The 72089-nt window shown below is 42.5% G+C and overlaps 2 protein-coding genes and 1 long non-coding RNA gene across 3 annotated transcripts; all 3 read left to right on the plus strand.

The window, feature by feature from the left end:
- The first annotated feature begins 21758 nt into the window (after nt 1-21758).
- LOC147342103 (pregnancy-associated glycoprotein 1-like) lies at nt 21759-30791 on the plus strand. Its single transcript, XM_086384743.1, has 9 exons — nt 21759-21859; nt 23035-23182; nt 24156-24273; nt 24372-24490; nt 25671-25864; nt 26790-26906; nt 28576-28717; nt 28805-28903; nt 30591-30791. Exons 1-9 carry the CDS (start codon nt 21759-21761, stop codon nt 30738-30740), a joined length of 1188 nt encoding a protein of 395 aa, XP_086240869.1. The 3' UTR covers nt 30741-30791.
- Nucleotides 30792-43782: 12991 nt separating this feature from the next.
- Nucleotides 43783-50946, plus strand: LOC147342104 (uncharacterized). The gene is made up of 2 exons (XR_015157710.1): nt 43783-44353; nt 45370-50946. It is a non-coding gene; the product is annotated as an uncharacterized LOC147342104 (long non-coding RNA).
- Nucleotides 50947-58461: 7515 nt separating this feature from the next.
- Nucleotides 58462-63110, plus strand: LOC147342105 (pregnancy-associated glycoprotein 1-like). Its single transcript, XM_086384107.1, has 4 exons — nt 58462-58494; nt 59988-60181; nt 62765-62906; nt 62994-63110. Exons 1-4 carry the CDS (start codon nt 58462-58464, stop codon nt 63108-63110), a joined length of 486 nt encoding a protein of 161 aa, XP_086240233.1.
- The last annotated feature ends 8979 nt before the right edge of the window (nt 63111-72089 follow it).

Genomic DNA, 72089 nt, shown 5'->3' on the forward strand with positions numbered 1-72089 from the left:
ATTATATGACAGAGAATTGAAATTGTATTGTATTTAAAATAATGTTATTTAGGATTTGATTACAGTCGTTGAACTTGTAACCTAACACCCATAATAGAATAATTGATCTTTGTGTTAGCCTTGTCTTGACATTCGGGTCTGGATGAGACAATATCTAGTGACGTATACTTAGAAGTGGGTCAAGTGACAGCCCCGCCCTCTGGAAGGTGTGGTCTTGTGTGGGATTCAGAATCTGAAGCAAGAACAAAGCCATATGGCAGGACAGCTTCAAGATCCTGTAGAAACACTTGGGAGGGGGACCTCAATCAGTCCTGATCTCAGGAATTTGCTTGAAGCAGGGACAATCCTCTCTCAGTCTCCTCATAAATAGGCCATGGTGCCAAGTTTCATGTAAAAGTTATGGATTTCAAATTTCTTCCAGAGTGTTTTCCCTTTTGATCCAGTGCTTAAGATATGCGTTTGGACCTGGTTTGGGAAGATTGCAAATGCCCCAGGGCAACTAAGCCAGTGGGCCAAAACTACTGAGCCTGAGTGCCCTAGAGTCTGTGATCAACATTAAGAGAAGCACAGGATTGAAAAGGTAGTGCACTGCCATTACAGAGTAATCCCTGCTCCCTGAAAATAGAGAAGTCCTGAACAGCAATGAAGACCTGCTGCTGCTGCTAAGTCACTTCAGTCGTGTCTGACTTTTTGTGTTTCCATAGATGTCAGCCCGCCAGTCTCTGGGATCCCTGGGATTTTCCAGGCAAGAACAGTGGAGTGGGTTGCCATTTCTTTCTCAATGCATGAAAGTGAAAAGTGAAATTGAAGTCGCTCAGTCATGTCTGACCCTCAGCGACCCCATGGACTGCAGCCTTCCAGGCTTCTCTGTTCATGGGATTTTCCAGGCAAGAGTATTTGTAGGGTGCCATTGCCTTCTCTGAATGAAGACCTAGTGCTGCCAAAATTAAAAAAAAAAAAAAAAATTCTCCCAGAGAAACCAGTGAGGGGTCAGGGGAAGGAGGACATGCAAAATGATGAAACCAGTCTGGGTCTGATATCATGCAAGTCGTGGAGAGGGAAGCCACAGTCTGTTTTCACAGGGAGCTTGGGATATAAGTTGTGCCTCAAACATTCCTCAACCCAAAGCTAGGAAGCTGGGATTTCACTCTCCCACTAGCGCATCCCTCTCATCCTTCAACTAACACCCAGCTGGTGTCTCCAAGCCCTTGTAGTAGATCCTCCAACTACAAATCAAAGGTGACACTAGAAGCAAAAGACACCAAAGCTCAGGAAAATACAACCTCAGATAATGTCTAGATTTCTGTACCCATTCTGCCATCTCCAGCATCATATATGAAATCCTGCACGTCTAAAGAACTCCATGGGTCTCTACATGAACGCATTTTTAAAAACAATTTCAGGTTTTAATTTATATAGGAGTGTAGTTGATTTATAGCATTGTATTAATATTAGTTGTATGGGAAATTAATTCCATTATACATACACATGTATCCATTCTTTCTTAGATTCTTTTCCCATGCAGGATATTACAGACTATTGAGCAGAATTCCTGTGCTGTACTGTGGGTCATTGTTGATTATCTATTAAATAAAGCAGTATACATACATTAATCTCAAACTCTCAATTTATCTCTCTCCCACCTTTCCACTTTGTTAACTATATTTATTGTTTTGACAGAAGGAAGGGTCTAGGCACTTTTTGGATGAAGGTCTCTGCTTGTGAGAGTGCAGTGGCCAGGGGAAGCAAGCCTGAGAGAGACTCAATTGAGTTGATGCTAAATGTTGAGAAGGACCCGGCCATATAAAAAGCTGGGAGAAAAATATTCTAGGTGTGGGAAGTAGCCCCTGCTAAGGACCAAGGTAACCAAGTTTAATAAATGGCTACCCTTCCACTGCCAATCTTCCTTGCATGCTTGGAACTTGGCCTACACGTCAACCAGCATGAACTCATTCCATGCTTCACTTGTGAGTTAGCAGAAATGAGGCATGTCAGCCTTCCCAAGAAGGGAGAACCTGGGGCTATCACGAGGCTGTATATGTTTTGGACAATCTGGTTATCACCAGGAGCATCAGGTGCCAGGGGCACACCAATGCCTCTGACTATCTCCATGTACTTGTTCTCAGCAGTAGAAACGCCAAGGAACCAATAGAGCAAAGAAACAAATAATGGCTGCTGTTTCATCTTGCCCCAGGTGATTCCCTGGCCCTTTGATCACACTGCTCTCTGACCAAAAACTCTTTTCTCTATTCCTTCTTCAAAGGTGGCTTGTGAATAACATCAGCACCTGACTGTGAAGCCTGGTGGCTGGAACTCAACACACAGTCAGCTGGGACCCAGAGATGTCCAGCCGTGTCCTGTGTTTCTGTCCTTTTTCTCCAACCAGATTCAGAAAGCAAAGCCCCTACAAAATATAAGGGTGATTGTAATTCTCTCAATGCCTTTCAGTCTCCAAGGTCTATTTGGAGCATCAAAGAGGGAACACATTGGTTTCATCCAGGCTAGTCTCAGACCCCGAGCTCGCTCAGCCAGTGGTTCCCTGAGGAAACATAAGGCACATATCTAAGTTGCCAGAAGGATGAGAAGAGAATGCTTCTTGCTGTGAATGCAGGTTGATGCTACCCAGTCAGCCAAGGGTCTGTCTTGTGTGAATGAGGATTGGGAGCTCTGGGGATTGAGTTGGGAGTGAGTCAGTCACCACCTTCAAGACTGCCTCCAAGGGTAGTGCTCTGCCACTGTGCCTGGAACCCAGAAGAAACAGCACTGAACACTGCTTTCATGCATTCAAATGCTGCTACATGCCGGCAGGTCTGCTGATAAAATCAGAAGCAGACTTGAGGGGCAACCAGAAAGAAACTTCCACTTTGGTGCTTGCAGACATCTGAGAGCTATCCAGGAGTGGATGCAATTGGGCTTTCTCTCATCTTTCCCTTACTGGAAGTCTCCTAGCCTGGGAACCAGAGTTTCTGGGTCCCAAGTCTTCACTAACTTACCTTCAGCTAAGGTGTGTCATACACCCCAGGGTTCATTTTCCCATCTCTTGGATGAAGGAGACTGGATTTGCTCCACAATACTTGTTCCAGGCTGAAGCTCAGTGCCAATCAGTGGACAAGGGGCTCAGAGAGACATGTTGCTGAGGATGCTGAGGTTGCCTCTGGTGGGCAGGGACCTGTAACTGTCTGGTGTTGTTCATGGGTCCTGGGCTCAGGACTGGGAGTAGTAGACCACTTGGCACACAACTGCTGTGACACTGAGGACCTTAAAGGCCTTGCCCACTGTACCTTACTATTATTTGCATTCTGTGGGATGAGATCAGGTAGTTATAAATCAGAAGTTACCACTGGGGAAGCTTGTAGATTCCTCAGCAGAAACCCAAATTAGGCTGATGAATCATCTCCAAAAACAAACAAACAAACAAACAAAACTCAGGGAACTAGATATGCCAGAATTCTTAGACAAATTTTGTAGTATTTTAAATACCTTTTAAAGTAGGTCATCTTTTAGATGACCTGCCATTTGCTCTCTGGTTTGGGATGATACCCACAGTTAGAGTGGAGGGCCTCTGGGGCAGGCTGTCCCTCTCCCTGTGACTCATTATCAGTGAGTATAGCTCTCTCCCCTCCACATCTGGAGCAGGAATTCCAGCAGGAAGGATGTGACCTGCAAGTTTAACTGGAAGCCTCAAGAAAGTCTGGCCCTCAGGGAGGTACTATTCTTTTCCCAGTGCTTCTTCCTTCCCTCCTGGGTCCTGTGCAAGCTGCCCACCTCCTGGTTACTGCACTCTGAATTCATGCTCACTTCACTTCCAGATATCTATGCAGTCCCACTTGTGCCTTCCACCCTAACAAGCCCAATCCCTCACCTGCAAATGACACTAAAGAAGGGAAAGCCAAGATGGGTCTTTCCAGTTCATTATTTCTAAAAATGTATGCATTCCTTCTGCTTCCAGACCCTGTCCTGAATCATCAATATCTCCACTAGATGACTCAGCTTAGCAGAGGAATAGAGATGCAGATGGGAGAGGGGGGCAGTCAAGGGTCAGATGTGGGGAAGAGTTTTCAGATGATAAGAGATGAGGTGGAGTAAGGAGCATATGGTCTTGCAACCACTCATTCATTGGGAACCTGCTTGAATCTGTTATCTTGGGCTCCTCAGGGTGTCACTAAGACAGAAACTTCAAAATGGACTTTCTATAAACTTCTTACTGCAAAACAATTTCAAACATAACAAATATAAGAAAGAAGAGTGTCATACACCCTACATTTCATCATTTGGCATCAGTAACTACAAAACTAACCTCTTAGTCCCACAAGTTGTCCTAGACTGGAGACTATGCAACATCAAGGTGGTGACCAATTGAGTTCACAGGAAGATATTCTTGACTTGCATCAGTCTTTATCTTGCTATGTTCTCACATGTGGTGGTTGAAGGGAACAAGAAGAGGGAGAATGAGAGAGAAAAAGAGGGACAGGTTAATCCCATCATGAGGGACCACCATCAAAACCCCATCTCCACCAGAATACCTCCCAAAAGTCCTACTTCCTAATACCATCACATTGGGAGTCAAGGGTGGACATAATTCAATCCATAGCAGCTATGTTATTCTGTTTTAAATCAAGACAGACTGTCATTTCATTCTCTCTTTTACTCCTTATTCATTTTTCCTGAAGTATTTTAGGGACAAGATGACCATTTCACCAAATGTACATAATGAGTATTTGTGGTAGAATAATAGTATATGAAAAAATTGCTCTTTTGTTCCCAATAAAAGGAACATTTAATATCCAGTCCATGTGCAAATTTCCCTGATTCACGAAAAACTGATGTCTTTTCACAGTTATTGAAGAATGTATTCATATGTTGCACTTGGTTGTTCTCTTTAGGACTAAATAACTGTTCCTCTCCCAATTTTAATGCCATTTGTTTGTTCAGAAACAGGGAGGAAGCAGGGTGGTTTGTCCTACAGAATGTCCCACTATTAGGTTTAGAGCAGGAGTCCACAATACCAGCACAGTGGGTCAGGACCATTACCAGTCCTTGGTCTATTAGGAACCAGGCCTCCACAGCAGGAGGTGAGCTGCAGGCCAGTGAGTGAGGCTTCATTTCTATTATAGCTGCTCCCCATCACTCTCTCATCATTCCCAGAAGGGACAGTCTAGCTTGTTTTCCTGGAACTGTTTGTAGTTACATGACCTATGCTTAATAGAAACAAAAATAGCATAAATATTGATGATTTTTCTTTCTCAATGCTCAGAATGGTGAATTGGTGCCCTAGTAGTCTATCACAGTGACAAGTTAGATGTTGCCTATTAACATTTGGACACATTCAGCCAGCTTAAAATTCAATATTAAGAAAAAAAAAAAAACAAAACAAAAAACAAAAACTAAGATCATGGGATCCAGCCCCATCCTTCATGGCAAATAGAAGGAGAAAAGGTGGAAGCAGTGACAGATTTCTTCATCTTAGCTTCTGAAAGCACTGTGGATGGTGCCTGCAGCCATGAAATCAGAAAACATCAGCTTCTTGGCAGGAAAGCTATGACAAACCTAAACAGTGTGTTGAGAAGCAGAAACATAATTCTGCCCAACAAACTGGCAGATGTTTGGTCTTTTCATTTGGACTCCTAAACTTTCTTTCCAGTCCCCATTGTTCTTTGAAGTCCCTCAGCTTTCTGGTCCTTCAAGATTCCCAGATTATTTTGAGCGTTTCTTTACCCAGTCCTGAAATTAGCCATCTCTTTAAGATCGTCTGATGAGAAATGTATTTGGAAGCTAGATGTTAGACCTCAGAATAGTCACTGTTTTCAAGTTGTCACTACTTCTAGGCTTTACAGTGGTCAGAGGAGGAAGTACACATTTTCCTTAAAAATTAAAATAAAAAGGAATATAATTAGTTGGTACAAACATGCTTTCAGTTCAAGATGTAAGGCAGCAGGGTTTGAATTAAACTTCTATATGTTATGTGTGAGCCTCTTTTTCTAGGCACTGAAAGTCTTACTTCAAAACATTAGTTTCAATTATTGTCTTGCTTTTATCTGTTAACATACATACGATTCTGTCGCAATAACAGAAACAATAAGAGGAACAATAAGTTGTTGAATTATTGCTCACCACAGCTGCGATGGTGGTGCAGATGCATGGCAGCTGCAACTGGAGCTCAGATGCACGGTGGAAAGGAACTACCCCACATCCACATCAGGAGTGGCAGCCGAGAGGAGCTATCCTACTTCCAAGGTAAGGAGCAGCGGCTGCACTTTGCAGGAGCAGCTGTGAAGAGACCCCCCACTCCAAGGTAAGAGAAACCCAAGTAAGAGGGTAGAGAGGGCATCAGAGGGCAGACAGACTGAAACCACAATCACTGACAATTAGCCAATCTGTCACACGGACCACAGCCTTGTCTAATTCAATGGAACTAAGCCATGCCATGTAGAACTAAGCCACCCAAGACGGATGGCTCATGGTGGAGAGATCTGACAGAATGTGGTCCACTGGAGAAGGGAATGACAAACCAGTTCAGTGTTCTGCCTTGAGAACCTCATGAACAGTATGATAAGGCAAAATGATAGGACACTGAAAGATGAACTCCCCAGGTCGGTAGGCACCCAATATTGACAGAGTCAGTTCCCAGGCAGGTTGATAGGGAGTCTAGGGGTCCCCGAGGAGAGAGGGGTCTGGAATTCTCAAGGAGGAAGAAAGGACAAACTTTTTCTTTCTCCACATTCCTTAGGATTATATAACAATAATGTATCCTGCCTAAGGACAGTCTTTGGATTAAACCTTCTATTGTCTTAAAATGTAAATTATGGGGGTAGGTCTGATGAGGTCTTTACAACCTCCAGACATTCTTTGGATTATATAACTTCATTGTTAACACTAGCAAGCGGGTACTCTTTCTGCCCCCTTCTGATGCCTATGTCAGAAGCTTTGTCTATCTCCTTTATACTTTAATAAAACTTTATTACACAAAATCTCTGAGCGATCAAGCCTCGTCTCTGGCCCCGGGTTGAATTCTTCTCCTCCGGGGGTCAAGAATACTGGTGTATTCGCGTGATACAACAACAACCACTTAATATGCTACTGGAGATCAGTGGAGAAACAACTTCAGAAAGAATGAAGGGATGGAGCCAAAGCAAAGACAACATCCAGTTGTGGGTGGGACTCATGATAGAAGCAAGATTCGATGCTGTAAAGAGCAATATTGCATAGGAACCTGGATTGTTATGTCCATGAATCAAGGCAAATTGGAAGTGGTCAAACAGGAGATGACAAGAGTGAATATAGACATTCTAGGAATCAGCAAACTAAGATGGACAGGAATGGGTGAGTTTAACTCAGATGACCATAATATTTACTTCTGTGGGCAGGAATCCCTTAGAAGAAATGGAGTAGACATCATAGTCAACAAAAGATACTGAAATGCAGTACTTGGATGCAATCTCAAAAATGACAGTATGATCTCTGTTTCCAAGACAAACCTTTCAATATCACGGTAATCCAAGCCTATGCCACGATCAATAATACTGAAGAAGCTGAAGTTGAACAGTTCTATGAAGACCTACAAGAGCTTTTAGAAAACACCCAAAAAAGATATCATTTTCATTATAGGGGACTAGAATGCAAAAGTGGAAGTCAAGAATCACCAGGAGTAACACACAAATTTGGCCTTGGAGAACAGAATGAAGCTGGGCGAAGGCTAATAGAGTTGTGCCAAGCGAACACACTGGTCATAGCAAACACCCTCTTCCAACAACACAAGAGAAGACTCTATACATGGACATCACCAGATGGTCGACACCAAAATAAGATTGATTATATTCTTTGCAGCCAAAGATGGAGAAGCTCTATACAGTCAGCAAAAACAAGACCAGGAGCTGACTGTGGCTCAGATCATGAACTCCTTAATGCCAAATTCAGACTGAAATTGAAGAAAGTGGGGAAAACCATTAGACCATTCAGGTATGACCTAAATCAAATCCCTTATGATTATACAGTGGAAGTGAGAAATAGATTTAAGGGACTAGATCTAATAGACAGAGTGCCTGATGAACTATGGACGGAGGTTCATGACATTGTACTGGAGACAGGAATCAAGACCATCCCCAAGAAAAAGAAATGCAAAAAAGCAAAATGGCTGTCTAAGGAGGCCTTACAGGTAGCTGTGAAAAGAAAGGAAGCAAAAGCAAAGGACAAAAGCAAAGATATACCCATTTGAATGCAGAGTTCCAATGAATAGCAAGGAGAGATAAGAAAGCCTTTCTCAGTGATCAATGCAAAGAAATAGAGGAAAACAATAGAATGGGAAAGACTAGAGATCTCTTCAAGAAAATTAGAGATACCAAGGGAATATTCCATGCAAAGATGAGCTCAATAAAGGACAGAAATGGTATGGACGTAACAGAAGCAGAAGATACTAAGAAGAGGTGGCAAGAATCCACAGAAGAACTGTACAAAAAAACCTTCATGGCCCAGATAAGCATGATGGTGTGATCACTCACCTAGAGCCAGACATCCTGGAATGTGAAGTTAAATGGGCCTTAGGAAGCATCACTATGAACAAAGCTAGTGGAGGTGATGGAATTCCAGTTGAGCTATTTCAAATCCTGAAAGATGATGCTGTGAAAGTGCTGTACTCAATATGCCAGCAAATTTGGAAACTCAGCAGTGGCCACAGAACTGGAAAAGGTCAGTTTTCATTCCAATCCCAAAGAAAGGCAGTTCCAAATAATGCGCTATCTACAGCACAATTGCACTTATCTCACACGCTAGTAAAGTAATGCTTAAAATTCTCCAAGCCAGGCTTCAGCAGTAAGTGAACCATGAACTTCCAGATGATCAAGCTGGTTTTAGAAAAGGGAGAGGAACCAGAGATCTTATTGCCAACATCTGGTGGATTATCAAAAAAGCAAGAAATTCCAAGAAAACACCTAGTTCTGCTTTAGTGACTATGCCAAAGCCTTTGACTGTGTGGATCACAATAAAATGTGTAAATTTCTTAAAGAGATGGGAATACTAGACCACCTGACTTGCCTCTTGAGAAACCTGTAAGCAGGTCAGGAATCAACGGTTAGAACTGGACATGGAACAACAGACTAGTTCCAAATAGGAAAGGAGTATGTCAAGGCTGTATAATTTCACCCTGCTTATTTAACTTATATGCAGAGTTCATCATGAAAACACTGGACTGGAGGAAGCACAGGCTGGAATCTAGATTGCTGGGAGAAATATCCATAGCCTCAGATATGCAGATGACACCACCCTATTGCATAAAGTGAAGAAGAATAAAGAACCTCTTGATGAAGGTGAAAGAGGAGAGTGAAAAAGTTCGCTTAAAGCTCAACATTTAGAAAACTAAGATCATGGCATCCCATCCCATCACTTCATGGCCAATAGATGGGTAAACAGTGAAGACAGTGGTTGATTTAATATTTCTGGGCTTCAAAATCACTGCAGATGGTGATTGCAGCCATGAAATTAAAAGACGCTTATGTCTTGAAAGAAAAGTTGACACCAATCTAGACAGCTTATTGAAAAGCAGAGACATTACTATGTCAACAAACGTCCATGTAGTCAAGGCTATGGTTTTTCCAGTGGTCATGGATGGATGTGAGAGTTGGACTATAAAGAAAGCTGAGCCCCAAAGAATTGGTGCTTTTGAACTGTGGTGTTGGAGAAGACTCTTGAGTGTCCTTTGGACTACATGAGACCCAACCAGTCCATCCTAAAGGAAATCATTCCTGAATGTTCACTGAAAGCACTGATGCTGAAGCTGAAACTCCAATGCTTTGGCCAACTGTTGCAAAGAGCTGACTCATTTCAAAAGACCCTGATGTTGGGAAAGATGGAGGGCAGGAGGAGAATGGGATGACAGGATGAGATGGACGGATGGCATCACCAACTCAATGGACCTGAGTATGTGTGGACTTTGGGAGTTGGTGATGGACAAGGAGGGCTTGTGTGCTGCTGTTCATGGGCTCATAAAGAACTGGACACGACTGATCAACTGAACTGAACTGAAGTTGTTGAATATAGTTTCAGATTTCTTTCCTTATTTTCTTTTTAGTAATTTAAATTTATTTATTTTAATTGGAGGCTATTTATTTTACAATATTGTATTGGTTTTGCCATACATCAACATGAATCCACCACGGGTGTACACGTGTTCCCCATCTTGATCCCCACTCCCACGTCCCTCCCTGTACCATCCCTCTGGGTCATCCCAGTGCACCAGCCCCAAGCATCCTGTATCCTGCATCAAACCTGGACTGGCGATTAGTACTTATATGATATTATACATGTTTCAATGCCATTATCCCAAATCATCACACCTTCTCCCTCTCCCAGAGTCCAAAAGATTGTTCTAAACATCTGTGTCTCTTTTGCTGTCTTGCATACAGGGTTATCGTTAGCATCTTTCTAAATTCCATAATATGCATTAGTATACTGTATTGGTGTTTTTCTTTCTGGCTTACTTCACTCTGTATAATAGGCTCCAGTTTCATCCACCTCATTAGAACTGATACAAATGTATTCTTTTTAATGGCTTAGTAATATTCCATTGTGTATAAGTACCACAGCTTTCTTATCCATTCATCTGCTGATGGGCATCTAGGTTGCTTCCATGTCCTGGCTATTATATACAGTGCTGCATTGAACATTGAGGTACACATGTCTCTTCCAATTCTGGTTTCCTAGGTGTGTATGCTCAGCACTGGGATTGCAGGGTCATAAGGCAATTCTATTTCCAGTTTTTTAAAGGAATCTCCACGTTCTTCTCCAGAATGGCTGTACTAGTTTGCATTCGCACCAACAGTGTAAGAAGATTCCCTTTTCTCCACACCCTCTGTAGCATTTATTGCTTGTAAACTTTTGGATCACAGCCATTCTGACTGGTGTGAAATGGTACCTCATTGTGGTTTTGATTTGCATTTCTCTGATAATGAGTGATGTTGAGCATTTTTTCATGTGTTTCTTAGCCATCTGTATTCTTCTTTGGAGAAATGTCTATTTAGTTCTTTAGCCCATTTTTTGATTAGGTCATTTATTTTTCTGGAATTGAGCCACATGTGTTGCTTGTTTATTTTTGAGATTAGTTGTTTGTCAGTTGCTTAATTTGCTATTATTTTCTCCCATTCTGAAGGCTGTCTTTTCACCTTGCTTATAGTTTCCTTTGTTGTGCAGAAGCTTTTAATTTTAATTAGGTCCCATTTGTTTATTTTTGCTTTTATTTCCAGTATACTGGAAAGTGGTTCATAGATGATCTGTCTGTGATTTATGTCTGAGAGTGTTTTGCCTATGTTCTCCTCTAGGAGTTTTCTAGTTTCTGGTCTTACATTTAGATCTTTAATCCATTTTGAATTTGTTTTTGTGTATGGTGTTAGAAAGTGTTCTAGTTTAATTCTTTTACAAGTGGTTGACCAGTTTTCCCAGCACCACTTGTTAAAGAGATTGTCTTTAATCCATTGTATATTCTTGCCTCCTTTGTCAAAGGTAAGGTGTCCATAGGTGTGTGGATTTATCTCTGGGCTTTCTATTTTGTTTCATTGATCTATATTTCTGTCTTTGTGCCAGTACCATACTGTCTTGATGACTGTGGCTTTGAAGTAGGGCCAGTAGTCAGGCAGGTTGATCCTTCCAGTTCCATTCTTCTTTCTCAAGATTGCTTTGGCTATTCGAGGTTTTTTGTATTTGCATACAAATTGTGAAATTATTTGTTCTAGCTCTGTGATAAATACCGTTGGTAGCTTGATAGGGCTTGCACTGAATCTATAGATTGGTTTGGGTGGTATATTCATTTTCACGATATTGATTTTTCAGATCCATGAACCCAGTATATTTCTCCATCTATTAGTGTCCTCTTTGATTTCTTTCACCGTGTTATATAGTTTTCTATATATGTCTTTAGTTTCTTTAGGTAGATATACTCCTAAGTATTTTATTCTTTTCATTCCAATGGTGAATGGAATTGTTTCCTCGATTTCTCTTTCTATTTTCTCATTATTAGTGTATAGGAATGCAAGGGATTTCTGTGTGTTGATTTTATATCCTGCAATTTTACTATATTCATTGATTAGCTCTAGTAATTTTCTGGTGGAGTCTTTAGGATTTTCTCTGTAGAGGATCATGTCATCTGAAAATGGTGAGAGTTTTACTTCTTCTTTTTTTTATTTTATTTATTTATTTTTTAAACTTTATTTTATTTTTAAACTTTACATAATTGTATTAGTTTTGCCACATATCAAAATGAATCCTCCACAGGTATACATGTGTTCCCCATCCTGAACCCTCCTCCCTCCTCCCTCCCCATACCATCCCTCTGGGTCGTCCCAGTGCACTAGCCCCAAGCATCCAGTATCGTGCATCGAACCTGGACTGGCATCTCGTTTCATACATGATATTTTACATGTTTCAATGCCATTCTCCCAAATCTTCCCACCCTCTTCCCCTCCCACAGAGTCCATAAGACTGTTTTATACACCAGTGTCTCTTTTGCTGTCTCGTACACCGGGTTATTGTTACCATCTTTCTAAATTCCAAATATATGCATTAGTATACTGTATTGGTGTTTTTCCTTCTGGCTTACTTCACTCTGTATAATAGGCTCCAGTTTCATCCACCTCATTAGAACTGATTCAAATGTATTCTTTTTAATGGCTGAGTAATACTCCATTGTGTATATGTACCACAGCTTTCTTATCCATTCATCTGCTGATGGACATCTAGGTTGCTTCCATGTCCTGGTTATGGTAAACAGTGCTGCGATGAACATTGGGGTACGCATGTCTCTTTCCCTTCTGGTTTCCTCAGTGTGTATGCCCAGCAGTGGGATTGCTGGATCATAAGGCAGTTCTATTTCCAGTAAGCTATATATGACAAACCCACAGCAAACATTATCCTCGATGGTGAAAAATTGAAAGCATTTCCTCTAAAGTCAGGAACAAGACAAGGGTGCCCACTTTCACCATTACTAGTCAACATAGTTTTGGAGGTTTTGGCCATAGAAATCAGAGCAGAAAAAGAAAAGGAATCCAAATTGGAAAAGAAGAAGTAAAACTCTCACTATTTGCAGATGACATGATCCTCTACATAGAAAACCCTAAAGACTCCACCAGAAAATTACTAAAGCTAATCAATGACTATAGTAAAGTTGCAGGATATAAAATCAACACACAGAAATCCCTTGCATTCCTATACACTAATAATAAGAAAACAGAAAGAGAAATTAAGGAAACAATTCCATTCACCATTGCAACGGAAAGAATAAAATACTTAGGAATATATCTACCTAAAGAACCTAAAGACCTATATATAGAAAACTATATAACACGGTGAAAGAAATCAAAGAGGACACTAGTCGATGGAGAAATATACCATGTTCATGAATTGGAAGAATCAATATAGTGAAAATGAGTATACTACCCAAAGCAATTTATAGATTCAATGCAATCCCTATCGAGCTACCAACAGTATTCTTCACAGAGCTAGAACAAATAATTTCACAATTTGTATGGAAATACAAAAAACCTCGAGTAGCCAAAGCGATCTTGAGAAAGAAGAATGGAACTGGAGGAATCAACCTACCTGACTTCAGGCTCTACTACAAAGCCACAGTTATCAAGACAGTATGGTACTGGAACAAAGACAGAAATATTGATCAATGGAACAAAATAGAAAGCCCAGAGATAAATCCACACACCTATGGACACCTTATCTTTGACAAAGGAGGCAAGAATATACAATGGATTAAAGACAATCTCTTTAACAAGTGGTGCTGGGAAATCTGGTCAAAAACTAGAACACTTTCTAACACCATACTTCTTCTTTTCCAATTTGGATTCCTTTTATTTCCTTTTATGCTCTGATTGCTGTAGCCAAAACTTCCAAAACTATGTTGAATAGTAATGGTGAAAGTGGGCACCCTTATCTTGTTCCTGACCTTAGGGGAAATGCTTTCAATTTTTCACCATTGATGGTAATGTTTGCTGTGGGTTTGTCATGTATAGCTCTTATTATGTTGAGGTATGTTCCTTCTCTTCCTGTTTTCTGGAGAGTTTATATCATAAATGAATGTTGAATATTGTCAAAGTCTTTCTCTGCATCTATTGAGATAATCATATGACTTTTATTTTTCAATTTTTTAATGTGGTGTTTTACATTGATTGATTTGTGGATATTGAAGAATTCTTGCATCCCAAGAGTAAAGCCCACTTGGTCATGGTGTATGATCTTTTTAATGTGTTGTTGGATTCTGATTGCTAGAATTTTGTTAAAGATTTTTGCATGTATGTTCATCAGTGATATTGGCCTGTAGTTCTCTTTTTTTGTGTGGCATCTTTGCCAGGCTTTGGTATTAGGGTGATGGTGGCCTCATAGAATGAGAGTGGAGGTGTACCTCCCTCTGCAATTTTCTGCAAGAGTTTGAGTATTATAGGTGTTAGCTGTTTTCTAAATTTTTGGTAGAATTCAGCTGTGAAGCCGTCTGGACATAGGCTTTTGTTTTCTGGAAGATTTCTGATTACAGTTTCAATTTCTGTGCTTGTGATTGGTCTGTTAAGATTTTCTATTTCTTTCTGGTTCAGTTTTGGAAAGTTGTACTTATCTAAGAATTTATCCATTTCTTCCATGTTGTCCATTTTATTGGCATATAATTGCTGATAGTAGTCTCTTATGATCCTTTGAATTTCTGTGTTGTCTGTTGAGATTTCTCCATTTTCATTTCTAATTTTATTGATTTGATTTTTCTCCCTTTGTTTCTTGATGAGTCTGGCTAATGGTTTGTCAATTTTATTTATCCTTTCAAAGATCCAGCTCTTGGCTTTGTTGATTTTTGCTATGGTCTCTTTTGTTTCTTTTGCATTTATTTCTGCCCTAATTTTTAAGATTTCTTTCCTTCTACTTACCCTGGGGTTCTAAATTTCTTCATTTTCTAGTTGCTTTAGGTGTAGAGGTAGGTTATTTATTTGACTTTTTTCTTGTTTCTTGAGGTATGCCTGCATTGCTATGAACTTTCCCCTTAGCACTGATTTACAGTGTCCCACAGGTTTTGGGTTGTTTTGTTTTCATTTGTTTCTATGCATATTCTCTTTTTATATCTTCTGTGATTTGTTGGTTATTCAGCAGTGTGTTGTTCAGCCTCCATATGTTGGAATTTTTAATATTTTTTCTCCTGTAATTGAGATCTAATCTTACTGCATTGTGGTCAGAAAAGATGCTGGGAATGATTTCAATTTTTTTTGAATTTACCAAGGCTAGATTTATGGCCCAGGATGTGATCTATCCCAGAGAAGGTTCCGTGTGTGCTTGAGAAAAAGGTGAAATTCATTGTTTTGAGGTGAAATGTCCTATAGATATCAATTAGGTCTAACTGGTCTATTGTATCATTTAAAATTTGTGTTTCCTTGTTAATTTTCTGTTTAGTTGATCTATCCATAGGTATGAGTGGGGTATTAAATCTCCCACTATTATTGTATTATTGTTAATTTCCCCTTTCATACTTGTTAGCGTTTGTCTTACATATTGTGGTGCTCCTATGTTGGGTGCATATATATTTATAATTACTATATCTTCTTGGGTTGATCCTTTGATCATTATGTAGTGTCCTTCTTTGGCTTTTTTCACAGTCTTTGTTTTAACGTCTATTTTATCTGATATGAGGATTGCTACTCCTGCTTTCTTTTGGTTCCTATTTGCATAGAATATCTTTTTCCAGCCCTTCAGTTTCAGTCTGAATGTGTCACTTATTTTGAGTTGGGTCTCTTCTAGACAACATATATAGGGGTCTTGTTTTTATATCGATTCAGCCAGTCTTTGTCTTTTTGTTGGGGCATTCAACCCATTTACATTTAAGGTAATTATTTATAAGTATGATCCCATTGCCATTTACTTTATTGCTTTGGGTTTGAGTTTATACACCCTTTTGGTGTTTCCTGTCTAGAGAAGATCCTTTAGCATTTGTTGGAGAGCTGGTTTGGTGGTTCTGAATTCTCTCAGCCTTTGCTTGTCTGTAAAGCTTTTGATTTCTCCTTCATATTTGAATGAGATCCTTGCTGGGTACAGTTCTGGGCTGTAGGTTATTTTCTTTCATCGCTTTAAGTATGTCTTGCCATTCCCTCCTGGCTTGAGGACTTTCTATTGAAAGATCAGCTGTTATCCTTATGGGAATCCCCTTGTGTGTTATTTGTTGTTTTTCCCTTGCTGCTTTTAATATTTGTTCTTTGTGTTTGATATTTATTAATTTGATTAATATGTGTCTTGGGGTGTTTCACCTTAGGTTTATCCTGTTTGGGACACTCTGGGTTTCTTGGACTTGGGTGATTATTTCCTTCCCCATTTTAGGGAAGTTTTCAACTATTATCTCCTCAAGTATTTTCTCATGGTCTTTCTTATTACCTTCTTCTTCTGGGACTCCCATGGTTTAAATGTTGGAGTGTTTATTGTCCTGGAGGTCTCTGAGATTGTCTTCATTTCTTTTAATTCGTTTTTCTTTTTTCCTCCCTGATTCACTTATTTCTACCATTCTATCTTCTACTTCACTAATCATATCTTCTGCCTCCATTATTCTACTATTTGTAGCCTCCAAAGTGTTTTTGATCACATTTATTGCATTATTCATTATATATCGACTCTTTTTTAAAAATATATTGACTTTTAAAAAATTTCTTTGTTAAACCTTTCTTGCATCTTCTCAGTCCTTGTCTCCAGGTTATTTATCTGTGATTCCATTTTGATTTCAAGATTTTGGATCATTTTCACTATCATTATTCAGAATTCTTTACAGGTAGATTCCCCATCTCTTCTTCTTTTGTTTGGTTTGATCGACATTTATCCTGTTCCTTTACCCGGTGGGTATTCCTCTGTCTCTTCATCTTGTTTATATTGCTGAGTTTAGGGTGGCCTTTCAGTATTCTTGCAGTTTGTGGAGTTCTCTTTATTGTGGAATTTCCTTGCTGTGGATGGGGTTGTACAGGTGGCTTGTCAACGTTTCTTGGTTAGGGAAGCTTGTTTTGGGTTCAGGTGGGTGGAGCTGGATTTCTTCTCTCTGGAGTGCAATGAACTGTCCAGTAATGAGTTATGAGATGTCAGTGGTTTTGGATTAACTTTGGGCAGCCTGTGTATTGAAGCTCAGGGCTGTGTTCCTGTGTTGCTGGAGAATTTGTGTGGTATGTCTTGCTCTGGAACTTGTTGGCCCTTGGTTGGTGCTTGGTTCCAGTGTAGGTATGGAGGTGATTGATGAGTTCCTGTCGATTAGTGTTCCCTAGAGTCAGGAATTCTCTGGTGTTCTCAGGATTTGGACTTAAGCCTCCTGCTTCTGGTTTTCAGTCTTATTTTACAGTAGTCTCAAGACTTCTCCTTCTATACAGCACCATTGATAAAACATCTATGTTAAAGTTGAAAAGTTTCTCCACAGTGAGGGACACCCAGAGAGGTTCACAGAATTATGTGGAGAAGAGAAGAGGGAGGAGGGATTTAGAGGTGACCCGAATGAGATGAGGTGGAATCAAAAGAGGAGAGAGCAAGCTAGCCAGTAATCACTTCCTTATGTGCGCTCCACAGTCTGGACAACTCAGAGATGTTCACGGAGTTATACAGAGAAGAGAAGAGAAAGGGAGGAGACAGAGGTGGCCAGGAGGTTAAAAGGGGGGAAATCAAAAGGAGAGAGACAGATCCAGCTAGTTATCAGTTCCCTAAGTGTTCTCCACCGTCTGTTACACACTGGTGATTCACAGAGTTGTGTAGAGAAGACTAGGTGGAGGAAGGAGACAGAGGAGACCTGCTGGAGAAAAACGAGAGTTCAAAGGGAGAGAGAGAAGTCAAGCCAGTAATCTAGTTTCCAAGTAAAATGGGTACTGAAGATTGGGTTCTCAAAGGTACAAAAATGATAACAAATACCAAAAAGCAAAGATTAAAAATCTAGAATAGAGGTTTGATTTTCAAAAATGCAATATTAAAGAAAATAATAAGAAGAAAAATACAAAATAAAACAAGACAAAGTCACAAAAATTATATATATGTGTATATATATATGAAGTTTGCTTTAAAAAATAGGGTCTTTTTTTTGCAAAGTAATAGTAGGTTATAAAAATGAAAATTAAAGGAATAATAGAGGACTTAAAATTAAAAAAAATAAAAGAATGGTCATAAAAATAGTAAAAATATATCTGGGACTTTCTCTGGTGGTGTTGTGGACAGTGTGGGGTCAGTTCATTTTCGGATAGTTCCTTGGTCCGGCTTATATTTCTCAAGATCTATAGCCCCCTTCCTATGTAGTCAGTACTAACTACAGGATTTTAATCTATTGCACCTGTCACTTCCAAGGTGATTCCTTCTGTTATAGCTTCTTCTGTTTGCTGGTCTCTTCAATGTCTGATTTCCGCCCTGACACAAGGCGGGCAGTGGTGGACACTTTTTTTAGGCTCACTTGTTCAGTCGCGCTGTGGGGAGGGAGGGACGCTGCAAACAAATAACACTGGCATGTGCTTGCAGTGCCTCACCCACACTAGGCCTGCCCCCGCTCATGGTGCGTGTGCCCTTCCTTCCCACACTGCTCAGGCTGTAGGATGCTCTGCCATCTGAGGTCAGCCCTGGGCTGCATGCACCTCCTAGGTCTAAGCCACTTAGGTTCAGGAACTCGGGTAGTCCTCAGAGGCACAGACTCGGTTGGGCCTGCATTTTGTGCCAGTCCCAGGTCCAAGCAGCTCAGGTGATGAGGTGTTTGGCAAGTGCAGTCACTGCAACTTATCGCCTCCCCTGTCCCTGCCACTCGGTTTTTTTGGGTGTACAACCGGTGGACCTTCTCAAGTGGATGTCAACCATCCAGAACCCTAAGAAGTCTTAGTTAGCAAAGAAGCCTGCTTGCAGTTTGGTAGATAATGCCTTTCTGGGGCTACGATTGCCCCCTTCCAACTCTGGCTGCCTGTCACTGGAGGGGGATGGTCTGCAGCGGGCTAGTTCTGTTCAGTCCTTTGTTCTGTGTGTGGGCCTGGTAGGATCTTAGGTTAGAGCTTTGTGTGTGGTAACTATCCCACAGTCTGGTTTGCTAGCCTAAGTTAGTTCACTCAGATTGCCCTCGGGGCATTGAGGCCTGGTCCTTACTCTAAGCAATGCAGCTTGCACCTCCCTGCCCTGATCCTGCTTGCTAGTGGTGGGTGCAGTCATCTGCGCTGCTTCTCTGCTGGGGGAGTTACCGTTGGGCTCATAATCTGTGGGTTTTAATTATTTATTTATTTTCCCTCCCTGTTATGTTGTCCTCTGTGCTTCCAAGGCTTGCCACAGACTCGCCAGTGAGAGTGTTTCCTGGTGTTTGGAAACTACTCCCTTTTTAAGACTCCCTTCCAGGTACAGAGCTCTGTCTCTACCTCTTTTGTCTCTTTTTAAATTTTTTAAATATTTTTTCATATCTCCTTTAGAAGACAATGGGCTGCTTTTCTGGGTGCCTGATGTCCTCTGCCGGCATTCAGAAGTTGTTTTGTGGAATTTACTCAGCGTTTAAATGTTCTTTTGATGAATTTGTGAGGGAGAAAGTGGTTTCCCCATCCTATTCCTCCAACATCTTAGGACCGCACCCCCCTTTTTCTTTTGGTTTTCTTTTTCATGGGCAGTATTCTTGTTTTTCCTTAGAAGATATTCTACTCTAAATGTAGAGTCATAAGTCTGAATTTTAAAGTCACTTAAGTAATGTGTTGTTATAGGTAGCTAGTCAACAACCTGATGCAATTAGATTTACTAGTCTTTGTTCTCAGCTTGTTCAGTTCAGTTCAGTCCTTCAGTTGTGTCCATCTCTTTGCAATGCCATAGACTGCAGCACGTCAGGCTTCCCTATCCATTACCAACTCCCAGAGCTTGCTCAAGCTCATGTCCATTGACTTGGTGATGCTATCCAAGTATCTCATCCTCTGTCTTCTGCTTCTCCTCCTGCCTTCCATCTTTCCTAATATCAGGGTCTTTTCCAATGAGTCAGCATGTTTAATGTGCATTCAGTCTCTCTCTCTTTTTTTTTTATGTAGAAAAGCAATTTATTCCATTATAAGCACTTAACACAGTTAGTCAAGGAGAGTAACAGGCCTGCTGGTGAAACAGGTCACCCAAAATAGAGATGGTATCAAACTAGTGGTCAAGGACTAACCCCTTAAAAAAAAAAAAGCAACTCTTATCCAGGATTAATTTAATTTTAAAAACAAATACAAGCTATTGGTTCACTCTTCTCAACTTAACTGGACAGTCTACCTGTGGTATAACTGTCAGGTAAAAACATACATCTTTACAACTTGGTGGTCCCAAGTTTTTTTAAAAAACCATTTCACAGAAAGGAAAGAAATAATATGAAAACAGCTCAAGAAATACACTAACAAGCAAAAATATATGGGGAAGGAGGAACACATTGTTTTGACTTAACTGAAGAAACTGAGAGGAGACTGGGTTCAGGACGTTTGAATTTCTCAGCAACCACATGCGGGACACCCAGGGACGGCTGGACAGCACACGCGGGCTGCTGTGCGGCCTGGGCGCTGGAGTGGCCGAGGCCATGGTGGTCGTGTGCCCCATGGAGACCATCAAGGTGAAATTTATCCATGACCAGACCTCTGCCAGCCCCAAATACTGAGGATTCTTCCACGGGGTCAGGGAGATTGTGCGGGAACAAGGGCTGAAGGGGACGTACCAAGGCCTCACGGCCACCGTGCTGAAGCAGGGATCCAATCAGTCTCTTTTTAAATCAACCAACATGAATTAAATTCCTCTCTGTCCCTACTGCACTCCCAACTCTAGGCCAGAAACAAAAAAATGCAGAGACTGAAGGCTGATTCCAGCACATCACTGTGGAGATTTCGCTCCCACTTTTTTTTTTGGGAAAAAAAAAAGTTGCTAACATTCAAATCATTAGATTGTACTTAAAATCCAAACTTTGATTCTCTTGAAAACATGGCCAACTTGCCTGCTTTCCAGCATGGGTGAAGTGGAGAAAAGGCTGCTCCCACTGGTAAAGTCTGTGTTGCCCAGATTCCAACATGGCCACTAGTCCTAGTATCATATCTCCTGCCTCCTAGGGCCATGAGCTTGTGAGAACTAGACTTATAGATATCTTAAGATAAAGACTACCTTTGTCTTGATCAACTTTGACTTTGAAGCCTTTAACCCAGAACCTAGCACACAGTTTTTCCTTGTACAGTTGTTGGATGATATAAAATATCTTGTGGATGCATATGACATTTCTTCCAGTACTGAAACCATGCAGTTGAAGTATTGCTCTGCCCTAAATCTTTGATGCAGACTGGCATCAGAGGTGAACCTGATGTCTGTCAATAGACCCACTACCTAAAGCCAGTTGTATGTCCCTGGGATGTCCCTGAAGACTTCACTTTGCCATTTGACAACTTATCCTCCTAGTAATCTCCTCTCCAATGAAGACAGTATTGCACATCTCATGAAGTGGCTAGGAAGATGACATGAAACCACGAATGTCGAGCATGGCTCTTAGTATCCATTTTCATGGTGTTCTTAGCAGTTTTTTCTCCATGTAGGCAAGGTTCTCTGTCTTCTTAGATGTCCATGCAGATCAGTTTGATTTTCCAACCAAGCTTCAAGGAAGAGATTACAGTTCAATTCTCTGTATTCTGAGAAGCTTCAAAGGCCACTGACCAAGGACAGTGATGAAGGTAAAGATTTAATCAAGAGCTTTTTGTTTTTTTCAGATCTTTTAGTGGCCTAAAGGGGAAAACTCGGGTAGGTCAGAGCATATATAACTAGGGGTTCCTGGTCACCACTATATGCTAAGAACCCAACCTTCCCTGAGTACCTGGAGCCAGGAAAGAAGCATGAAGTGGCTTGTGGTCCTTGGGCTGGTGGCCTTCTCAGAGTGCATAGTCAAGTAAGTATGGGACTGTAATTTGCATCATATTCCTTTCTCGGATTTTCCTTTTCATCTGATTATTCTTCCACCCATCAGGTTTAGAAGGGAATGGAATATTTCCCTAAGAGTCTTATAGCTCAAATCTTACTTATTGATAAGCAACTTGCTATAGGAACTGTGGATCCTAAGGTCTTGGTTGGGTTGCACAAATCTTGGGGTCCAGTCATGTCATGACCTATTGAAAATGCAACTCCTTGTAACTGTTCAGTGTACAGTCTATGCAGATGTCCATGTGGTCCTGTGGAATAGCACTTTCTACATTTTATTCAACATGTCCTCTATTGTCCCTATCTACTTCAATGTGTATATGCCTATGTCTGCATCTCTGTGTCACTGTCACTTATCTCTCCATCTCTTTGGAAGTCACTTGGAGTGTATTTCTCTTTGTGTTGTTTGCTTTTAATTTTTCATTTGACTTGTCCTTCCTTCTCAAGCCTCTGAATTCCCTTACTTGTTTGCTATATCTTGGACTCTTCTTTCAATTCTCTCTTCTCTGTCAACTTGGAGAAAGATACACTGTTTTATATCTGACAAGCAGTGTGACCACAGCCAACTCAGAAACCTCTTGCATTTCAAATTGCTCCCTTGTAAAAGAGGATGAGCCCCCCTTCTACCTCCTTCCTTGAGATTCTTTGAGAAGGAATGAGTGGGATGGCAACAGCAATACTAATGGCTGTCATTGTTGAGACTGGAAGATCCCCTGGAGAGGGAAATGGCAATCCTCTCCAGTATTCTCCCCAGGAAAATCCCATGGATGGAGGAGCCTAGTAGGCTACAGTCCATGTGGTCACAAAGAGTCAGAAACCACTAAGTGACTTCACTTTCACTTTCTATCCATCACTTCACTTATCCCCAAGATATCCTATTTGGAGGGTTTGTATTGTTATATTCTACCATTTTACCGAAGGGGATACTGAGACACCACATGGTCATATGGCTCACTCAAGATTGCAGAACAGAACCTGTATTCAATCTATATCTTTGCCATGATATATGCATAAAGTTCTGATAATAATGTGTCTCATAAAAATGATTAAAAAATACAGAGGGCCATTACAATGACAGTTATATCTTAACACAGACAGCTAATTGTGACTTCTTCTTTGTTTTCTTTGTCAAATGCTCGGTGAAAGAATACCTCTAAGGAGAGTGAATACCATGAGAAAAATCCTTAGTGAAAAAAATATGCTGAACAATTTCCTGAAGGAACGTGCTTACAGACTGTCCCAGATTTCTTTTCGTGGCTCAAATCTAACTCACCCACTGAGAAACATCAGGGATGTGAGTATTTTGGGAGGATGGTGCTCCACAGCGCCCCCTGTTGCTCTAGCCTAGCACTGGGGCTCATCTGGAGGTACCTGGTGGGATGATGGGGATGGGGTTCCTGCAGGAGGCAGAGACACTGGAAAACAGGGACCCCCAATCAGAGGAGAAGGCACTCTCATACTCAACTGTTGGTCTTGGTGACTGGGCCTGGCAATTACCAGGTGGCAGGTAAATATCCATTTCTGTGTCAAAGATGTGTCATTTGTTTGAGGGTGATTGTTCCTTCTGAACTAAGTGAGCCACTCAGTTACAGATGAAGAGTGAGCCATCAGTGATCAAAAGGTAGTACCAACTGCAGAGCAATTGTGAATCCCCAGGCAGAGGAATTCAGTTTCCATAGATGCAAGAACGACAGCACTAAAAAGTTACTGAACCTGTATTCCATGTATGGCCATAAGAATCAGTGTGGTTACTGTTTTTAGATTAGACAAAGGGCTTATTTTGTCTCAAGAATGCCCATGCCAGCCTGAGAGATAGGCAAAGGGTAAATACATGTCAAATGAAAGGATCACCTGTGTGGTGTTGATTGATTGCGGTCTGAGTTTGGGGGAGTGGCTGGGGTTGATCAAGAAGGACCTCCTGGAGACGTGAGTGCTAAGGCTGGGTTTGAAGAGACTACAGAGCTTCTCAAACGAAGGCACCAGGACTTCCCTGGGTGTCCAGCGGTCCTGGAGGCCCAGTGGTTATGCCTCTGGGCTTTCCATGCAGGAGGAACCACTTCAACGCCTGGTCATAGAGTCAATATCCTGCATACAATGTAGCACAGGAAAAATATATCAAGTGCAGATACCTCTGTGACCAAAGTCTGTGAGGTGCACAGTGGTTAGAAAGTGATCTCAAGAGATATGTGACACCCAGAGGGAGTCAGCAGCTTGGGAATAGAAGGTAGCCAGTTCTGTACTAACCCACTCCCTCCTTCTCTCTGTAGTTGGTCTATGTGGGTAGAATCACCATTGGAACACCCCCTCAGGAATTCCAGGTTGTCTTTGACACAGGCTCATCTGACTTGTGGGTGCCATCCGACTTTTGCACCAGTCCAGCCTGTTGTGAGTACAGATACCTCATACCCGGACCATCCTTCACTTGCCCTGCCACCCTGTTTCCATCCTTGGCACCTGATGACACTCATCTCTTGTGTCTGCAGCTACACACGTTAGGTTCAGACATCTTCAGTCTTCCACCTTCCGGCCTACCAATAAGACCTTCAGGATCACCTATGGATCTGGGAGAATGAAAGGAGTTGTTGCTCATGACACAGTTCGGGTAACAGTATAACATATGCTGAGTCAGGACTGGCTAGGGAGTGACCAGATTCAGGACCATCTGGCAGGACCCTTCCTAGCCTAACTCCCATAGATATTGGCCATCTTATCCACAGGATCATGTCTCTGGGGAGGCAGTATCCGTGGTGACACACGAGTAAACAGATTAGCTAACCCAGAGAGTGGTTTGAGGTGTGGACTTGCAGCTCCTCTGCCCATGAGCAGTTTAAGGTTCATTTTGCTGGGAGCGAGAAGAAAGGATAAAAGCACCCACTTTTATATTCACACACTGTTCCAGGCACTTTCAGGTGATAACTGGTTTAATCCTGCAACAACCACACACAGCAGTTACTCTGATTAGCTCATGAGACATATGAGGGAACTGAGGTACAGACAGCAAGGTCCTTGCTGAGGGTACACATGTGGTTAAAGGTGGAGCTAGGCTGGCTTTTCAGGACTGAAGTTACCGTGGGTTTCTGTGGACAGGATAAAACTGATCTGAGGACCCTGGGAGCAGTCAAGGGCTTCAGGTATCCAGAGTCGGAAACTGGGGGTCTGAGAAGTCAAGGGGCCTGATAAATGAATTCTCACTCTAGAGGACCCTTGAGAGTCTAATAAACCTATGGCCTGCCTCCCCCCAAATACTTGAGTAGTTATGTTCCCTCTTTTCTCTCTCATACACCTCACAGGAATATACACAATTCCCCAAAAGTGATTTCTGCGGGCAGTAATTTCATAGAACCCTGCAAGCAAGATTGTGTTTTCGGCTTCTGTCTTCCTGGACAGATGCAGAATCCACAGTACATTACAGAGAATGCAGTCCATTCCTGTCATTAGGTCACAGTGATGCCAGAGAAGGCCATCTTGCTCTCGATTGTTTTGTCCATAAGGTGGCATGAATGGGACCTGGCCTGACTCTTGGTTGCCCCACCTCTACAGAAGCCACGAGGCCAAAATGACTCACTCAGGTGGTATTTTTCAGAGTGGCAGATGTTATAAAATTCACAGCCTCTCTCAAATGGAACCCAAATTCCCCTTCCAGCTTGATCTCACTGTCTGTCAGCCACCAAAGACAGAGCCCAACCTCAATTCTTCTCTGAGGACCTAATGGCAATGCATCCCAGCCCAGTCCTAGCCCCACTTCAGGTATCTGTAAGTGGGAACACTCTTCTTTCCCACAGATTGGGGACCTTGTAAGCACTGACCAGCCGTTTGGTCTAAGCACGGCAGAATACGGGTTTAAGGATATGCCTTTTGATGGTGTCTTGGGCTTGAACTACCCCAACATATCCTCTTCTGGAGCAATCCCCATCTTTGACAAGCTGAAGAATCAAGGTGCCATTTCTGAGCCTGTTTTTGCCTTCTACTTCAGCAAGTAAGTTTGAAATGGACAATCCATTTCACCAAATTAGCTGTAAGATGCTTTCAGTTACACAAAAATTATAGAACACTTGATAAAGAAGTATCCTGAGAGATAATCTAACCCAGGATAACTATGGACCCAGAACCCTGCCTGGCTTTACCCCTGGCTTTTATAAATAAAAGTTTATTGGAACACAAGCCTACTCCTGGGCTCAAGACCAGCGACTTGGTCTAGGGGGATGAATGATGAGGAAAGCTAATGGAAGGCAACAGGAAACAAGTTGAAGGAAAAGGCATTAGGATTTGCTTATGAATTTGATAAGGAAGGAAGGAGAAGGATGGTGGATATCTTTCCTTCCTCATTAGCATTTCACTGGGAGCCCAGGACCAGCTACCCAATTTGTAGGAGCCAGTGAGAAATGAAAGTGTGGGACACAAAAGTGTGGGACCCCTTGTTTAAGAAATATGAGACACTTCAAGACAGGGAGAGCAGAAGTGGAGTCCCTTCTGAGTTTGGGGTCCTTTTGACAGTAGAGATCACAGGCCATTGGAGCCAATTCTGGGTGACCTGAACCCACACCCTTAGAACTCCCAGGCCTTGATTTTCCTGAAAAATAACAAGGTGGACAAGGGGAAAGCCAAAACACTTCAGCACCCTGTCCTCTGAGGGTGTCTAAGCACTCAGGTCGCTGGAGGTCCAGGGCATCTTCAGAAGACATAGTAGGCAGAGCCCAGCCAAGTGATTCAGCTTTTAACCTCCTCTGTGCCACTCATTAGCCTGTAACAGACCTTAGTCTGGATCTCAATCTCTCCTAGACTCGATTTTTGCATCTGTACCTGGGGACCTTATTAGGGCCTTGATGGGTAGACAAGCACAGCTCTCAGACAGTTCTGTTATTACTGTCCTCCAAGGATCCCCCCCTCTCTTCTCTCTACAGAGACAAGCGGGAGGGCAGTGTGGTGATGTTTGGTGGGGTGGACCACCGCTACTACAAGGGAGAGCTCAAGTGGGTACCATTGATCCAAGCGGGTGGCTGGATTGTACACATGGACCGGTAAGCCTCTCCCTCTGAGGGTCAGCCCAAGTGATGCTCCCGCTACTGTACATGGACACAGGCAGAAACACACAAATGCATTCTCAGACACACAGTCACACAGACATATACACCACCCAAAATGACACAGACAGACACACAGAAACATGGAAACACACAAGCAGACACATAAAAACATACACAGCAACACATAAAAACATGCATAACTAGTCAGAGACACACAAGCACACACAAAAAAACATGCAAACACACATACAAACAAATAGACAAGCACATAAATACACAAACAACTCATGGGTTCATAATCTGAGCATGGCTCTAATCAGGGTCCTAAAAGGCACCAGAGAGGTCTGTGTAGCTGGGAGAAGGCTGCACCCACTTCCTTTTGAGGTGGGGGAGTATGGTTAGAGAACTCTACAGTGTGGTGAACAGAGGATCAGGGAGAATATCTCTAGCCTGAACAGAGTTACGATAAGACGACCGACTGTCCAGGGCTACTTAGGACATAGGAAATTCTCAGTACAGATAAATGTCAGTTAAAAAACAGGGACAGTCCTGAGAAAATGGGGAAAACTGGTCTTCTTAGGGAGCAGCTATCCAGCAGTGGAGAGTGGTTGCCTGCAGTGTTAAGACATGAAAGCAACTAATAGAAAAGACACACCAAATTCTTGGGCACACAGTGGGACAGGGGCTATTACAGAGGATCAGGAAGGTGGGATCCAGGAGTGACCTGAGGACAAGAGGCATAATTGATAGGATTCTGTGCGAGACTGTCAGACAAAAGCTGACCTGTCATTTGAAGTTTCTATGGGCTAGTCATGTATTTCCTGGCCAGGGTCTCAGGGTTTGAGCTGGTTGTAGAAGCAGTGCTGGGAGACACCCTCTCCCAGAGAAGGCCCTCTCTCCCCCTACTGTGAGAATATGCTGCCCCTGCGAATCTCCATCTTCACTCTGTGTGTGACCCGTTATTTGTTCCCCAAAAGATACAGCTCTCTGGAGGTTACTTATTGTTTTCTAAGTTTTCATTCACTCATTGAACAGACAAGCTTTGGGCATCCACTGTGTGACAGGCACTTTAGGGAGGCAAGGAGAATAAAACTCGCCCTCACATCTAAGAAGGCAGATGTACATGAAGTGACTCGCCTACATAGTGAATTATGACTTTGGTACATGCTAGACATGAGGAGGAGAAGGCAATGGCAACTCACTCCAGTACTCTTGCCTGGACAATCCCAGGGATGGCAGAGCCTGGTGGGCTGCCCTCTATGAGGTCGCACAGAGTCGGATATGACTGAAGTGAGTTAGCAGCAGTAGCAGCGACAGACATGAGGAAGGGTGTACAGAGAATGACTAAGACAGGAGACTCATAAACACTTGGGGAAAGACTTCCCAAAAACAATAAAATTAAGCTGGAATCTGGAAGATGAGGAGAAATTTCCTAGTCAAAGTGCAGTGGAGTCTTCTAGGAAGGAAGACCAGATTGTGTCAAGGTACAAAAATCCTGGTGTATTCAAGTACTACATTCAAGGGTGTCAAGAAAAGTACTGTGTCGATAGCAAAGGAAAAGAGGGCAAGAGACAAAGGGCTGTTTAGGAGACAGTCAGGAAGGGGGCAACTCTGGGGAGGCTCAGAGTTACCCTGATGCCCACTTTCTTCCATTGTTTCTCAGCATCTCCTTTGAAAGAAAGGTTATTGCTTGTTCTGGAGGCTGCGAGGCCCTTGTGGACACCGGGGCACCATTGATTGATGGCCCAAAACCACTGGTCGATAACATACAGAAGCTCATCGGCGCCACGCCACGGGGTTCCAAGGTGAAGGGTCATGCCCCAGGGTCACTCCCAGTCTTCACACACAACAAGTATCACCAGGGCCAACCTCTCACCCTCTCTCTTTAATAGTATTATGTTTCATGTTCTGCGGTCAGTACCCTGCCGTCTATTATCTTCACCATCAACAGCATCAACTACCGACTGCCAGCTCGAGCCTACATCCTCAAGGTGAGAGGACAATACTGAGGGTTAGTTCTCAAACTGGAGCTTGCAGGAACCCTTGGGGTGCTGCTTGGAGGAGGGCGCCCTCTGGAGGCCATGTCAAACCATTGCAGATGCTGCTGAACCCGGTGGCTGGGCCAGTGACTCCCACAAAACCAATCACTTCAGAGTAAATGGCCGTGTGGGACACTGATCTTCCTGAAATAAATGTGGAGAGGCCACACCATATGGCATGGTGGGAGTCAGGGAGAGGGGAACACTAAGATTCTCAGTCCTCAAAGAGCTTCAATTCAATCTGAACCCTTAGGTGCATGAACATGAAATTCAGCACTAGCAGTCCCTGAAATGGGCCATGTTACAAGGAGAATATCTGGGGATAGTCCCAGTGTGATGTCCCAGCATAAGTTAACAGGCTCCCTTCCCTTCTCAAAGTTTTCCTGGTTTGGATGATAAATTACATGGTCAGCCTAGTTCTCGGCTGTATTTTCCCTTGCTCCGGCCAGGTGCCTCCTTTGTGAGTTGGGATACCCCTCTGTGGGGAGGTTGGATACTAAGGTGAATACTGGGTGCACAGTGACTCCTCTGTCCCGGCACAGGGTGGAGGCTTCATGTCAGCTCCCTGCGGGAGTTCAAAGCAGGCTGATGGGCTCAAAGAAGGCTTTGAGGAAGAGAGGGAATTTCAGGAATTCTAAAACCACAAACTCATTGAGCCATATGGAGAGTTGCTTGATTCTAGGCAAAACTGCACTGGATTCCATGCAAATGGCATCTCAAGATGATCTGCACTGGGACACTGGGGACTTACTAGGGGTGATGAGGGCTACAGACTGACCAGTGCAAATGGGAAACAAGAGTAGTTAACCCAACCAAGCCTGGAGTGGCCAGAGAGGGTGAGTGTGGGCTGAAGGAAGCTTCGCAGATTTCCAGAGTTAAAGCTTCAAGAACATGTTGTGGGCACTGCTCTATTTAAGATGGATAACCAACAATGAGTTGCTGTGTAGCACAGGGAACTCCACTCAGTTATATGACAGCCTGGATGGGAGGGGTGTCTTTGGGACCAGGATACCTGGATACATATGGTTGAGTCCCTTTACTGTCCACCTGAAACTCAGAATATTGTTAATCAGCTATACTCCAATACAAAATAAAGTTTTTTTAAATAAAGTACAGATTGTGGGGACGCAGAAGGAGAACCAGCATTCTCTGCAGAGAAAACAAGGAGCAAGAGTCAGAAGGAAAGAAACAGGGAGTGAGGAGAGCTATGGACACACTTGTTCTTTTCAAAAAAAATTATATTGAAACGTGGCTAATCTTCATTGTGGCATTAAGTTCTGCTGCACAGCAATGTGACTCAGTTATACACATAAAAAATATATTTTCTTATTCTTTTTCATGTGATTTATCACTGAATGTTGAATATAGTTTCTTGTGCTCTACAGTGGGACTTTGTTGTTTTTCATTCCTCTGTTTCTGAACTACCACTCCTCCCCTCCCCCACACCCTTCCTCATGGCAACCTCATGTCTTGGACCTCTTTGATTTTGGATGAACTCTCATATCCCCGGCTGCTGAGAAAACCCCTTGATACTTACCAAAAGAGGGAGATAAAACAAAGAATTGTGCTGGGTCTGGATATTGGGGGGAGTCACTGGTAAGGGCTCACGCTGACTGGTGTATGTCTCTGATTCCCCCAGGATTCTAGAGGCCACTGCTATACTGCCTTTAAAGAGCACCGATTGAGTCTACCTAAAGAGTTCTGGATCCTGGGTGACGTCTTCCTGAGGCGGTATTTCTCAGTCTTTGATCGAGGAAATGATAGGATTGGCCTGGCAAGGGCAGTATAAATGCTTGGAGTGGTTCAGGAATCAATGAGGCTGCTCCTAACACACACTCACTCACACTTTGGGCACTGTTGCCCAGGATGCTGGTGAACTGTGTTTGGTGGTCTGCACACCCTATTCTCAGTAAAGAATAAAGGGTATCACTCTTAATGGTGCTGAAACAAATGGTTGCCTCTGTTTGTGTCTGGGATTGAAGTACCTAGAACCAAGTCTGAATCAAAATTGAGAGGATCCCACCTCCACCTGCCCTCAAGGAAAAGGGAGACTCATTGAAATGATTCTGGGAATCCAGGACACAAGACTCAGAGCAAATACAAAGATCTCTGTGACTGGACTCAATAAATCAGAAGTCATCAGTTCTCTCTTTCTCTCTCTCGGCCTTTCCCTTCCCTCTTCTTTGATGGTCTTAGCATGACAAATTTCTTCCTTAAGGCTTCTACACCTAATGAGGGAGTCCAAGCTACCTGTCCTAGGGTATTATATCCTGAAGGCATCTCCTAGTAAAGAAAGAAGCTTGGAGCCATTAGAGTTCAAGGGTATTCTCTGAATGATGTATCTCAGTGCACATGTACAGCCCTAGATCAGCCATCCTGGCAGGGCCATGGGGTCCTATGATTGGCTTTACATGGTCATTGGCCTGACACAGCAGCACACATGATTGTCAGTTTCCTCCAGAACTACATGACTGAAGATGTGGAGAGGCAGCCCCAAGGATAGTTGTTGGGGGCCAGAGTGAGGTACTCCGCCCATGGCAAAGGTCATGAGGAAGGAGGCTCGACATACGCAAAGGCGGGATCGAGCCTCAGGAGTCCCCCTGGAAATCCTCGAGCGTCTACCCCCATAACCAGAGCCTGCCTACTTTACTACTTTGTGCTCTTACCTACACTTCTGACTTTACGGGGGGCTGTCCCCCACCACCTCTTTCGGAGAAGGAGTTAACCTAGAGCTCCAGTCAATAAAAACTCTTGGGTGTGACAAGAGTGTTTTAACCTACAAACTCCTCTGAAGGTTCTCTAGCCTGCCTGACAGGCTCATCGGGCTCACAGCCTCCCAACCGTGAGAGGCACGAGATGCTTTAAACCCTCTAAAAACAGGTTCTTTAGAGAAGTTAGAAAACTAAAAGTATAGTGGGCTAATTAGAAATTGTGTTGGTGAAGTGTTTTTCATTTGTTGAGCCAACGTTTGTTGCTAAGTCTCCACATCCCCTGCCCTTACACACATTAATGAATATATAGAAGAAATAAGTATTAACCTTTGATATTAATCACGTTAGACCTTAGGCTAAGTAAATTCTTTCCTTAACTAAAACCCACTACACCGTCACCCTGTAGGAATGTAACTTTATTTGGGTGGCGTCTGTTTTGAGAATAATCAGCCCTGGAGAAATAAGTGTCCTGATTGACTGACCCCTGTCACAAGGAGAGGGTCGTAAATTGTCAGCAGGCCCCCCTGGCCAGAAGATGATGTAACACCCCTAAGACCTCTGTATACATTTGTGTGAAGCACCTGACTTTAATAAAAGTCAGGACTGCTGTCCCCACATGACTTTTGCATAACATCTCAGTGTATAAAAGTAGACCATGGAAAATAAAGAATTGGGATCAGTTTCTCCAAATACTGGTCTCCCCATGTCGCTCTCTCTCTCACTCTGGCTGAGTCTCCATCTGGAACGCGGAACCTGCCATCCTTACTAATTATGCCTGGGCTTCTAAGATCCGACCGGGGAGGCCTCAGTGTCTCCTCTCCTTCGGGAGAACGGAAGGACGCCTGCGGCCTATGTAAGTGGTGCAAACTTCTTGTCTTGAAATTTTATTGGTCTCCCGTGTAAACCTAGCTACTCAGCCTCTTTTCTCCACTGAATTTCCTCACTGAGCTATCCTTTTTCAGCCTCTTTTCTTCACTGAATTTTACTGAGCTATCCTCATTCTATTACTCTTTATATCCTTAATTAACATTTAATTAAGCAATTGTTTCCTGATCTTCGCCTACGCCGTCTCTCCTTCGAATACCCTGGATCAGCCGGGGCTGGTCCCCGGCAGATAGTGACTGGCAGATGGTCTAGGCCATGGAAGAGTTTGTGATTACCCACCAACTCCACCACCTCCTCATTCAGGAGAATTATAAGGGGTAATGAAATAGACTCTCTTCATCCCATCTCAGATGATCTATTGCTTGGCTTCTCCTCCAGGGGATTTTGGGTGAGGTACTTCATGCAGAGCTGGTTCCCTTTTGTTCCCACACCCCAGTCACCAGCTCTCTGCCACATAGCCTGCCCATCCTTTCCAGTCTTACTTGGTAAGTGGTGGCCCCAGTGGATCTCTGAGCCATCCCCCTACTCCAGGGCCCAGAATGCTTCTTCCTTGGCCTCCAATGCAGCTGGGGAGAATGCAACGCCTGTATTGGGAGACCCAGGGTACACTGAGACTTCAGCCTTTCTGAGCTTCCTCCAATGGTGGAGCTACAAACTATTTGCTTGGGACTGCCATGGTTAGGCACTTTTGCAGTGGAAGCATCTGTTCTTTCCACTTGGAAACTCTCAGTAGATGCCTAAGCTAAGACAGCAGGGGTCAGATGTTGATTTCCTTTCAGATTGACTGGTTTGATCTCCTTGTTGTATAAGGGACTCTGAAGAATCTTCTCAAGCACCACAGTTCAAAAGCTCAATTCTTTGGCATTCACCGTTTCTTATGGTCCAGATATCACATCTGTACCTGATTACTGAAAAAACCATAGCTTTGACACTACAGACTTCTGTAGCAAAGTGAGTCTCTGCTTTTTGATACACTGTGCAGGTTTTTCATAGCCTTTCTTCCTTCCAAGGAGCCAGTGTCTTTTAATTTTGTGGCTGCGGTCAAGGTCCATAGTGATTTTGAAGCCCAAGAAAATAAAATCTGCCACTGTTTGTACTTCTCCCTCATCTATATGATGTGAAGTGGTGAGACTGGATGCCATGAATATTGAGTGTCTTTTTGTGAATAGTTTTTTGAATGTTGAGTTTTAAGCCAGCTTTTTTTCATCTCCTCTCCTTATCAATTGGTCTTTAGTTGTTTGCTTTCTGCTATTTGTGTTGTGTCATAATCATATCTGTGGATGTTGATTTCCCAGCAATCTTGATTCCATCTTGGGATTTATGCAGTCCAGCATATCAAATCATCTTTCCTACATACAAATTCAATACCCAGAGTGACAATGTATACCTTGTCATACTCCTTTCCCAATTTTAAATCACTTAGTTGTTCCGTGTCTGATTCTAACTGCCACTTTTTGATCTACATACGGAGTTTCCGGAGACAGGTAAGGTGATCTGCTATTCCCATTCTCCTAAGAATTTCCCACAGTTTGTTGTGGCCAAACAGTGAAAGGCTTTAGCATAGTCAGTGAAGCAGATGTAGAAGTTTTTCTGGAATTCCCTTGCTTTCTCTATGGTCCAATGGATGCTGGCAACTTGATCTCTGGTTCCTCAAACCAGTTTGCAGATCTGCAAGTTCTCAGTTCAGGTATTGTGATGCTTAGCTTGAAGGATTTTGAGCATTACTTTGCTAGCAAGTGAGATGAACACAAAGGCATGATAGGTTGAACATTCTTTGGAATTGCCTTTCTTTTGGATTGGAATGAAAACAGACCTTTTCCAGCACTGTGGCCACTGCTGAGTTTTCCAAATTTGCTGACATATTGAATGCAGCACTTTTACAGTCTCATTCTTTAGGATGTTTAAAACAGCTCAGCTGGAATTCCATCACCTACACTAGCTTTGCTTGTAGTGATGCTTCCTAAGGCCCACTTGACTTCATGCTCTGGTATATCTGGCTTCACATGAGTGACCCCAACATCATCTCTATCTGGGTCATTATGACCATTTTTGTATATGTCTTCTGTGCATTCTTGCTATCTCTTCTTAATCTCATCTGCTTCTGTTAGGTCTTTGACTTTTCTGTCCTTTATTGTGCCTATCTTTGCATGAAGTATTCCTATGGTGTCTCCAATTTTCCTGAAGAGATCTATATTCTTTACAATTTATTATTTTCCTGTAATTCTTGCACTTTTCACTTACAAAGACTTTCTTATCTCTCCTTGCTATTTTCTGGAAGTCTGTATTTCACTAGTTAATCTTTCCCTTTCTTGTTTGCTGTTCAGTTCTCTTATTTTCTCAGCTGTTTTGAAGGCCTCCTCAGGCAACCACTTTGCCTTCTCACAGTTGTTTTTCTTGGGGGTGGTTTTCATCACCACTTCCCGTACAATGTTACAAACCTCTATCCATAGTTCTACAGGCTACCAGACCTAATCCCTTGAATCTATTTTTAATCTCCACTGTATAATCATAAGGGATTTGATTTAGGTCATAGCTTAATGGTCTAGTGCTTTTCCTTACTTTCTTCAACTGAAGCCTGAATATTGCATGCTTCTGCTAAGCAATAGTGCCAGATTACCACCCATCACTCCCAGTGGGTATGGAGCAAAAAACACAATTCAAGGACTATACAGTGGAAGTGAGAAATAGATTTAAGAGACTAGATCTGATATACAGAGTGCCTGATGAACTATGGACAGAGGTTCATGACATTGTACAGGAGACAAGGATCAGGACCATGCCCATGGAAAAGAAATGCAAAAAACAAAATGGCTGTCTGAGGAGACCTTACAAATAGCTGTGAAAAGAAGACAAGTGAAAAACAAAGGAGAAAAGGAAAGATATAGGCATCGGAATGTAGAGTTCCGAAGAATAGCAAGGAGATATAAGAAAGCCTTCCTCAGTGATCAATGCAAATAATAGAGGAAAACAACAGAATGGGAAAGACTAGTCCTCAAGAAAATTAGAGATGCCAAGGCAACATTTCATGCAAAGATGGGCTTGATAAAGGACAGAAATGGCATGGACCTAACAGAAGCAGAAGATATTAAGAAGAGGTGGCAAGAATACACAGAAGAACTGTACAAAAAAGTTTCATGACCCAGATAATCACAATGGTGTGATCACTCACCTAGAGCCAGACATCCTGGAATGTGAAGTCAAGTGGGCCTTAGAAAGTATCACTACAGACAAAGCTAAGGGAGGTGATGGAATTCCAGTTTAGCATTTCAAATCCTGAAAGATGATGCTGTGAAAGTGCTGCACTCAATATGCCAGCAAATTTGGAAACTCAGCAGTGGCCACAGTACTGGAAAAGTTCAGTTTTCATTCTAATCCCAGAGCAGTTAATGCCAAAGAATGCTCAAACTACTGCGCAATTGCACTCATCTCACACACTAGTAAGGTAATGCTCAAAATTCTCCAAGCCAGGCTTCAGCAGTACATGAACAGTGACCTTCCATATGTTCAAGCTGGTTTTAGAAAAGGCAGAGGAACCAGATCAAATTGAAAACATCTGCTGGATCATAGAAAAAGCAAGAGAGTTCCAGGAAAACATATATTTCTGCTTTATTGACTATGCCAAAGCCTTTAACTGTGTGGATCACAATAAACTGTGGAAAATTCTGAAAGAGATGGGAGTACCAGACCACCTGACCTGCCTCTTGAGAAAGCTGTATGCTTTCTCAAGGTCAGGAAGTAACAGAACTGGAAATGGAACAACAGACTGGTTCCAAATCAGGAAAGAGTATGTCAAGGCTGTATATTTTCACCCTGATTACTTAACTTATATGCAGAGTACATCATGAGAATGTATGATGTACTCTGCCCAATTGGATGAAGCACAAACTGGAATCAAGATTTCTGGGAGAAATATCAATAACCTCGGATATGCAGATGACACCACCCTCATTGCAGAAAGTGAAGAGGAACTAAAGAGCCTCGTGATGAAGGTGAAAGAGGAGAGTGAAACATCTGGCTTAAACTATCCATCCAGAAAATGAAGATCATGGCATTTCATCCATCCCTTCATGGCAAATAGATGGGGAAACAAGGGAAACAGTGAGAGACTTTATTTTGGGGGACTCCAAAATCACTGCAGATGATGACTGCAGCTATGAAATTAAAAGATGCTTGCTTGTTTGAAGAAAAGCTATGACAAACCTAGACAGCATTTTTAAAAGCAGAGACATTACTTTGCTGAAAAAGTTCAGCATAATCAAAGCTATGATTTTTCCAGTTGTCATGTATGGATGTGACAGTTGCACCATAAAGAGTGGTGAGCAATGAAGAATTGCTGCTTTTGAACTGTGGTGTTGGACAAGAGTCTTGAGAGTCCCTTGGACTGCAAGGAGCTCCAACCAGCCAATGCTAAAGGAAATCAATCCTGAATATTCATTGGAAGGACTGAATCTGAACCTGAGGCCCTAATACTTTGGCCAACTGATGTAAAGAACAGACTTATTAGGAAAGACCCTGTTGCTGGGAAACATTGAAGGCAGGAGGAGAAGAGGACAGAGGATGAGATGGTTGGATGGCATCACTGACTTGATGGACATGAGTTTGAGCAAACTTCTGGAGTTGGTAAAGGACAGCGTGCTACAGTCCATGGGGTTGCAAAGAGTCAGACATGACGGAGCGATTGAACTGAATTGAACATCAGATCAGATCAGTCGCTCAGTCGTGTCCGACTCTTTGCGACCCCATGAATCGCAGTACACCAGGCCTCCCTGTCCATCACCAACTCCCGGAGTTCACTCAGACTCATGTCCATTGAGTCAGGGATGCCATCCAGCCATCTTATCCTCTGTCGTCCCCTTCTCCTCCTGCCCCCAATCCCTCCCAGCATGAGAGTCCTTTCCAACGAATCAACTCTTCGCATGAGGTGGCCAAAATACTGGAGTTTCAGCTTTAGCATCATTCCTTCCAAAGCAATCACAGGGCTGATCTCTTTCAGAATGAAGTGGTTGGATCTCCTTGCAGTCCAAGGGACTCTCAAGAGTCTTCTCCAACACCACAGTTCAAAAGCATCAATTCTTCGGTGCTCAGCCTTCTTCACAGTCCAACTCTCACATCCATACATGACCAAAGGAAAAACCATAGCCTTGACTAGACGAACCTTTGTTGGCAAAGTAATGTCTCTGCTTTTAAATATTCTATCTAGGTTGGTTATAACTTTCCTTCCAAGGAGTAAGCGTCTTTTAATTTCATGGCTGCAGTCACCATCTGCAGTGATTTTGGAGCCCCCCCAAAATAAAGTCTCTCACTGTTTCCATTGTTTCCCCATCTATTTGCCAAGAAGGGATGGATGAAATGCCATGACTATTTGTAATTGGCATATTTCTCCAGCAAGCCTGGGGCTCTCTAAGGCCCCAACACTTATCCCCAATCAAGTCTGCACCCATGCAGAGCAGTCAGTGCCTAGCACTCACAAGGCATTCAGTGAGTTCTGATTGCAGGGGGACCTCCATTTTGGTAGACATAGAGGAGCAAGGGACACATTTATCCTCCTGTCTCAAACAACTCCAAAATAGACAAGATAAATGAAAGAGTACTTTTTTACATCAAACACCTGGTAGCAGAGAATCTATTCCTGGGTGGCAGAACCATTTAGAACTCCCCTTGCTTGTGGGGAGCAAGCAAGGTGAGTTCTAAAATTGCCCCAACTCTGGAAATAGTTTCCAAGACATACATGGAAGGGGTATCTAGGCAGAGACAAACAGCCTCCCCAAGAATAGAGATTTGAGACTTTAGATAGTTAAGAGTTCACAGGAGAAAGCTATACAGATAGAACTATGGGAAGGTACAGATGATACCCCTCCAGTTTTCAGTGGAGAGTTGATAGTACTGGTCAAAATTATAGGGAACAACCCTTGAGCCTCAAATTGAGCCAAGTCTAATTGTGTCCTCACCCATCAGAGTGGAAATTATTCATAATTCCAATGACATCAGTAGGGCCTTGAAGACAATATTGCCTTGCTAGTGGGGAATAATAAACCTGGTCTAAAGACTGGTTTCATCTCAGCTTAAAAAACTGAACAGCAAGCCTTCCAAAAATACAACTGTTTCAAAGAAATTAACAGTGTTTGCAAACAGTGCCAAGAATAATTTATAAAATTAAAAAAAATCCAGCATCCAAAGGGTAAAAATGACCACATTCAACATCCAATTTAAAATTTCCATATAACTGTGAAAGTATTTGTCCTAGTTCCTTCACAATATTGTAAAGTAATTATCCTCTAATTAAGATATATAAATTTAAAAAGAAAATTTCCAAATGTGCAAAGAAGCAAGAAAATATCCAAAATGAGGGAAAAATCAATCAGTAAAAACACACTCAATCACTACAAAAAAATTCGGATGATATTTGCCGAGTCTTTCACATACACCAGTCAAAAATTGTTTCCTCTTCTTTTGCACTTCTGGCTCTTTTCAACCAACCATGACTCTTGTGCCACATCCTGGAATCTTGGTCCTCTGTCACTTGCAGTGATGTCCTAGTTCCATCAGTATATTGTAAATTAATTATCCTCAAATTAAAATAAATAAATTTAGAAAGGAAAAAATTTCCGGATGTGCAAAAAAGCAAGAAAATATCCATAATGATGGAAAAATAAATTAGTAAAAACACAGTTAAACATATACATTACATAATTAGCTGGGAAGGACATTAAAATGCTTACTACACAATAATCCTTATATTCATGAAGCTGAAGAGTACTGAGTATGTTAAATAGAGACATGAAAATAGGACTGGAAAGAATGTGGGAAAAAATTAAGTGTCCATCACAGAACTTTGAAACAACTTTAAGAATATTAAAATATATGTAGATGGAATACAACAGAAAGTTAGAGACAGGAGAATAGAGAAAAGAACTTCATAATTACTAGCTGAAAAATTTTCCAGATATGATGAAAGCTTTAAACCCATAAACATGGAAGCTCAATTAACTCAAGGACAAGAATATATTCAGAGAGGTTTGTTCTTTAAGGCAGACTCTGCTGGCTGCCTACAAAATGATCTATTCTCTGCTTCTTTCAAAACTGAAAATAGTTTGTTGTATATCCATGAGCCCAGTAGCTACAGGATTGCATTTCCTGCCCACCCATGCTCTTGGTCATGACTGGTGCCTGAGATGCAAGCAGACCTGTAAGAGGGATTTCTTGGAAGACTGCTTTCAAGGAGCTGATTTAGCTGAGAGATGAGTCTCTTCCCTTCCCTACCTTCTTCCTAACTGCTCCCTGGATTTTAGTTGTGATGGCTGGAACTCCTGCAATTGTATTGGACAATCATGTAACCTTGGAGATGGATACCATCCAAGCTTTCACTGGCCCACCTCCAGCTTTATTTCAGTGGAAGAGAAAAAAAATCACGTTTATTTTGCTAAAGTTATGGTTGTTTTAGTTTTTTGCAATGTGCATCCAAACTAATTATGATACTACTATGTGTTTAATGTGATATAGCCTTATTATTTTATTGGATTTAGTGAATTTATTTATATTTTGCATTTCTCTTATTTTTTATTTTATAATTGATTCATCAACCACAGGTATGCCTAAATTGTATAACTTCAAAATTATGATTATAAGCATACTTTCCTATAGATTTCGCATTTTTATACTTTCTAATCTTCTTTCCTTTCTTATTTTCTCCATATTTGTACAGCCAGGGCCATTTCCTCTCTTATAACCTCATCCATATCCATATCTGCAGACAAAAATAGGCTGAAAGCTGTTTGGGGAGAACTAAAGAAGAATGAATAACAGGCACATGAATGAAGGGTGGTGGCCCTTGTTACTCATCATGAATGTTCTATAGTAGGATCACATTACCCTGCTCTTCTGTGGACCCACCACCCCCAGGTTTTCCATGACCATAGAAGATACTTCAGCCAGTGGAATTTGAGTAGAGATGATATGTCACTTCCAAATGAAAGTATTATTTTATGTCCCACTAGCTGGAATACACATGTAATGACAGGGGCTGGAACAGCCATATTAGACCAGGGGTAAGTAGCACAGGTAGAAGATGTGACAAGAAAGAAGTGGGTCCCCATTTCTGTGGAGAGACCTACACTAATATTATACGAATGAGAATTGAAATGGTATTGTATTTAAGACAATGTTATTTAAGGCTTGATTACAGTCATTGAACTTGTAACCTATCACTCATAATAGAATAACTGATGTTTGTATTAGCCTTGAGTTGACATTAGAGTCTGGTATAATGAGACAAGATCTACTGACATATACTTACAAGTGAGTCAAGTGACAGGCCTGCCCTCTGGAAGCTGTGGTCTAGTGTGGGTTTCAGAAACTCAAGCAAGAACAAAGCGACGTGGCGGGAACAGCTTCAAGATGTGGTAGGAACACTTGGGAGGGGAACCTAAATCAGTCCTGGCCTCAGGAGGTTGCTTGAAGTAGAGGGACAATCCTCTATTGGTCTCCTTAAAAATAGGCCATGGTGCCAAGCTTCATGTAAAAGTTATGTATTTCAAATTCCTTCCAGAGTGTTTTCCCTTTTGATCCAGTGCTTAAGATATGCTTTTGAGACCTGGCTTGGGAAGATTTCAAATTCCCCAGGGCAACAAACCCGGCGGGCCACAACTACTGAGACTGAGTGCCCTAGAGCCTGTGATCTGCATCAAGAGAAACACAGGATCGAAAAGCCAGTGTACTACAATTACAGAGTAGCCCCAACTCGCTGCCAATAGAGAAGTCCTGAGCAGCAATGAAGACCTATTGCAGCCAAAATTTAAAAAAAAAAAGGGGGGGGGGGGGAAATTAACAATAAACCAAGAATTGTGGGAGAGTTTAATATCCCACTCACACCTATAGATAGATCAACTAAACAGGTAAATAATAAGGACACACAAACTTTAAATGATAAAATAGACCAGTTAGACCTAATCGATATCTAAAGGACATTTCACCCCCAAACAATGAACTTCACCTTTTTCAGAGGTGCACATGGAACCTTCTTAAGGATAGATCACATCCTGGGCCATAAATCTAGCCTTGGCAATTCAAAATAATTGAAATAATTCCAAGCATCTTTTCTGGCCACAATGCAGTAAGATTAGATGTCAATTACAGGAGAAAAACTATTAAAAATTCCAACATATGGAGGCTGAACAACACGCTGCTGAATAATCAACAATCCACAGAAGAAATAAAAAAAGAAATTAAAATATGCATAGAAATGAATAAAAGTGAAAACACAACAACCCCAAAACTATGGGACACTGTAAAAGCAGTGTTAAGGGGAAGGTTCATAGCAATACAGGGTTACCTCAAGAAACAAGAAAAAAGTAAAATAAATAACCTAACTCTACACCTAAAGCAACTAGAAAAGGAAGAAATGAAGAACCTCAGGGTTAGTAGAAGGAAAGAAAACTTTAAAAATTAGGGCATAAATAAATGCAAAAGAAGCAAAGGAGACAATAAAAAAATCAACATAGCCAAAAGCTGATTCTTTGCGAGGATAAATAAAATTGACAAACCATTAGCCAGACTCATCAAGAAACAAAGGGAGAAAAATCAAATCAACAAAATTAGAAATGAAAATGGAGAGATCACAAAAGACAACACAGAAATACAAAGGATCATAAGAAACTACTGTCAGCATCTATATGCCAAAAAAATGGACAACTTGGAAGAAATGGACAAATTCTTAGAAAAATAAACTTCTGAAACTGAACCAGGAAGAAATACAAAATCTTAACAGACCCATCACAAGCACGGAAATTGAAACTGTAATCAGAAATCTTCCAGCAAACAAATGCCCAGGACCAGATGGCTTCACAGCTGAATTCTACCAAAAATTTAGAGAAGAGCTAACACCTATCCTACTCAAGCTCTTCCAGAAAATTGCAGACAATGACAAACTGCCAAACTCATTCTATGAGGCCATCATCACCTAATAACAAACCCAGACAAAATGCCACATATAGGCCAATATCACTGATGAACATAGATGCAAAAACCCTTAACAAAATTCTAGCGAACAGAATCCAACAACATATTAAAAAGATCATACATCATAACCAAATGGGCTTTATCTGAGGGATGCAAGGATTCTTCAATATCCACAAATCAATCAACATAGTACACCACATTAATAAATGGAAAGATAAGAACTATATGATTATCTCAATAGATGCAGAGAAAGCCTTTGACAAAATTCAACATCCATTTATGATGAAACCCTCCAGAAAGCAGGAATAGAAGGAACATACCTCAACATAATAAAAGCTATATATGACAAACCCACAACAAACATTATCATCAATGGTGAGAAATTGAAAGCATTTTCCCTAAAGTCAGGAATAAGTCAAGGGTGCCCACTCTCATTATTACTATTCCACATAGTTTTGTAAGTTTTGGCCACATCAATCAGAGCAGAAAAAGAAATAAAAGGAATCCAGACTGGAAAAGAAGAAGTAAAACTCTCACTGTTTGCAGATGACATGATCCTCTACATAGAAAACCCTAAAGACTCTACCAGAAAATTACTAGAGCTAATCAATGCATATAGTAAAGATGCAGGATGTAAAATCAATACACAGAAATCCCTTTCATTCCTATATACTAATAATGAGAAAATAAAAAAAATAAATTAAGGAAACAATTCCATTCACCATTGCAATGGAAAGAATAAAATATGTAGGAATATATCTACCGAAAGAAACAAAATACTTATATATAGAAAACTATAAAACACAGGTGAAAGAAATCAAAGAGGGCACTAATAGATGGAGAAATATACCATGTTCATGCATCAGAAGAATCCATATAGTGAAAATGAGAATACTACCGAAAGCAATCTATAGATTCAATGCAATCCCTATCAAGCTACCAGCGGTATTTTTCACAGAGCTAGAACAAAAAATTTCACAATTTGTATGGAAATACACAAAACCTTGAATAGCCAAAGCAATCTTGCGAAAGAAGAATGGAACTGGAGCAATCAACCGGCCTGACTTCAGGCTCTACTACAAAGCCACAGTCATCAAGACAGTATGGTAGTGTCACAAAGACAGAAATATAGATCAGTGAAACAAAATAGAAAGCCCAGAGATAAATCAACACACCTATGGACACATTTTCTTTGACAAAGGAGGCAAGAATACACAATGGAGGAAAGACAAACTCCTTAACAAGTGTTTCTGGGAAAACTGGACAACCACTTGTAAAAGAATGAGACTGATAGAGTCAGTTCCTAGACAGGTTGATAGGGAGTCTAGGGGTCCCCAAGGAGAGAGGGGTCTGAAATTCTCAAGGAGGAAGAAAGGACAAACTTTTTTCTTTCTCCACATTCCTTAGGATTATATACCAATAATGTATCCTGCCTAAGGACAGTCTTTGGATTCAACCTTCTGTTATTTTAAAATGTTAATTATGGGAATATACCTGGTCTTTACAAGGATGTATCTTGCCTGAGGACAGTGTTATCTTAAAATGTAAATTATGGGAGTAGGTCGGAGGAGGTCTTTACAACCTCCAGACATTCTTTGGATTATATAACCTCATTATTAACACTAGCAAGCGGGTACTCTTTCTGCCCCCTTCTGATGCCTATGTCAGAAGCTTTCTCTATCTCCTTTATACTTTAATAAAACTTTATTACACAAAAGCTCTGAGCGATCAAGCCTCGTCTCTGGCCCCGGATTGAATTCTTCTCCTCCGGGGGCCAAGAATCCCGGTGTATTCTCGTGATTCAACAACAACCTTTCATCTTGGGGGCTCGTCCGGGATCCTTCAGGACAAGGTAAGGATGCTTGGAGCTTTAGTTCTTTGTTCTCTTGGCGAACACGTTTTCTGCCGTGCTTTACTAACTCTACGGTGTGCTTGTGTGAATGAATGGCATGCCCTGCGTGAAGCAAGGGGCCCTGCTCTGCAGTTCCACGGTGATCTCATACGGCTTATGGCAGAAACCTGTCGGGGCGTTATACCAACCTGCCAATGCCAAGAGGCACCCAATGTCTCCTTCGGGAACCGACCAGAAATGGGCAAAGCGTGTGGACCGAACTCTCCTTTCTCGGTCAAACTTTTCAGTCTCTTTGACCATTTCATAACTCCTTGGGAATTAGAAGTACTAACCTAATCTATCGGATCATGGACTTTCAAGGGACTTGTGATCTATACTGTTATTGTGTACTGTGGCTTAGGTCCCAAACTTGGATTCGTAGTCAAGAAAGTGTCTAGCCTCGCTAGGAATCGAAAGTTCGGAAGCTAGATGGAGCTCTAGCTCCCAGAACATCTCTGAGGTTAAAGGTTACTCAGATTGGGACTGCGATGGGTTTTTTTTTCTTTGGTAATGCCAGCTCTTAGTGGATCAGAAGAGGCTGTTATACTGGTGTGGTGATGCTTGGAAAGAACATCTCAGTTTTATGTTCGCGTCGGTCTTATTGTGGTCAGGAAATACTCAGGGTCGTGCACAGGCACTCAGGTGACGAATGTTTCCTACAGCGGTCTTAGCTTGGGAGGCATTCTGGAAGGTTACTGTGATTCACCCCGGGTGACATCAGAGGCAAGCAAGGTTAAGGGTGAAGAGCTGGACGTCAAGTAGGGATGCTATCAAGTCTACCCCTGGTACATCCCCACCCCATCTCGGTGGTAAAACCGGGAGGGACGAGTACGGCGCCTGCGTCGGTAAGGGACAGACTAAGTCCGACCAGGAAGGAAAAGCTTTTGGTGTAACGTCTGTCTACACACCCATCTAGAGCAGGGAGGGACGCCTCCGGTAGAAAAAATGGCGCTGGTCGCTTTTTTTCTCTCTTACAGATGGGAGCTAACAATTCCAGCCTCACTCCTTTGAACTGTATCCTGAAAAACTGGGATAGATTTGATCCCCAGGGCTTAAAGAAGACACACCTGGTCTTCCTATGTGATACTGCATGGCCACGGTATCCATTGGAGGACGGCGAACGGTGGCCAGTTGGAGGGTCTCTTAAGTATAATACTGTTCTACAATTAGACCGGTTCTGTAAGGAACAAGGGAAATGGGTAGAAGTAGCATATGTGTTGCCCTTTTTCTCTCTGCGAAATATGCCAGACTTATGTCCTAAGGGTATAGATTTGGGCGTGAAATCTTCAGCTCCCTCCTATCCTCTTACTTTGCTCCCGTACCGGGGACTCCAAACTGGGATTCAAACTGCCCACATGGAGGTCCAAACAACTCCTGTCTCAGTACGACCTCAGACTACTCTGGTTTCAGTAGAAACTCAGACCATCGAAGTAAGAGATGAGATGGAGGACAGGAGACAAAGAGAAGAGGAAAAACAGGTTTCTCCAATCTATCCCTGGGATCATATGCGCAGAGCAGCCAGAGAGACTGAGGAACAGCCACACAAGCTGTTGCCTCTTTATGAAACACCCACAGGGAGAAATAATCAGTCTGTGAGAGTTAATAAGCCTTTTTCTTATCAAGAAATACGAAGAATCAAGGAGGATCTGGGAGACTATTTAGAGGACCCAGAAAAATATATTAGAGCTTTTAAAGGTGTTACTCTGCTTTATGACCTCCCTTGGAAGGATGTGATGTATATCTTGGGACAAACGCTGACTCCCAAGTCAAAGACTCCAGTTTTGGGAAAAGCGGTTGCTTATGGAGATGAAATGCTTGGTAATGAATCAGTAGGGAAGAGGGAGAACGAGATAGCGGCCCTCCCCACTGGGAATCAGGCGGTCCCAACTATAGAACCAGACTGGGACTACAACACAGCTAAAGGAAGATGGGATCAGAGTCATTTTGTTAGATGTATTCTTGAGGGACTTAGGCACGCGCGTTCTAAGCCTTTAAACTATGGCAAATTGGCAGATATAGAACAGGAGGAGAAAGAAGCTTCTGGTAAATTCCTAGATAGACTGAGAAAAGGCCTTCTCAGATTCACTGAGATTGATCCCAAAAGTGAAGAGGGAAAAGTGATCTTAAAGGATAGATTTCTCACTCAGTCGGCTCCAGATATCCGCCGTAAGCTATTAAAACAGGCGTATGGACCAAATCAGTCTTTAGATACTCTGTTACAACTGGCTCAGACAGTCTATTATGGTAGGGAATATGAGGAAAAGAAAGAAAGGCAAAAAAAGACAAAGGAAAAGGCGGAAGCCTTCGCCATGGCTATGAAAAACGTTCTTAAACAGCCTGAGAAAAATGCCCAGAGGGGCCCAGGTGAAAAGGGATGGGCTTGCTACTGCTGTGGAAAGGAGGGGCACCTCAAGCGGGATTGCCCTCAGGCATCTAAGCCGCCCCCGGCTCCATGTCCGGTCTGCAAAGGACCACACTGGAAGAGAGACTGCCCCCAGAGGTGTAGGTCTCCAGGGTCGGACTCTCAAGACAATCAGGACTGAAGGTGCCCGGGGGTCCCCACACAAGCTCCCGTCCTAATTACACCTGAGGAACCCCGGGTATTAATAGTTGTGGGGGGCCAATCCGTCGATTTCCTTTTAGATACTGGGGCAACTTATTCTGTGCTTTCTGAAGCCCCTGGCCCACTTTCTTCCCGATCCGCTTCCGTAATGGGACTGTCTGGACGAGCCAAAAGGTATTATTTCAGTTATTCTTTATCTTGCAACTGGGATTCTGTGCTGTTTTCACACGAGTTTCTGATTGTGCCAGAATCTTCCTCACCCCTTTTGGGAAGGGATATACTGAGCAAGGTCCATGCCTCTGTTTTCATGAATATGGAGCCCTCCCTTTCTCTCCCTTTAGTTGAACAAAATGTAAATCCTAGAGTATGGGCTAATGGAAAATCTGTGGGTCGAGCACAAAATGCTATTCCTGTAGTTGTTAAGCTCAAAGACCCACACGTATTTCCACATAAGAAGCAGTATCCACTGAAACCTGAAGTTAAGGAAGGGTTAAAACCCATCATCGAAAATTTAAAGGAGCAGAGACTATTAATTCCCTGTAACAGTCCTTGCAACACTCCTATTTTGGGTATAAAGAAATCGAATGGTAAATGGAGACTAGTTCAAGCCTTACGAATAATAAATGAGGCTGTAGTTCCTTTACACCCCGTGGTGCCTAATCCTTATACTCTATTGTCTGAAATTCCTGAACGGGCCAAATATTTCTCAGTAATTGATTTAAAGGATGCCTTCTATTCAGTGCCTTTGGCGGAAGAAAGTCAATTCCTATTTGCCTTTGAAGACCCTATGCAGCCAGCTTCTCAGTTAACCTGGACAGTTTTGCCCCAGGGATTTCGTGACAGTCCTCACTTATTCGGACAAAGTTTGTCATGGGATCTACAAAATTTTAATAGCTCTGAAGCAGTGGTGTTACAATATGTAGATGATATTTTGCTCTGTGCTGAGACAGAGGAAGCTTGTTCGCGAGCCTTAGAAGATTTCTTAAACTTTCTGGCAGACTGTGGTTACAAGGCATCAAGAGAAAAGGCTCATCTTTGTCAACAATCGGTTAGATATCTGGGCCTAATCGTATCAGAAGGGACTAGGGCCATAGGCCCTGAGAGAATTAAACCTATACTAAATCACCCCCTACCTATGACTTTAAGACAATTGAGAGGATTTTTGGGAATCACAGGTTACTGTCGCATTTGGATTCTGGGTTATGGGGAACTTGCTTGGCCTTTATATAAACTTATAGCTGAAACTCAGCAGGCCCAAATTGACCAACTGGTTTGGTCTCCAGAAACTCAAAAGGCTCTTAAGGTTCTTCAGACTGCTCTCCTGCAAGCTCCAGCTCTGAGCTTGCCCACAGGGTCAGAATTTAATTTGTTTGTCTCTGAAAGAAAAGGTGTGACATTGGGAGTTTTGACACAACCCCGAGGGCCTCACCAGCAACCTATTGCTTATCTAAGCAGAGAATTAGATGTAGTTTCATGTGGGTGGCCCCACTGCCTAAGCGTAATTGGGGCAGCGGCTTTATTAGCACCTGAAGCTTTAAAAATAATTAATGGACGAAACCTTACTGTACTGACTTCTCATGATGTGAGTGGAATCTTAAATTCTAAGGTTAATATTTGGATGACAGACAGTAGGCTTCTTAAGTATCAGTCATTGTTGTTAGAAGGACCAGTAACTAAGCTTAAAGTTTGTGGAAATTTAAATCCTGCCACTTTCCTTCCTGAGAAGGAAAATGAAACACCTGATCACGATTGTTCTCAATTCCCTAACTTTGAACTATGCAGCTCAGGAGGATCTAAAGGATACCCCATTAGCCAATCCTGACATGGAAATATTTACAGACGGCAGTTCTTTTGTTCAGGATGGAAAACGTAAAGCAGGTTACGCCGTGGTGACTGCTGAACAGGTTTTGAAAGCAAAATCTCTCCCCTAGGGAACCAGTGCTCTGTTAGCGGAGCTTGTGGCTCTGACCCGAGCTCTAGAGTTAAACAAAGGGCAGCGGATGGGCCTGATAATCTATGTGAGTCTACTTCTGCTGACTCCAAAAATCCTGAGTCTGCAGTTTGATCCTCAAGACAATGTCTTCCTCTCCTGGGCTCACTCTTATGCTGCATTCCACAATCGGTCTAACTGCTGGGTCTGCGGAGAGCTCCCCTCTTCATCAAGTGGAAGGCTTCCTGTGATGGACATCCCCGCTTCAAGGAAAAGACTTTCTCCAAGTCTGTGAATACCTTCGACAACAATCACATGCGATGCCTCTTTGTCATCTGATGACATCTACCAACCCTAAAATGGACTGGTGCAACACTTTGCACTCTAACTATGGACATAATGTGACTTTTAATTTTGATTATACATTGTCTCGGTTCAATGACTATTTTGCTACATATAAGGAAAATAGGTCTAGATCTAATGGTTTTTTACCTGACGTTTATCAAATATGGGATGAGGTTACATGGCTAACTCCTGAAAAAGGACATTTAATATCTACTGCCTCTATATGCTGGGAACAAACAGAGCCGTCCCCAAAAGTTAGCCAACAACTTAATTACAATGATTGGAAACAAGTGGGATATTTGTCTCAGAAAACATGCAATGTAATCATTCCCGTGTTTTCCAGTCCCAGTTCAGGTTCTCCCTTTGTCTGGCCAGGCACGAATTGGGACTGGATATCTCAGTCGCGCTGGCTTGCTCCAAACGCGACTTATTGGACATGTGGCTCTTACCTATGGGCATGGCTTCCCGCTGGTTGGATAGGGAGATGCACCCTGGGTCTAGCCTTTACTCATGGCTTTATATTTTCAGAGCTTCCAGAAAAGCCTGCTAATTTACCCCACCTTAAAACTCGGTGGGCAAGGTCTGTATTTCATTGGTATGATTATTTGGCTGCAGCATTTGTTCCCTCTTTGGGAACTACAGATGTTATGTTACGAGTGGATGCTTTGACTAATTTTACTCAACAGGCATTACAAGATTCTCAAAAGGCTATTTCAGCTCTTAATGCTGAACAAGCACAAATTAGAAAGGTGGTTTTACAAAACAGATTGGCCTTAGATATTCTGACAGCTGCACAAGGAGGAACTTGTGCCATTATTCATACCCAGTGCTGTACATATATACCTGATATGAGCACGAATGTTACTCATTTTACTAACCACATGAACAAGATGATTAGGGCTGTGGACACTCCTGAAGCCTCAATTGCTTCACTTTGGAAGACATTAACTAATTCCCCATGGTGGACAACTATCTTAATTACAATAATTCTGGTTGTTTTGTTCTTGCTGTTTGCTCCCTGCATCTGTAATTGTATAACTGGATTTGTTTCTAGCCGCATGAAAGCTTTTAAGTTACAAATGGTTGCTCAAACTCCTGCTACTGCTGTAGCTTCCTCCAGCTACTATTTGGGGCCCCTGGATCAGATATCCTCAATATGAGGATTATGAATATGTTGCCTCACCAATTTAGGGACAACGCCCCTTGTCAGCTCGGAAGTAGTTATGGAATGAGAACGACGCCCCTTTTCCCTAGGCAACATAATTCTCCTAAAAGAAAAGGGGGGAATGATAGAGTCAGTTCCTAGACAGGTTGATAGGGAGTCTAGGGGTCCCCAAGGAGAGAGGGGTCTGAAATTCTCAAGGAGGAAGAAAGGACAAACTTTTTTCTTTCTCCACATTCCTTAGGATTATATACCAATAATGTATCCTGCCTAAGGACAGTCTTTGGATTCAACCTTCTGTTATTTTAAAATGTTAATTATGGGAATATACCTGGTCTTTACAAGGATGTATCTTGCCTGAGGACAGTGTTATCTTAAAATGTAAATTATGGGAGTAGGTCGGAGGAGGTCTTTACAACCTCCAGACATTCTTTGGATTATATAACCTCATTATTAACACTAGCAAGCGGGTACTCTTTCTGCCCCCTTCTGATGCCTATGTCAGAAGCTTTCTCTATCTCCTTTATACTTTAATAAAACTTTATTACACAAAAGCTCTGAGCAATCAAGCCTCGTCTCTGGCCCCGGATTGAATTCTTCTCCTCCGGGGGCCAAGAATCCCGGTGTATTCTCGTGATTCAACAACAACCTTTCAAGACTAGAACGCTTTCTAACACCATACACAAAAATAAACTCAAAATGGATTAAAGACCTAAATGTACAACCAGAAACTATAAAACTCCTAGAGGAAAACATAGGCAAAAGACTCTGAGACATAAATCACAGCAGGATCCTCTATGACCCAACTCCTAGAGTATTGGAAATAAAAGCAAAAAGAAATAAATGGGGGGAAAAAAAAGAAATAAATGGGACCTTATTAAGCTTCAAAGCTTTTGCACAATGAAGGGAATTCTAAGCAAGGTGAAAAGACAACATTCACATTGGGAGAAAATAATAGCAAATGAAGCAACTGACAAAGAATTAATCTCAAAAATATACAAGCAGCTCCTTCAGCTCAATTTCAGAAAAATAAACGACCCAATCCAAAAGTGGGCCAAAGAACTAAACAGACATTTCTCCAAAGAAGACATACAGATGGCTAACAAACACATGAAAAGTTGCTCAACATGGCTCATTATCAGAGAAATGCAAATCAAAACCACAATGAGGTACCATTTCATGCCAGTCAGAATGGTTGCTATCCAAAAGTCTACAAACAATAAATGCTGGAGAGGGTGTGGAGAAAAGGGAACCCTCTTACACTGTTGGTGGGAGTACACAATAGCACAGGCACTCTGGAGACCAGTGTGGAGATTCCTTAAAAAACTGGAACTAGAACTACCATATAACCCAGCAATCCCACTGCTGGGCATACACACTGAGGAAACCAGAATTGAAAGAGACACATGTATTCCAATATTCAACACAGCACTGTCTGTAATAGCCAGGACATGGAAGCAACCTAGATGTCCATCAGCAGATGAGTGGATAAGAAAGCTTTGGCACATATACACAATGGAATATTATTCAGCCATTAAAAAGAATACATTTGAATCAGTTCTAATGAGATGGGTGAAACTGCAGCCTATTTTAGAGTGAAGTAAGCCAGAAAGAAAAACACCAATAGAGTATACTAACACATATATATGACATTTAGAAAGATGGTAACGATAACCCTATATGCAAGACAGCAAAAGAGACACAGATATATAGTTTTTGGTCTCTGTGGGAGAGGGTGAGGGTGGGATGATTTCGGAGAATGGCATTGAAACATGTATATTATCATATGTGAAATGGATTGCCAGTCCACGTTTGATGAATGAGACAGGGTGCTTGGGAATGGTGTACTGGGATGACCCAGAGGGATGTGATGGGGAGGTGGATGGAAGGGGGGTTAAGGATGGGGAACACATGTACACCTGTGGCAATTCATGTCAATGTATGGCAAAACCACTACCATATTTTAAAGTAACTAGCCTCCAATTAAAGTAAATCAATTTATATTAAAAAACATTCTCATAGAGAAATCAGTGAGGTCTCAGGGGAAGCAGGACATGAAAAAGGATGAAACAGTCTGGGTCTGATATCATGCCAGTCTTGGAGGGGGAAGATACAGCCTGTTTTCATAGGGAACTTGGGACATAAGTTATGCCTCAAAAGTGCCCCAACCCAAGACTAGGGAGCTGGGATTTCACTCTCCCAATAGTGCCTCCCTCTCATCCTTCAACTAAAACCGAACTGGTGCCTCAGAGCCTTTATATTAGATCCTCCAAGACAAATCAAAGGTGACACTAGAAGCAAAAAGACACCAAAGCTCAGGAAAATGCAACCTCAGATAATGTCTCTATTTCTGTACCCACTCTGCCATCTCCAGCATCATATCTGGAATCCTGAGAGTCTAAAGAACTCCATGAGTCTCTAGACATAAGCATTTTTCAAAATTCAGCTTTTAATTTAATAGGAGTATAGTTAATTTACAGTCTTGTATTAATATTGGTTGTATGGGAAATTAATTCCTTTATACATACACATGTATCCATTTGTTTTTAGGTTCTTTTCTCGTACAGGTTATTAAGACTATTGAGCAGAATTCCTGTACTGTAGAGTAGGTCTTTGTTTATTATCTATTAAATAAAGTAGTATACAGATATTAATCTCAAACTCTCAATTTATCCCTCTCCCACATTTCCACATTGGTAACTATAATTTATTGTTTTGATGGAGGGAAGTATCCATAGACACTTTTTCGATCTGGGTCTGTGCTTGTAAGCATGGAGTGGCCAGGAAAAGCAAGCCTGAGAGAGACTCATTTGAGATGATGGTAAAGGTTGAGAAGGACCTGGCCAAACAAAAAGCTGGCAGAAAAAAAATTGTAGGTGTAGGAAGTAGTCCCTGCTAAGGACCAAGGTAACCAAGCTTAATAAATGGCTACCCTTCCACTGCCAACCTTCCTTCCATGCTTGGAACTTGGCCTACAGGTGAACCACCATGACCTCATCCCATGCTTCAGTTGTGAGTTAGCAGCAATGAGCCACGTCAGCTTTCCCAAGAAGGGAGAACCTGGGGCTATCATGTGGCTAAATACGCTCTGGACTCAGGGACGTGTCCACAAACTGATTTTCACCAGGAGCATCAGGTGCTAGGGGCATCACCAATGCCTCTGACTATCTCCATGTACTTGTTCTCAGGAGTAGAAATGATATAGCAAAGAAACAAGTAATGACTCTTGTTTCATCTTGCCCTGTGTGATTCCCATGGCCCTTTGACCACACTGCTCTCTGCCCAAAAACTCTTTCCTCTATTCCTTCTTCAAAGGTGGCTTGTTAATAACATCAGCATCTGACTCTGAAGCCTGGTGGCTGGAAATGAACTCACAGTTATCTGGGACCCAGAGATGTCCAACCTTGTCCTGTGTTTCTGTCCGTTTTCTCCAACCAGATTCATAAAGCAAAGTCCTGAAAAAATATTAGTGTGATTGTAACCCTCTCAAGACCTTTGAAGCTCCAAGGTCTATTTTGAGCATCAAAGAGGGAACACATCAGTTTCATCCAGGCTAGTCTCAGACCCCAGCCTCACTCAGCGAGGGGTTCCCTGAGGAAACATAAGACACTTATCTAAGTTACCAGAAGGCTAAGAAAGGAATGCTTCTCACTTGAATGCAGGTACATGTTATCCAGTCACCCAAGGTCTGTGTTGTGTGAATGAGGAGCAGGAGCTCTTTGGATTCTGAGTTGGGAGTGAGTTAGTCACCACCTGCAGGACTGCCTCCTGGGGTCACTACAGCTGGGGGCACCCACTGTGCCTGGAACCCAGAAGAAACAGCCCTGAATATTGCTTTCCTGCTGCTACATGGAGGCAGGTCTGTTGATAAAATCGGAACCAGACTTGAGGGGCAAAGGGAAAGGAGCTTCCACTCTGGTGTTTGAAGACATCTTAGAGCTATCCAGCAGTGGATGCAATTGAGCTTTCTCTCATCTTTCCCTTCCTGGAAGTCTCATAGCTTGGGAACCAGAGTTCCTGGGTCCCTGGGCTGGGATCAGGTAGTTATAAGCCAGAAGTTACCAATGGGGTAGCTTGTAGATTCCTCAGCAGAACCCAAATTAGGCTAACGAATCATCTCTCCTAAAAAATTCTGGGAACAAGATATGCCAGGACTCTTAGACAAATTTTGCAGTGTTTTAAATACTATTTAAAGTAGGTATTCTTTTGGATGACCTGCCATTTACTCTCTGGCTTGGGATGATACCCACAGTTAGAGTGGAATCAAAGGGCTCCTGGGGCAGGCTGTCCATCTCCCTGTGACTCATTAGCAGTGAGTACAGCTCTAGCCCCTCCACATCTGGAGCAGAAATTAAAGCAGGAAGGACACAACCTCCAAGTTTAACAGGAAGACTCAGGTAGGTCTGGCCCTTAGGTAGGCACTATTCTTTTCCCAGTGTTTCTTCCTTCCATCCTGGGTCCTGTTCAGCTGCCCACCTCCTGGTTATTGGGTTGTGAATTCCTCCTCCCTTCTCTTGCAAATATCCTTGCAGTATCACTTGTGGCTTCCTCTCTACCCAGGCCCTATCCCTCACCTGAAGATGGCACTAAAGAAGGGAAAACCAAGGAGGGGTCTGCCCAGATCATTCTTTCTTAAGATGTCTGCATTACTTGTCCTTCCAGACCCTGTCCTGACGAATCAAGATCTCCAACTAGATGACTCAGTAGCTTAGCAGGGGAGTGGAGATGCAGATAGGGTTGGAGGAAGGTTGTCAGGTATGGGGGTGGGGGATGATTTTCAGATGACAAGAGAAGAGTAGGAGTAAGGAACATGTGGTCCTCCAAACACTCACTCATCGCTGACCTGCCTGAATCTGCTATCTTGGGCCTCTCAGGGTATCACTAAGACAGAAACTTCATTCTATAAACTTCTTACTACCAAACGATTTCAAACATAATAAATATAAGAAAGAAGAGTGTCATGAACCCTATATTTCATCATTCAGCATCAATAACTACAAAACTAACCTCTTAGTCCCATAGGTTGTCATAGACTGGAGACTATGCAACATCAAGATTGTGGACAATTGAGTTCCCAATGAAGACATTCTTGACTTGCATCAGGTCTTTTTCTTCTTGCTATGTTCTCATTTGTGGTGGGGGAAGGGAAGGAGGAAGAGAGACAATAAGAAAGTAAAAGAGGGAGAGGATAATCTCAACATGAGGGACCACCATCAAAACCCCATGTCAACTTGCGTACCTCCCAAAGGCCCTACTTCCTAATACCATCACATTGGGAGTCAAGGGTGGACACAATTCAATCCATAACAGCTATGCTTTTCTGTTTTTAAATCAAGACAGACCCTCATTTCATTCTCTCTTTTACTCCTTGTTCATTTTTCCTGAAGTGTTTTAGGGACAAGATGAACATTTCACAAAATATACATAATGAGTATTTGGGGTAAAATGATAGGATGTGAAAAAAAATGTTCGTTTGTTCCCAGTAAAATCAACACCTAATATCCAGTCCATGTACAAATTTCCCTGATTCTCAAAAAGCAGTTTTCACTGTTTATTGAAGGAATGTGTTCATATGTTGCACTTGGTTGTTCTCCTTTACGACTAAATAACTGTTCCTCTCCCAATTTTAATGCCATTTGTTTGTTCAGAAACAGGGAGGAAGCAAGGCGGTTTGTCTTACAGAATGTCCCACTATTGGGTTTAGAGCAGGAGTCCACAATACTAGCACAGTGGGCCAGGACCAGTACCAGTCCTTGGTCTATTAGGAATCAGACCTCCACAGCAGGATCTGAGCTGCAGGCCAGTGAGTGAGGCTTCATCTGTATTATAACTGCTCTATATCATTCTCTCGTCACCCCCAGAGGGGTCAGTCTAGCTTGTTTTCCTGGAACTGTTTGTAGTTACGTAACCTATGCTTAATAGAAACAAAAATAGCATAAATATGATGATTTTTTTTCCTTTCTCAGTGCTCAGAATGCTGAGTCGGTGCCCTGGCAATCTATCACAGTGACAAATTAGATGTTGCCCATTAACATTTGTACACATTTGGCCAGCTTAAAATTAAATATTAGAAAACTAAGATCATAGGATATAGCCCCATCCTTCATGGCAAATAGAAGGAGAAAAGGTGGAAGCAGTGACAGATTTCTTCATCTTAGCCTCTAAAACCACTGTGGATGGTGACTGCAGCCATGAAATCAGAGGATGTTTGCTTCTTGGCAGGAAAGCTATGACAAACATAAACCATGTGTTGAGAAGCAGAAACATCATTCTTCCCAACAAACTGGTAGATGTTTGGCCTTTTCATTTGGATTCCTAAACTTTCTGTCCAGTCCCCATTGGTCTTTGATGTCCCTTAGCTTTCCGATCCTTCACGATCCCCAAGATTATTTTGCACATTTCTTTACCCAGTCCTGAAATCAGCCATCTCTTTAAGAATCCATGCATCGTCTGATGGGAAATGTATTTAGAAGCTACATGTGAGACCTCAGAATAGTCACTGTTATCAAGTTGCCATTGCTTGTAGGCTTTACAGTGGTCAGAGTAGGAAGTATACATTTTCCTTAAAAAAATAAAATAAAAATGAATATATTTAGTTGGTATAAACTTATGCTTTCAGTTCAAGATTTAAGACAGCAGGGTTTGAATTAAACTTCTTTATGTTTTGTGTGAACTTGTTTTTCTAGCCACTGAAAGGCTTACTTCGTAACATTAGTTTTAAGTATTGTCTTGCTTTTACCTGTTAATATACATATGATTCTGTCATAATAACAGAAGTTATGAGGAACAATAAGTTGTTGAATATAGTTTCAGATTTCTTTCCTATTTTTCTTTGATTTTCTTTGGTTTTCTTTTGGATGGGCAGGATTTTTGTTTTTTCCTTAGAAGATATTTCCACTCTGAATGTAGTCATAATTCTGAATTTTAAAGCCACTTAAGTAATGTGTTATTATGGGCAGCTAGTCACCAACTTGATGCAATTAGATTTATCAGTCTCTTTGTTCTCAATTTGTTCAGTCCTTTCAGTCATGTCTATCTCTTTGCAACGCCATCGACTGCAGCATGCCAGGCTTCCCTATCCATCACCAACTCCCGGAGCTTACTCAAGCTCATGTCCATCGAGTTGGTGATGCCATCCAACCATCTCATCGTGTCTTCTTCTCTTCTTGCCTTCTATCTTTCATAATATCAGGGTCTTCTCCAATGAGTCCATTCTTCCCATCAGGTGCACAAATAATTGGAGCTTCAGCTTCAGCATCAGTTTTTCCAGTGACTATTCAGGGCTGATTTTTCTTTAGGATGGACTGGTTTGATCTCCTTACTATCCAAGGGACTCTCAAGAGTCTTCTCCAACACCAGAGTTCAAAGGGCATATGTGTGTGTCATTTGTCAGTGATGTCATATTCCCCCTGTTTGGATTTAACCACCAGAACTGAATTTAAACAACATGCAAAAATGAGGATTAAGTCACAGGGCCCAATCTATACACACCGGGTAACAGGAGAGGCTCCTATTGTATTCAAGGGACAGTCATGGATAGATCTCATGCAGGAATAGGCCCTGGGAATCCTAGATGAGTCTTTAAATATGATTGTCTTTACTTGGCTGCCACAATTGTTTTGTCTTCTTTGGGAAGACATTTCAAAATTATTTTTTTTGTATGTTTGGTTTGGCAGACAAAATTTTTCATGACACAGGCCATATGGGGAAATTATATCAGAAATATATTCCTTTATCTTCAGCAGCTAAATTTTGTTGGTTTGTGTGTCCCTGATGATCTTTCTTTATAAATAGAAAGGAAACACACATGTTCAGTATGCATTCAGTCTCTTTGTAAATGAACCAACATGAATTAAATTCCTCTCTTTCCCCACTACACTCCCAAATCTAGGCCAGAAATAAAAACCTGCAGAGACTGAAGGCTGATTCCAGCACATCACTGCGGAGATTTCATTCCCACTGTTTTTTGGGGAAAAAATTAGTTGCTAACATTAAAATCAGTAGATTGCACATAAATATCCAAACTTCCAATTCTCTTGAAAACACGGCTAACTGGCCTGCTTTCCAGCATGGGTGAAGTGGAGGAAAGGCTGCTCCCAGAGGTAAGCCTGCTCTGGTAAGGTAAGCCTTACCAGAGAGGTAAGGCCTGTGCTGCCCAGATTCCAACAAGGCCACCTAGTCCTAGTATCATATCTCCTGCCTCCTGGAGCCATGAGTTTGTGAGAACTTGACTTCTAGCACTCTTAAGATAAAGTCTACTTTTATCTTGATCAACTTTGACTTTGAAGCCTTTAACCCAGAGCCTAGCACACAGTTCTTCCTTGTACAGTTGTTGGATGATATAAAATATCTTGTGGATATCTTCTGGCAGGATGAAAGGAATTGTTGCTCATGACACAGTTCGGGTAACAGTGTAACAAATGCTGAATCAGGACTGGCTATGGAGTGACCTCTGCTTGCAAAACAGATGCAGGACCATCTGGCAGGACCCTTCCTAGCCTAACTCCCATAGATATTGGCCATCTTACCCACAGGATCCTGTCCCTGGGGAGGCAGTGCCCATGGTGACACACGAGCATTGGATTACCTAACACAGAGAGTGGCTTGAGGTGTGGACTTGCAGCTGAACTGCCCATGAGCAGTTCAAGGTTCATTTTTCTGGGAGTGAGAAAAGGGGGAAAAGCACCCACATTTATATTCACAGACTGTTCCTGGCCGTTTCAGATAATAATTGGTTTAATCCTGCAACAACCCCACACAGCAGGTGGTCTGATTAACTCATGAGACATATGAGGAAACTGAGGTGCAGACAGCAAGGGCCTTGATGAGATCACACATATGGTAAACTGTGGAGCTGGGTTGGCTTTTCAGGACTGAAGTTGCTGTAGAGTGTTTAGGGACAGGATACTACTGATCTGGGGACCCTGGGGGCAGTCAAGGGCTTCAGCTATCCATAGTGGGACACTGGAGGCCAGAGATGTCAAGGGGCCTGATAAATGAGTTCTCACTCTAGGGTGCCTTTGAGAGTCTAATAAAACATATGGCCTGCCTCCACAAATTACTTGAGTAGTTCCCTTCTCGCTCTTTCTCTCTCATACACACTTGCACAAATACACACATATCTCCAAAGTGAATCTCAGGCAGTAGTTTCATAGATCCCTGCAAGCAAGACTGTGTTTTTGGCTTCCGTCTTCCTGGATGGATGCAGAATCCACAGTACCTTAGAGAATTCAGTCCATTCCTGTTATTAGGTCATAGTGATGCCAGAGAAGGCTACCTTGCTCTCAACTCATTTTGTCCACAAAGGGGTACCAATGGGTCCTTACCTGACTCTTGGTTGCTCCACCTGGACAGAAGCCACAGACCAATTTGATTCACTCTGGTGGTGTTTTTCAGAGGGGCAGATGTTTTAAAATTCACAGCCTCTCACAAAGGGAACCCAAATTCCCCTCCCAGCTTGGTCTAACCGTCTGAGGTCCACCAAAGACACAGCCCAGCCTCATTTCTTCTTTGAGGTTTTAATGGCAATGCACCCCAGACCAGTCCTAGCCCCACCTCACATATCTGTAAGTGGGAACACTCTTCTCTCCCACAGATCAGGGACCTTGTAAGTACTGACCAGCTGTTTGGTCTAAGCATTGTGGAATACGGGTGTGAGGGTGCACCTTTTGATGGCATCTTGGACTTGAATTATTCCAGCATATCCATCTTTGGAGCCATCTCCATCTTTGACTACCTGAAGAATCAAGGTGCCATTTCTGGGCCTGTTTTTGCCTTCTACTTGAGCAAGTAAGTCTAAGATGGACAATCCCTTTCTCCAAATTAGCTTTAAGATGCTTTCAGTTGCACAAAAATTACAGAACACTTGATAAAGAAGTATACTGAGAGATAATCTAACCCCGGTTAAATTTAGCCCCTTGGCTGTACCTGGCTTCACCACTGGCTTTTATAAATAACATTTTATTGGAATACAACCCTGCTCCTGGGCTAAAAACCGGGAAGTTGGTCTAGGGGTTTAAGTGAGGAGGAAGACTAATGGAAGGCAACAGGAAACAAGTTGGAGAAAAAAGCAATACCATTTGCTAATGAATTTGATCAGGAAGGAAGGAGAAGGATGGTGGATATCTTTCCTTCCTCCTTCGCATTCCACTGGGAGCCCAGGACCAGCTACCCAATTTGCAGGAGCCAGTGAAAATGAAAGTGTTGGACACAAAACAAACATGTGGGACCCCTTGTTCAAGAAATATTAGGCATTTCAATACAGGGAGAACAGAGGTGTGGTCCATTCTGAGTGTGGGACACTTTGAACAGTAGAGGTCACAGGCCAGCAGAGCCAACTCTGGGTGACCTGAACCCACTTCCTTAGCACTCCCAGGTTTTGATTTTCCTGAAAAATGACAAGCTGGACAAGGAGAAAACGATTATGCTTCAACACTGTGTCCTCTGAGTGTGTCAAGCACTCAGGTCGCAGGAGGTAGGGCATCTTCAGAAGATATAAAGAGTGGAGCCTAGCCAGGTGCCTTAGCTTCTAACCTCCTCTGTGCTGCTCATTAGCCAGTAGCCAACCTCAGTCTGGATCTCAGTCGCTCCTAAACTCGGTTTCTGCATCTGTACATGGGGACCTTATTAGGGCCTGGATGGGTGGACCAGCACAGCTCTCAGACAGTGCTGTTGTTACTGTCCTCCAAGGATCCACCCTCTCTTCTCCCTACACATGCAGGGTGAAAGGTAGTGTGATGATGTGGGGTGGATAAATCCTACTGCCAGGAAGCGCTCAACTGGGTACCATTGATCCATGCCGGAGACTGGAGTTACACATGGCCAGGTAAGCCTCTCCCTCTGAGGGTCGGCCCAAATAATGCTCCAGCTACTGTATACGGACACAGGCAGACACACACAAATACATTCTCAAACACACAGTCAAACAGACATATACACCACCCACAATGACACAGACAGACACACAGACACTTGGAAACACACAAGCAGATACATATAAACCTACACAAAGATACATAAAAACATGCATATCTAGTCAAGACACACAAGCACTCACAGAGACACATATAAACACACATACAAACACACATACAAACAAACACCCAAGCAGATAGATATACAAACAACCAATGGGTTCATAATCCCCAGGCCTTCTGACCAGGGCTCTGACCAGGGTCCTAAAAGGGTCCGGAGAGGTCTGTGCAGCTGGAAGAGGATTGCACCCACTGCCCTGTAAGGCATGGAGCATGGTTAGAGGACTCTACAGTGTGGCGAACAGAGGATTAGGGAGAATTTCTCCAGCCTGAACAGACGTATAAGATGACCAACTGTCTGGGGCTACCTCGGACATAGGACGTTCTCAGTACAGATAAATGTCAGTTTAAAAACAGGAAAAATCCTGAGCAAATGGGGAAAACTGGTCTCCTAAAGGAGCAATTACTGAGCAGTGTAGAAAGATTTGCTGAAGTCATAAGATATGAAAGCAAATAATAAAAAAGACACCCTATGTTCATGGGCACACAGTGGGGCAGGGGCTATAACACAGAATCAGGAAGCTGGGATCCAGGAATGACCCGAGGACAAGAGGCATAATTGATAGGATTCTGTGTGATACCCTCAGACAAAAGCTGACCAATCCTTTGGAGGTTCTGTGGGCTAGTCATGTATTTCCTGGCCAGGGTCTCAGGGTCTGAGCTGGTTGTAGGAGCAGTGCTGGCAGACACCCTCTCCCAGAGGAGCCCGTCTATCCCACCACTATGAGAATCTGCTGCCCTCGCAAACCTCCATCTTCAGTCTGTGATTGACCCATTATTTGTTCCCCACACGATACAGCTCTCTGGATGTTTCTCATTCATTATTCACACTGTCTTCATTCACTCACTGAACAGAGAAGCCTTGGGCATACACAGTGTGCCAGGCACTTTAGGAAGGTAAAGAGAATAAAACTCGCCCTCCCATCTAAGAAGGCAGATACACAGAAATGAGACACACATATAGGGAATTGTGACTTTGGTACATGCTAGACATGAGGAAGTGTCTATAAAGAGACTGTCAAGAAAGGAGACTGATAAACACCAGGGGAAAGACTTCCCTGAAACCATGACAATTAAGCTAGAATCTGGAAGATGAGAAGAAATTTTCTAGTCAAAGGGGAGGGGGCTCCTCTAGGAAGGAAGACCAGCTTGTGTCAAGGTACAAAAGAGCCTGGTGTAATCAAGTACCACATTCAAGAATGTGAAGGAAGGTGTTATGTTGGGAGCAAAGGAAAAGACAGCAAGAGACAAAGGGCTGTTTAGAAGATAGTCGGGAAGGAGGCAGCTCTGGGGAGACTCAGAGTGGCCTTGATGCCCGCTTTGTCACACTGTCTCTCAGCATCTCCATGAAAAGAAGGATTATTGTTTGTTCTGGCGGCCGGGAGGCACTTGTGGATACCGGGACATCACTGATCATTGGCCTAAGAAGACTGGTCAATAACATCCAGAAGCTCATTAGCGCCATGCCACGGGGTTCTGAGGTGAAGGGTCATGCCCCAGGGTCACTCCCAGTCTCCACACACAAGAAGCATCTCCAGGGCCAACTTCTCTCCCTCTCTGTATAACAGCACTACGTTTCATGTTTTGTGGTCAGTACCCTGCCCTCTATTATCTTCACCATCAACGGCATCAACTACCCAGTTCCAGTTCAAGCCTACATCCTCAATTTAAGGGGAGTACCCTGAAGGGTGGTTCTCAAATAGGATCTTGCAGGAACCCTTGGGCTGCTGCTGGAAGGAAGGCACCCTCTCAGGCCATCTCGCACTATTACAGATGCTGCTGAGCCCAGGGGCTGGCCAGAGCCTCCCACAAGATGAACCACTTAAGAGTAAAGGGCAGTCTGGGACACTGATCATCCTGAAATAAATGTGGAGACACCACGTCATGCCTGCATGGTGGGAGTCACAAGGAGAGGGAACACTCAGGTCCTCAATGTTCAAAAAGCTTCAGTTCAATCTGAATTCTCAGACGGATGAACAAAGAAAGTCAGCTCTAGCGGTCCTTGAAACAAGTCATGTGACAAGGAGAATGACTGGGGACACTCCCAGTGTGCCCTCCCACCATAGGGATTAACAGTCTCCCTTTCCTTCTCGCAGTTTTCCTGGTTTGGATGATAAATTACATGGTCACCCTAGTTCTCGGATGCATCTTCTCCTAGCTCTGGTCGGGTGCCCCCTTTGTGAGTTGGGATACCTGACCCCTCTGTGGGGAGGCTGGATGCTAATGTGAATAAAGTGTGCACAGTAACTGTTCAGCCCCGGCAGAGGGTGGAGGCTTCATGTCAGCTCCCTGTGGGAGTTCAGAGCTGGCTGATGGGCTGAAAGAAGGCTTTGAGGAAGGGAGGGAATTTCAAGAATTCTAAAACTGTAAACTCATGGAGCCATGTAGAGGAAAAATTGCACTGGATTCTAGGAAATCTCGGTTCTAGGAAAAATTGCACTGGATTCCATGCAAATGGCATCCCAAGGTGCTCTGCACTGGGGCACTGGGTAATTACCCGGGGTGATGAGGGCTACGGACAGATGGTGGGGATGGGGAACAAGAGTACATTACCCACCCAAGCCTGGAGTGGCCAAAGAGGGTGAGTGTAGGCCGAAGGAGGCTTCCCAGAGTTCCTGAGTTAAGTTTCCAAGAACGTGTTGTGGGCACTGCTCTATTTAAGATGAATAACCAACAATGAGTTACTGTGAGCACTGGGAATTCTGCTTAATTATATGACAACCTGGATGGGAGGGGTATTTTTGGGACCAGGACACATGGATATATATGGTTGAGTCCATTTACTGCCCACCTGAAACTCAGGATATTGTTAATCAGCTATGCTCCAATACAAAATAAAGTTTTTAAATAAAGTATGGATTGTGGGGACGCAGGAGGAGAACCAGCATTCTCTGCAGAGAAAACAAAGAGCAGGAGTCAGAAGGAAAGAAACAGGGAGAGAGGAGAACTATGGACATTGTTTTCCTTTTGTAAAAATTTTATTCAGTTCAGTTCAGTTCAGTTCAGTCGCTCAGTCATGTCCGACTCTTGCGACCCCATGAATTGCAGCATGCCAGGCCTCCTTGTCCATCACCATCTCCCGGAGTTCACTTAAACTCATGTCCATCGAGTTGGTGATGCCATCCAGGCATCTCATCCTCTGTCATCCCCTCTTCCTCCTGCCCCCAATCCCTCCCAGCATCAGAGACTTTTCCAATGAGTCAATTCTTCGCATCAGGTGGCCAAAGTACTGGAGTTTCAGCTTTAGCATCAGTCCTTCCAGAGAACACCCAGGGCTGATCTCCTTTAGAATGGACTGGTTGGATCTCCTTGCAGTCCAAGGGACTCTCAAGAGTCTTCTCCAACACCACAGTTCAAAAGCATCAATACTTCGGTGCTCAGCTTTCTTCACAGTCTAACTCTTACATCCATACATGGCCAGTGGAAAAACCATAGCCTTGACTAGATGGACCTTTGTTGGTAAAGTGAATATGCTATCTAGATTGGTCATAACTTTCCTTCCAAGGAGTAAACGTCTTTTAGTTTCAAGCCTGAAGTGATTTTGGAGCCCCCAAAAAATAAAGTCTGATACTGTTTCCACTGTTTCCCCATCTATTTCCCATGAACTGATGGGACCAGATGCCATGATCTTCGTTTTTTGAGTGTTGAGCTTTAAGCCAACATTTTCACTCTCCTCTTTCACTTTCATCAAGAGGCTTTTTAATTCCTCTTCACTTTCTGCCATTGAAGTGTGGCTAATCTTCAGTGTTGCATTAAGTTCTGCTGCACAGCAATGTGACTCAGTTATACACATACAGAAATACATATTCTTTTTCTTATTATTTTTCATGTGGTTTATGACTGGATATTTAATATATTTCCTTATGCTTGACAGTAGGACTTTGTTCTTTATCATTCCTCTGTATCCCCAACTCCCAGTCCTCCCCTCTGACACACCTTTCCTCATGGGGACCTCATGTCTTGCCCCTTTTTGGTTGTGGATGAACTCTCATATCCCCTGCTATTGCAAAAATCCCTTGATACTTACCAAAAGAGGGACATAAAACCAAGAATTGTGCTGGGTCTGGATATTTGTGGAAGTCGCAGGTAAGGGCTCAGGCTGACTGGTGTGTGTCTCTGAGTTCTCCAGGATTCTAGAGGCCACTGCTATACCACCGTTAAAGAGAACACAGAGAGGACATCTAGAGAGGCCTGGATCCTGGGTGACATCTTCCTGAGGTTGTATTTCTCAGTCTTTGATCAAGGAAATGACAGGATTGACCTGGCACAGGCAGTATAAATGCTTGGAGTTGTTCAGGAATCAGTAAGGCCACTCTGAGCAAACACTAAATCACACTTAGGGTACTCCTGCCCAGGATGCTGGTGAACTGTATTTGGTGGTCTGCACACCCTATTCTCATTAAAGAATAAAAAGGCTTTCACTCATAATGGTGCTGAAGCAAACAGGTGCCTCTGTTTGTGTCTGGGAGGTGTACCATGGTTGGGAAGGATAGAGAACAAAATCTGAATCACAGTTGAGAGGAACCCACCTCCAACTGGGTTCAATAAAAAGGGAGACTCATTGAAATGATTCTGGGAATCCAGGACACAAGACTCAGAGCAAATGCAAAGGTCTATGTGACTGGACCCAAGAAATCAGAAGTCATCAATTCTCTATTTCACACCCTCGCTCTTTCCCTTCCCTCTTCTCTGACGGTCTTAGCCTGACAACTTTCTTCCTTAAAGCTTCTACACCTAGTGAGGGAGTCCAAGCTACCTGCCCTAGGGTTTTATATCCTGAAGGCATCTCCAATAAGGAAAGAAAAGATTGAAGACATCAGAGTTCGAGGGTGTTCTCTGAATGACCCACCTCAGATCACATGTACAGTCCTAGATTAGCCATCCTGGCAGGGCCATGGGGTCCTATGATTGACTTTACACGGTTTTGTGGCCCTGACCCAGTAGCACACATGATTGTCAATTTCCTCCAGAACTACATGACTGAAGCTGGGGAGAGGCAGCCCCAAAGAAAGCAACTGGGAGATAGTCCAGGCCATGGAACAGTTTGTGATTACCCACCAACTCCACCACCTCCTCATTCAGAGAAATTATAAGGGGGTAATGAAATAGACTCTCTTCATCCCATCTCAGAGGAACTTATCACTGGGCTTCTCCTCCAGGGGAGTTTGGATGAGGTACTTAATGGAGAGCTGGTTCCCTTTTGTCCAACACCCAGTCACCAGGTCTCTGCCACATATGCCTGCTCTGTCCTTTCCAGTCCTACTTGGTAAGCGGTGGCCCCAGTGGATCCCTGAGCCATCCCCCTCCTCCAGGGCCCAGAATGCCCCTTCCTTGGCCTCCAGTGCTGCTGGGGAGAATGCAACCATGTTATCAGGAGACCCAGGGAACACAGAGCCTTCAGCATTTCTGAGCTTCTCCATGGGTGAGGCTACAAACTATTTGCTTGGAGCTGCCATGGTTAGGTACTTTTTCAGTGGAAGCATCCGTTCTGTCCACCTGGAGGCCCTCAGTTGATGCCTCAGCTGAGACAGCAGGGGTCAGAGGTTGATTTCCTTTCAGATTGACTGGTTTGATCTCCTTGCTGTATAAGGGACTCTCAAGAGTCTTTTCAAGTACCACAGTTCAAAAGCTCAATTCTTTGGCGTTCACTGTTTCTTATGGTCCAGATCGCACATCTGTACCTGATTACTGGAAAAACCATAGCTTTGACACTACAGACCTCTGTAGCAAAGTGAGTCTCTGCTTTTTGATACACTGTGCAGGTGTTTCATAGCCTTTCTTCCTTCCAAGGAGCAAGTGTCTTTTAATTTTGTGGCTGCAGTCAAGGTCCATAGTGATTTTGAAGCCCAAGAAAATAAAATCTGCCACTGTTTCCACTTTTCCCTCATCTATATGCCATGAAGTGTTGGGACTGGATGCCATGAATGTTGAGTGTCTTTTTGTGAATCGTTTTTTTGAATATTGACCTTAAGCTAGTTTCTTCATCTCCTCTCCTCATCGAGAGGCTCTTTAGCTCTATTTTGCTTCCTGCTGTTAGGGTAGTGTCATCTTTATATCTATGGATGTTGATACTTGTCCCAGCAATCTTGATTCCAGCTTGGGATTTATACAGTCCAGCATATTGAATTATGTAGCTTACATATAAGTTAAATAACCAAAGTGACAATGTATACCTTGTCATTCTCCTTTCCCAGTTTTAAATCTTTCAGTTGTTCCATGTCTGATTCTAACTGCTACTTTTTGACCTACATAGAGTCTTGCTAGGAGAAAGGTAAGGTGATCTGGTACTCCAATTTCCTTAAGAATTTTCCACAGTTTGTTGTGGTCCACACAGTGAAAGGCTTTAGCATAGTCAGTGAAGCAGATGGAAATGTTTTTCTGCAATTCCCTTGCTTTCTCTATGATCCAATGGATATTGTCAATTTGATCTTTATTTCCTCAAACGAGTTTGTATATCTGGAAGTTCTCAGTTCATGTACTGTTGAAACTTAGCTTGAAGGATTTTGAGCATTACCTTGCTAGCAAATGAGATGAGCACAATGGCAGGATAGGTTGAACATTCTTTGGAATTGCCTTTCATTTGGATTGGAATGAAAACTGACCTTTTCCAGCACTGTGGCCAGTGTTGAGTTTTCCAAATTTGCTGACATATTGAATGCAGCACATTTACAGGCTCATTCTTTAGGAATTTTAAACAGCTCAGCTGGAATTTCATCACCTTCCCTAGCTTTAGTTGTAGTGATGCTTCCTAAAGCCCACTTGACTTCATACTCCAGTATATCTGGCTTTATGTGAGTGACCCCAACATCATCCTTATCCTGGTCATTATGACCATTTTTATACAGTTCTTCTGTGTATTCTTGCCACCTCTTCTTAATCTCATCTGCTTCTGTTAGGTCTTTGACTTTTATGTCCTTTTTTGCGCCCATCTTTGTATAAGTGTTCCTCTGGTATCTCCACTTTTCTTGAAGAGTTCTATAGTCTTTACAATTCTATTGTTTTCATCTAATTCTTGCACTATTCACTTATGAAGCCTTTCTTATCTCTCTTTGCTATTCTCTGGAAGTCTGCATTCCATTTGTTATATCTTACCCTTTCTCCTTTGCCTTTCACTTCTCTTATTTTCTTAGCTATTTTTAAGGCCTCCTCAGGCAGCCACTTTGCCTCCTCACATATGTTTTTCTTGAGTATGGTTTTGATGACCACCTCCCATACAATGTTACAAACCTCCATCCATAGTTCTTCAGGCTAACAGAGCTAATCCTTTGAATCTATTTTTCATCTCCACTATATCATCATAAGGGATTTGATTTAGGTCATAGCTGAATGTTCTAGTGGTTTTCCTTACTTTCTTTAATTTAAACATGAATATTGTTTGTTTCTGCCTAAGCATTGTTTCCAGATCACCACCTACCACTCCCAGTGGGTGTGGAACAAAAACACACAATTTGAGGACTGTTACCTTGGGTTTGTGCTTGGCTTTTCACATGCTTAGCTGTGCGAGCTTGATCAAGTCTCTTAACCACAGTTTTCTCATCTGGAAAATGGGCACATGATGACAATTCCACCTTCTAGATTGCATATGTGCCTGCAAAGAGCAAATGACCCTGAGAGGGCTTTCTGGGTTCCTAAGTCTGGAACAAATATGAATTATTCTGCCACCTAGGAGAAGAAAGTCTTCTGTGTAGACGCTATGGCTGCCATCCCCAAGGCTAAAGATTGTTTCAAGCCAAATGACATCTATTTCTGAACCCTGACCCAGAACTCTGACTGAGCCGATGCTTCTTTTTTCTGGGCTCCCACAAGAGCTACTGATTACTGGCTCAGATTACTCCCTTCCTCAGCCTTACCAGTCATCCTTTCCTTGTCATCTACTTCTCCCCTGAAATCACACTGCAAGGAAAGTCATAAAGGCTCTTGGTCTCTTGTCAGTTTCCCACATCTCCAGCATAGCAGCAAGTAGCTGTTATGGCTACTTGTCACAGCAACAACTATGGCGATCTGCACATCCAATCTCAGCCTGTTAAATGAATCCTTCCCCATTTGGCCCTTCATGTTTAAATTACCTACAGTTGCCTTAGTAACCTCCTATGCTTGCTGTTTAATGATGAAATATATGTGGACCTCATCTAGTTTTCTTTCCCAAGCATAATTCCAGCCATGCAATTAAGTAACCAAACATTTAGTCATCTAACTACCCACAGGAATTGACAAAAGCAAGCCACCCATTATGCATTTCTTGCTTGCCCCAAAAAACCATTGAAGTGATCTGCTGAAAGAATGTGATACATTGGCATGTATACTCCAGAAGGGACACTTTTTCTCTGGATTTGTTTTCCGTCTAGTGCAGAATGTCTACCATAATCCTGGCCCTCCAGCAGCTGGTCACCTAATTTTTGCAGACTCAGCCCACTCCAGAAACCTTCCTCATCCCTCAGTAAAATCTAGAGAACAGACTCAGTCAAAGTTCTCACTCCTGCAGAAAACAGTTTTTTGTTTTTTTTAGAAAACAATATTTGGTAATACATTCAAAATCTTGTGCTCCTTGCCTTGGATTCAAGGACCTGCACCAGAGGATGGGAAGCCTCCCCTTCCACCTAAATCTTTCACCACTCCCACCAGGGCCACAGGATTGACTGGACCCCAAAGACTTCTGCCTGCTCCCTGGTGTCCTCTATACCTCACTTCAGTTCAGTCTCTCAGTTCAGTTCATTTCAGTCGCTCAGTCGTGTCCGACGCTTTGCGACCCCATGAATCTCAGCACCCAGGCGTCCCTGTTAATCACCAACTCCCGGAGCTCACTCAGACTCACGTCCATCGAGTCAGTGATGCCATCCAGCCATCTCATCCTCTGTCGTCCCCTTCTCCTCCTGCCCCCAATCCCTCCCAGTATCAGAGTCTTTTCCAATGAGTCAACTCTTCACATGAGATGGCCAAAGTATTGGAGATTCAGCTTCAACATTGGTCCTTCCAATGAACAGTCAGGACTTATTTTCTTTAGCATGGACTGGTTTTATCTCTTTGCAGTAAAAGAGACTATCAAGAGTCTTGTCCTACACTACAGTTTAAAAGCATCAATTCTTTGTTACTCAGCTTTCTTTATCGTCCAACTCTCACATCCACTAACGATTTCTGGTAAAACTATAGCTTTGACTATACAGACCTTTGCTGGTAAATAATGTCTCTGATTTTTAGTATGCTGTCAGGTTTTTCATGGCTTTTCTTCCAAGGAGCTAGCATCTTTTCTTTTTTTTCACAACTGTGGTCACTACAGTGACTTTGGAGCCCAGGAAAATAAAGTCTGTCACTGTTTTCATTGTTTTTCCAGGTATTTGCCATGATGTGATGGGACTGGATGCCATGATCTTCATTTTTTTGGTCTGTACATACCACATCAAGATCATTCGAAAGAAAAAGAAATGGAAAAAGGCAAAATGGTTGCCTGAGGAGGCCTTACAAATAACTTAGAAGAGAAGCAAAAGGCAAAGGAGAAAAGAAAGACATACCCATCTGAATGCAGAGTTCCAAAAAATAGCAAGAAGAGATTAAAAAAAAAAAAAGCCTTCCTAAGTGATCAGTGCAATGAAATAGAGGAAAACATTAGAAAGGTAAAGACCAGAGATCTCTTTAAGAAAATTAGAGATAGGGAGGGCATGTTTCAGGCAAAGATGGGCACAATAAAAGAGAGACATGGGATGGACCTAACAGAAGCAGAATATATTAAGAAGAGGTTGAAAGAATATATAGAAGAACTGCACAAAAAAGATATTAATGACCCAGATAACAACGATGGTGTGATCACTCACCTAGAGCTAGACAATCCTGAAATGCGAAGTGAAATGGGTCTTCAGAAGCATCACTAAGAGCAAAGCTAGTGGAGGTGATGGCATTGCAGTACAGCTATATCAGATCTTAAAAGATGATGCTCTTAAAGTGCTGCACTCAGTATGCCAACAAATGTGGAAAACTCAGCAGTGGCCACAGGAATGGAAAGGTCGTTTTCCTTGCAATCCCCAAAAAAGGTGATTTCAAAGTAAGTTCAACTACCACACAGTTGCACTCATTTCACATTCTACCAAAATAATTTCTCAAAGCAAGTCTTCAACAGTACATGAACTGTGAAATTCCATATGTTCAAGCTGGATTTAGAAAAGGCAGAGGAACCAGAGATCAAATTGCCAACATTCGTTGGATGATAGAAAAAGCAAGAAGATTCTGGAAAAACACCTACTTCTGCTTTATTGACCATGCAAAAGCCTTTGACTATGTTGATCACAACAATCTGTGGAAAACTTACAGAGATGGGAATACCAGACCATCTTACCTGCCTTCTGAGAAATCTGCATGCAGGTCAAGAAGCAACAGTTAGAACTGAACATGGAACAACAGACTGGTTCTAATTCGGGAAAGGAGTATGTAAAGGCTGTATATTGTCACCTTGCTTATTTAACTTATATGCAGAGTACATGATGTGAAATGCACAACTGGATGAAGCACAAGTTGAAATCAAGATTTCTGGGAGAAATATCGATAGCCTCAGGTATGCAGAGGACACCACCCTCAAGGCAGAAATTGAAGAGGAACTAAAGAGCCTCTTGATGAAAGTGAAAGAGGAGAGTGAAACATCTGGTTTAAACTTCACATTCAGAAAATGAAGATCATGG

Source organism: Bos grunniens, chromosome 29, assembly GCF_055505025.1.
Source record: "Bos grunniens cultivar Pamir isolate PY7600 chromosome 29, Bosgru_T2T1.0, whole genome shotgun sequence".
Lineage (NCBI taxonomy): Eukaryota > Metazoa > Chordata > Mammalia > Artiodactyla > Bovidae > Bos > Bos grunniens.

Excerpts from the sequence above, each read along its gene's own strand:
- LOC147342103 (XM_086384743.1), top strand. The coding sequence starts at position 21,759 with ATGCTAAGAACCCAACCTTCCCTGAGTACCTGGAGCCAGGAAAGAAGC. Across the intron at positions 23,183-24,155 it reads CACTGAGAAACATCAGGGAT|TTGGTCTATGTGGGTAGAAT; the intron begins GTGAGTATTTTG and ends TTCTCTCTGTAG. Across the intron at positions 24,491-25,670 it reads TTGCTCATGACACAGTTCGG|ATTGGGGACCTTGTAAGCAC; the intron begins GTAACAGTATAA and ends TCTTTCCCACAG.
- LOC147342105 (XM_086384107.1), top strand. The coding sequence starts at position 58,462 with ATGGGTGAAGTGGAGGAAAGGCTGCTCCCAGAG. Across the intron at positions 58,495-59,987 it reads AGGAAAGGCTGCTCCCAGAG|ATCAGGGACCTTGTAAGTAC; the intron begins GTAAGCCTGCTC and ends TCTCTCCCACAG. Across the intron at positions 62,907-62,993 it reads CCATGCCACGGGGTTCTGAG|CACTACGTTTCATGTTTTGT; the intron begins GTGAAGGGTCAT and ends TCTGTATAACAG.